The sequence below is a fragment of the Protomyctophum parallelum genome (genome assembly GCF_964188405.1).
Source record: "Protomyctophum parallelum genome assembly, chromosome: 8".
Taxonomy (NCBI): domain Eukaryota; kingdom Metazoa; phylum Chordata; class Actinopteri; order Myctophiformes; family Myctophidae; genus Protomyctophum; species Protomyctophum parallelum.
The window spans coordinates 41,558,457-41,630,545 of NC_139703.1; the positions used below are offsets into that span (position 1 = coordinate 41,558,457).

At 41.2% G+C, this 72,089-nt stretch overlaps 1 protein-coding gene across 1 annotated transcript; it reads right to left on the reverse strand.

Annotated features, from left to right (window-relative positions):
* Positions 1–25,753: 25,753 nt before the first annotated feature.
* slc2a1b (solute carrier family 2 member 1b) lies at positions 25,754–51,529 on the reverse strand. The gene is made up of 10 exons (XM_083771466.1): positions 51,142–51,529; positions 40,247–40,342; positions 35,013–35,173; positions 34,579–34,819; positions 33,960–34,122; positions 33,462–33,649; positions 32,461–32,565; positions 31,965–32,066; positions 31,487–31,690; positions 25,754–30,992 (listed from the first exon to the last, which is right to left on the reverse strand). The coding sequence occupies exons 1-10, from the start codon at positions 51,154–51,156 to the stop codon at positions 30,792–30,794; spliced, it is 1,476 nt and encodes a 491-aa protein (XP_083627592.1). The 5' UTR covers positions 51,157–51,529; the 3' UTR covers positions 25,754–30,791.
* Positions 51,530–72,089: the final 20,560 nt, after the last annotated feature.

Consider the following 72,089-nt stretch of genomic DNA (forward strand, 5'->3'; position numbering starts at 1 on the left):
CTCAGCTAAGACCCTTGGTATATTGGTGTAACCGACCCTACATTGCAAAATGGAAAAGCATAGAGTTATCCCTGATGGATGTACAAATACAGTCACTATTAGGTTGCACTGACAGAGAGAAAGGATTGTTTCAGACAAGGAGTCAGTGGGTAAATGTATCGTTCAAAATATGGCTTCCAGCTTCAGAGGGAGGCAAAACTTTTAAGTTGGCCAGCATATGACCCTGACTTCATACCAGCAGTATTAGACAAGTAAGACGCGCAAACGCGGAAAGCGAACGCAGCTCGTAAATGGCAATAACAACAATTAGAATAAATTACATACTTTTTTAAGGTTTTATTTTTAAAGTTCTCTTTTTTGTGTTTTTTTAAGATTTTATTTGTTTAGTTTTTTTGTGTTTTTTTAAGTTTTTAAGATTTTATTTTTAAGTTAAGTTTTTTGAAGTTAAGTGTTTTTAAAGTTGTTTTTTTTAAGTTAAGTTTTTTCTTTTTCATTTTAAGTTAAGTTTTTTTTAAGTTAAGTTTTTTTTAAGTTAAGTTGTGTGTGTGTGTGTGTGTGTGTGTGTGTGTGTGTTGAGTGCGTGCATGCGTGCGTGTGTTTTGTGTGATACAGCTGCGCCCTCTGGTGGCGGGCGGGTGGTGTAACAGCGGGACAGACACACACACACAGACAGACATGATCTGCAGGGTCTCATAGTTAGTGCTCAGTGCGTTCGCAACAATAGGTACAAGTAAGACGCGCAAACGCGGGAAGCGAACGCAGCTCGTGTGTGTGTGTGGTTGTTGTGTGTGTGTGTGTGTGTGTGTGTGTGTGTGTGTGTGTGTGTGTGTGTGTGTGTGTGTGTGTGTGCGTGTGTGTGTGTGCTACAGCTGCGCCCAGTGTGTGTGTGTGTGTGTGTGTGTGTGTGTGTGTGTGCTTCAGCTGCGCCCTCTGGTGGCGGGCGGGTGGTCACAGCGGGACAGACACACACACACACACACACACACACACAGACAGACAGACAAGACATGATCTGCAGGGTCTCATAGTTAGTGCTCACTGAGTTTGCAATAAACAATGGCACCACAATGGCATCACTTCTATATGTACTATGATTAAAAATGGAAATAGACAGTTTTGAAAACCTAAAGCAGAAATATGGGTTGGCTAACCAGGACTTTTTTAGATACTTGCAGGTAAGGGATTATTTTAGTAAAAAAGTAAAAGGGTCCACTCCAGGAATTACAACAAGCCTAATCACTGTATGTACAAATGCTTATGGCTCAAGAAGCAACAGGGGTCTTGTAAGTAAACTATATAATGGACTTATGTCGTTGAAAAAGGACTCTACAATATATGTGAAAGAGCGATGGGAAAAAGAGTTGGGCATTGATATAAGTGATGAAGTATGGATGAATACTTCATGATTGATCAACGACCACTAATTCCTTGACTTGGAGACTTTTGTTGGAAAAACCAGATTCGCTTCTTTATTACTCCAAAACAGAAGTCCAAACAGACTGGCAACCATATGGACTGTTGGAGAGAATGTGGAGATACAGTGGTTGATCATGCACAGGAAGGAAGTGACGACACTTATCTCAAACATTATGGGTTTTTAGAATAGATGATACATTCACATCTTCGTACCTAGGACAACTCCCAGACGGGTAAAATCGGGATGACTCCTACTTACTTAAGATTTTACTTGTAGCAAGCAAAAAAGCTATTACAAGAAATTGGTTACAAAAGAACTGTCCTACTGCCGACCTATTTATCAATATTGTGAAACAACTACATCACCTAGAACAGATGACCTATTCTTTAAGACTGCAAAAAGAGCTGGGTGAAAGAAGATGGGAGAAATGGACAGAGTACTTAGCTGGGGGGGTGGATGTGGAGTGAATATGGGCGGTGTCTTTCTGGTTGTCATTGAATGTAAGGAATCCAAAGGTCTGTAATATGTATTGTTGTTGTTGTTGTACATCCCATGACCTCTTCTGTTTTTTTCTGTCTTTTGTTTTTACTCAGTTTTTTACTGCTGATGTTTCTGTCCTATTGTATGTCTTGTTTGTCTTTTGTGTCCGTCTTGCATATTCAAAAATTCAAAAATAAAGAGTTAAAAAAAAAAATATATATATATATACATTTTTATTCACGTGAGGCTCGGCACGTCATCTCGCATAACGTTTTCATTCAAAGGAAGTATAATTCAAATTAGATTTGTATTGATATAAAAATACACAAAATAGGAAATGTTCCCATTGTTTTGGCATCCATTGTATGACCATATGATGACTCCGGATATGGTCTAAAAGTGTGAAAAACGTATTTTTCATTTAACTAGGTCTTTAATTTTCTATGCATTTCGGGGGTTTTGGTGGATTTGGCCACCTCCCAAAAATGTATGTCCCCCCCCCATATATTCTTACGTGGACCATGCTAGAGCTGCCCCTGCTGAACACAATAACTTAGACTTGCCCTCCTCCATCACTTGGGACTATAGCCTACTTGAACATCACACTTTAAACGTGGGACTTATTTTATTTATGAGTTATGACTTGCATAACTCTGGAAAATTGTGATGGCAATTTAAGCATAGGCCTATTTATTTATTTTGTGAGCTATGCTGACATGTCATTCAATCTTACTATAGCCTACCATCAACTCAACCTGACAGAAATAGCAGGCTTTCTTCACCAATCGCTACTAGGGAGCAAAATGCTTTCTATTTTAACGTAGGTCTGTACTGTACTGTGTCAGCAGCATCATTAAATAAAATGCTGACACACTGCCTGACTTGAAATCTTAATTGGAGAGGGGAAAAAACGAATTTAATTCTTTAATTAGCATGGTCTGTATTCCTAGGCTACTATATTGGTGGGTGAATGCAATGGTCAAATAAGGATTAAGATTAACGATGAATTTATTATTGCAGGCTGGCAGGCTGGCTACTAAACCGGCTAAAGTAGACTAATCACACGGGACATTCACCCCCTTATTATTAATGTTAAATAAATAAAAATGCAAAGGATCATTCCCTTACTAATACTAGTCGACTACCACAGTTATAGCATATAGGGCGCAGATACATTCTTCTGAGAGCCGTATAGGACCTATACTGCTCTTCTTCTTTTTTATACCTATACTATAGGTCCTAGGCTATAGGTGTCATCCAAAAAATAAGCTTAGAAAACAAACCTGCATGCATTCACTCATTTGGAACACGTGCGCAACAACGGCTGAACTAGCCATACCATCCAAGTCAGAACATACACGTACAGTATATATGCTACGTACAGTACGACGTACTTTAAAAAGTAATGGTCTTACCTTTCCAGATGACTGTCTGATGATGAAGAGTAGTGATGACACACGTCACACCGTGACCGTCTTCTTGATATTGCGAGAGGTGACTGAAACACGGGTACGTATAATAGTCTAAAAGTGAGGACGACAATAATATCTCTCTCTCATTTACAACCGCGCGTGTAGCCTATAATAATAACACGTTCGTAAATACGAATGTCAGCATAATTGTGATGTGTGCGTTGGTACGGATGAATTGTATCGGGGGATGCAGACTCACTCACAGCATGAGCAGCACACAAAGGATCCTGGACGGTGTGTTGTATTCTAGAGCACATCTGATGCTCTCAACTCTTTCTCTCCCTTTCTTACTGATCTATTCTATGCTGTCACTGTCTGTCACGTGACCCGTTCGTTCCCCGTGTAAGATCCAAATCGTCCAATGCGTTCAACCAGCAGTTGTTCGAGTCAAGTGCGCGCACACAATTGGAACTGCGGCGGCGTGTTGTTGCTTTTCAGCATCTGAGGAAGAAACAAATCGAACGCGACCTCCTCCTACTCCCCACTACAATATTATACAGCACAGCAGCACTGTAATTTACAGCCGTGCTGTAAACGCTTCGCCACCTAATTAAAACGCAATTGTGTGGAAAGTAAACACTTAAACCACCTGCTTTACTATGGACCAGAGCTACTGCTTTACAAAACCATTAAACGCAGTTGTAGTATTTCTCGCTGTAACGTTATACACAGACACACCCTCTCTCTGAGTCTCTCCCTCCCACACAATCATGCTGCTATCACACACGTGCACGATTACAAATTTACACAGTTTACACACTTGCACTTGGCTGGCTGCCTACTTGACACAACCACAGAGCGTCGCAGTCCCGCCCCCTTTCAGAACGAGGAAGGCACCAGGAAATAATTCCCCATTCATTTTTCCCATAGACGTTTCCCATATAGCCTTGTTGGAATGTGATCTATATTTATTGTGTATATATGCTTTTATTGTGAAGTACCTGGAGTACTACCCGGAAGTGTCTGTTAACCTGAGGGTATAATTTGGCTGAATAAACAACTCGTCAGTGATCAGTTGTGTACAGCTGACGAGTAGATGATGAGAACCGACGCTGCCTACTTGTGTATTATTTCCTCCGTCTATATTTCTTCACTTTATATTTCTGGTACAACACGCTAAGACAGCTGTGAAACTCAACAAGCCTATTTATTTAAAGACATTTAATCCCGGGCAAAGCCAGCAGCCGAGTTGACAAATCATGACAATAAACAATTTTTTGGGGGCCAAAACAAATAATTAGAAAGAAGACTCATCTGAGTGGTGCTGTACTGTACTGTACTGTACTGTACTGTACTGTACTGTACTGTACTGTACTGTACTGTACTGTACTGTACTGTACTGTACAAACCCTCCTCCCTGGCCTGTGTGTGTGTGTGTGTGTGTGTGTGTGTGTGTGTGTGTGTGTTTGTGTTAGGTTGCGCACCAGTGACACTTGGTGGTCAACAAACGCTTCCGTACTCGGACGTACACAGGGACAGACATACTGTACGGACACACATTGCTGTCTATAGGAGTGTCTAGCACCACTCAAAAAGGGCACACAGTTTTTCTTCTATGGGAAAAATGAATGGGGAATTATTTCCTGGTGCCTCATCGTTCTGAACACACACACACACACAGACACGCAGTGACACGCACGCACGCGCACACACACACACACACACAGTGACACGCGTGCACACCCGTGCACACACACACACACACACTGATTGAAATCATGCAGTAGTACTCGGGGGGGGGGTTCTCAAGAGTGCAACTGCAACCTAACGTTGTTATTCAGCAGGAGATTTCTTGGAAGCGGTGTTCATTGATTTAGAAAAGAGCCTCCGCTTCAACCTACAGTCTGAATAGCCCTACCACATTCATTCAGCCCGGCCCACTACTACACTGTGCCCAGGGGAATACTTACTGTGGCACCGCTCGTCCTGTCTTCACTTAGCTGCAGCAAAAATAAGTCTCGTCGTCATCACAGGCCCCCCAGAGTTGTATAGTCACTGTCTGAGTGTCTTCCACTCAATCTGCCAGGTATCATATTGATGTAATAATAATAATCTTCCATTATCTACTATCCATCTTCAGTTTTATGTTCCATCTCTAATCTGTTTTGGGAGTTTTAGTTTCCTTCATGCACTCGCTTGGGTCTGATTTTGCATAATTCTTTGTCTTCATTTAAAAAAAAGGGGGTATAGGGTAGGGGCATTTAGTTAAATCCTTCTTTTCTTTAATTACAGTAGGTCATCATTCATTCTAATGGGACAGGAACATCACCTGGTACTGTAGCTTCTAATTAATAACATCTCAATTTGATTGTTTATCACCTTGCTGATAAACACAAGCTTGTTTTAATCTTTTGTTTAGTATTAACTTACATTATTATGGGCATCTGTCAGTCTTGGACTTTGGAGACATGGAGTAGTGCTCTGGAGGGCGAGGCTATCTGGAGGGTGGTTCTGGTGCAGTGTGGCTGAGCAGACCACAGTTCACAGTCTCGCCTTGCCAGACTGTTGCCTCTCACAATTTTCAAATGCTTCCATCATACATTCTAGATGGCATTCGGATATTGTGAAATACGTACAGTAGTTGTTTGGCTACGCAAGACTAATGCGTCTGCAATCCCTCCTGCACTGAACCCAGGTGAAGACTGACACAGGCTGGTCTGTCTGGCTTTGGGCCTTGTTCTTTTTCCTCTGTCTCTTCGCTTTGGACTACTGGGCAAGTGTGTCTTCAATCTTCAAGAGGCCTTTCTGTATACTGTATCTGAATACAAAACAACTCGCCCCTTTACCAACTCGCCCCGGGAGTACAGCCGGAGGAACAGCGCGGCCTGGTATTCCTAAAGAAATCTTTATTTTCTCCACTAGTACAATTTTTGCCTCTTTCTAATATTATTTGACATTTTGGCCACTGCTTGACCAGTATAGTTTATTAATTACTTTTGATGCAGTAATGCATGAAAAACTTCACTGTCATGTCTGGGGACCACCCAAAATCACGTGGGAACCCCACAGGTTGTCGACCACAGGTTGAGAACCACTGGTCTAATGCACTGTGCAGAAAACATAATTTGATGTTTATGTCTATGTGTAAATCAATTGCAGCATCCGGGGTTTGCATTGGACAGCAGGAGAAGGACTTCCATGCCTCAGGGCGCACACGTTTATCGTTCTGCTATTGTGATTTACAGTAGTTGTTTGTGTATAGGCCCAGGGTATACAGTATGTTAATGTGTTATATGCCGTTTTATGTGGTATCAATATCGGTATCAGAGACTGAGTGTGCCCTGAGCTACAGGGACATGTGCGGTACATGTCCTGCATCCAGCTAGCCAAGAAGTTGTGTGTGTGTGAGTGTGTGTGTGTGCGCGTTTGCTTGCGTGCGTGCGTGCGTGCGTGTGCATGTATCTGTGAACTTATTAAAGGTCATGACCAGTCTATGTAATCCGTCACAACTCACAGCGCTGTCCTTGGCTTCGTCTTCCCCATGCTTCCTCCCTGTTTACTTCCTTCCTTGTCTTTATAGTCTATATAATCTATACCCTTTTCCCTCGCTCTCCATCCCACATTTCTCCCATCCCTGTTTCCCTCATCTCTCCTTGTTTTTGGCTCAGTACCCTTGTCTCTCTTTCTGTCATTGCCCATTCACCTGCCTATACTTCCACCGCTCTGACTGTCTGCCCGACCGTCTGTCCGTCTCTCTCTCCTCATTCTCCTCCTAGCTCTTGTCTCAATTTTATTGTCCTCTGGCAGCTAACCCAGCTCCCGCAGAGTCATGATTTTTTTTGTTTGAGGCACACTGATCATCACTTATGTGAAAATCAATGGACATCCATCTATGTTTAGAAATGAACGTTTCAGCAGTGCTGCCTCCGCTCAGAAACGTATACTTTCTGCTCACCCATAGTCTACCCTGGCAATGTAGCAAGAGGTAAACAGCTTTCAATAGGCCATGTAATTAATTAAGTTCCAGTTGAATAAAGTTTGATCTTCTTGTCCGAGGCCATTTGTAATGAGAAGGCAAATTACTCAGCATGAATGAATAGTTTATTTGATTATTTCGGTCTTAAATCGTGTACAGGGTTATTCACAACAAACTTTACAAACAATACTTGGACCAAAAAGGTGTAGGCTGAAGCTGTATAGCTTATAGTGCCCACTGCCTACCCTTTTTTATCTTCTAATAATATTAGAATATATTATTCTATGATATAATATGATAATAATAGCATGCTGTACTCGATGCCCGGGTGAATCACCTTCTGCTTCTGACCTCCTCCCGAGCCCCCTGTTTCATAAGTCTGAAAAGCAATGCAAAAATACCTCTCTGCTTCAATAATAACAGCATAAAGCTAAAGTAAGATATACAGTAATGTCAGAGTCTACCAAGAACAGAATCTTTCACATAACCAGTAAACAAAACCACACAGCATCTATACTGTACATTACTGCCTATATGAACTCACTTCCATTGGCCTCGTGCTGTGTACAGTAGGCTATTTATATATTTTAAACTACTTGTTTTCATCCTTCTCCCCTTTCAACTGAGAGAGGTCAACTTTCAAAAAGTATTTATCGGATTTGGCACCTTATTTAGAGTCCAGAATATTGTGCAAAACATTACCCGTGCTCGTAATAACTAATTATGCAGAAGGCAGCAGTCATCTTGTTATTAGATTTCACTTGCCTGAGAAATTTTAATTTCAGACATCATAGCTTTACATTCAATGTACAGGTCATAACTGAATGCCTGATGAATGTCATCCGTCCGGGAGTTGTTGCCTGAGGTGAAATGCAGTCTATCTTGTGTAATATTGGCCTGTAACACTTTACTTAAAGGTTGGGTCTAATGCATTATAATCACATTTATAATGTATTACAGTATAATGCACTTATAAGGCATTTTAACAATTGTTATGACTAACTTAATTAGTTATAAATTGTCTTTAATGCTAGGCACTCTTTTGGCTAAAAACGGCCATAGCCACATTTGTGATGACAACTATGGGTGTTTTTCATGCAAAACAAATGCTTGCAAATGCTTGCAATGGATTCTGAATGATGAAAACCCTGTAGTTTGACCCGTCACATCATGCTACTTAAAACAGAATGACATTGTACATTTTGTCTATAGGTTGATAATGGTACCCCAACTTTCAGCAACCATGCGTCACAAAGTTTCCCAAGGGAGTTGACTTGGAACAAATTGAGCTGTGATAGTCGACACCTTTATGAAAACATTTGTGAGGTAAGCATTTATTTTGCAGATTGGTCATGAATTTAGCTAACTAGACCATTATATGGATTAGGGCCCACTTAAAAATCTCAAAAGCTGGCGACCTATCTGACCACTCAACACCGTGTTGAGTGGCCAGATGGGTGGGCTGGCGACCCATCTGACCACTCAACACCGTGTTGACTGGCCAGATGGGTGGGCTGGCGACCCAATAAATCAATAAATCGATTGTGTTCCGCTCAGTGGGGACAGGTGGCCTGGTTCAGAGGAACTAATGTAGTATACTTTAAGTTCACACATACACACACACACACGCACGCACGCACACACACACATGACACACACACACACACACAAACACACACACACACACACACACACACACACACAGAGTGAGATTCCATGCATTTAGAGATAGAAGATAATTCCAAGAATGAAAATGATGTAATTATCTACCCACCATCATGCCAGTTGTCATGCCAACTGTGATTTTAGAAGCTCTATTCACTGTACTGTCTTTGTAGATCTCTTACCCTGTGTTGGTTTGTGGGCTGCCAAACTGAAGATTGATTCATTTTTCACTGTGCAGAAAGTTGTCAGCAAATTGTTGATAAAGCGGACATATCCATTTGATTTAAAATATACAATAGAGCTGTAATTACAGCTTACAGCAAGCATGCAGTATTGAGAATTGCAGGTGATGTTCCCTTGAATAGACAACGGGTGAGAGGCAGAGGAAAGCGTGTGGGAGGAATGTCAATCCCGTCTTTGAAATCATCACGTGGTAGTCGTGTATCAATCGTACCAAGACGAGACATACAGAAGTTGACTGGCAGACAGTCCATGATTGGCTGCTATTTATATATCGTTATATCATTACATAATATCATTGACCTAAATGGCGTTTTATCAACAAGGATAGGGTGATTCAAAAAGGTGGAAAACTTTAGTTAAACTTACAAAGTGACGCATTGCTTTACCTGCAGGGTTACATTTTCTGATAGTTTTACTTGAATGTTGACATGAAATAGTAATACCATTTAGTATTAGCACTAGCACAAACATGACAAAATAGGACAGCTTTTCTTGTGACTCATCTGGTCATGAACAAACATGAAACTAAGGCTTCGATAGTGATGTCACTGTCATACAACACAGAAGTAGCATGGGCTGTTTATAAACCACAGTGACATGACATCACTGATGAATCCTTGGTATTGGTATCTTCATGAGACTGAGTCAACTTCTCTCCGCAGGAAGGATTCACTGCCGGGAAGCTAAATCCTTTTCACGTATACCGGGGGTTGGGAACCCCTGATCTAGGAGACACTCAAATTGGAGCAGCTGCTCCTTTACGTGGAAACGAGCCAGTGGTTCAGGCATCTATGGATGCCTGCTGGGGCCTGGACGTCTCCGACTCTCCGTAAGGAGGAGGACCTCGGGGCACATCCCTCTGGAAGGAGGCCATGGTGCAGACCAAGGACAAGATTGGGATATTATATCTCCCACAGAGCTTGGAATTCTCTGGCAAAACCAGCTGGACATACTGGCTTGTTATTCAGACAAAATAAAACACACAGAGAAAGTGTACACATCCAGTTAATGTAGACTGACAACAAAGCCAAAAACAACCTTAAGCGATGCTTGAAGCAGTTAACCAAATGAGCTGACTCATGATTCATTGGGAGAGAGTAAAGACACTATAACTCTCAAAGTGCAATCACCCTAGATCATAGATTTATGCACAGCTTTATGAGTAGGCTAACTACCGGTAACTAAAATTTATTTTGAACTTCACAAACATCACTTTAGTGTAAGCAATGCAATTTACAGTCTCAACTGGTATGTTCACAGTACACACCATAAAAAGAGCCTGCCAAAACCATGTGGGTGCGGCCTGGCTAGCACCTAAGATAAACATTCAACAAAAGAGAGGGACTTGCCTGAGATGTGACTTGCCAGGCACTGAGTAATTGAGACTGGGGAAATGGCACCTAAAACATACAGTGTGCTTATTACGGGAGCTAACCGAGGTGCTTTGAAATGATTAAGCAAATGGTGGAAGCCAGGCCAATCCGAAAGTGATTTGCCTGTTGCATGGACCCAGAAGTGAGGTGAGAATTGTCTATTGCTAATGCTTGACAATACATCTGTGAGATATCATTGTATCCAATACAATCCAAAATAGTTTCTCCATGTGTGTGACAGGCTTTTCAATCCCTGGCAAAGAAGCACCCTAACGTCATCACTGTCATCCGTCTTGGTAATGTTACGTCCCAATAAAGCTGTCAATAGCCCTTCTGTCAGTTTTGTCAAACCCCTGTGGGACCAGCTAGTGGGTATAAGAAACCCAGTGTTCTGATGTGTGAATGTCTGGTATTGACTGCTCTGCTCTGTTCTCTCTCACTGTCTCTCAGATGTCATTGACCTCTCTAGGATAAAGCACTCTCCTCAGCAGGTATAGGCTCTCTGGTGGGGACAAATACTAAAATAAAATACAACAAAAGTTCATTGAATGCACATTACTGCCTGCTATATCCATCAATTTCACCAGGTGGCACTTGACTATAGGGGTCCCCAGGGGGGTCCCCAAGTGATTTATTTTGGGGGGTCGCAGCCTGAAATGGTTTAAACATAACAAAAAGTGCACCTTATACCTGAAGGAACTGAACTGAGCATCATCAGATGCGATTTCGTCATTTCGTTCTTGGTGGCGATGATGGCAGAGATGGCAGAGAACGTCAGGATGTCTTTGGTTATGACACAAATATCGCAATCACAATCAGAAAAAGATACTCACATTTATTACTTGAGTAAAAGTAGTCCATAATTAAAATTTTACTTGAGTAAAAGTACAAAAGTGTTTTGAAAATGATCTACAAGGTCACAGTGCATTGGCTATTCAACTATAGTAGATAGCACATAGCGGCGTGCAAGCCTTCCATTACAAGATGATTTCAGGAGATTACCTGTCGTTTTTTCTTTCACTGCTGGAGAGCCATTCTAATCCACCAAAGGGAGGGTGATCCGTGTGTGCCAGTCATAGCTGTGAACTCCACACTGGGCCCAGCATCGATCCAACCCAGTTTAATCTGGGTGGTGTAATCAGCCAGCATAATGACTGCAGAGTGGCCACTGCTCATTAAATAATAACTAGACCGGTGCCCGGCTGTAGAGCACTGCGTCGGTAACGATGGAAGTTGGAGATCCATGTTCCACCCGGCTATGCAATACCCGTTGTAGGCCTACCCGTGCTAACCGGCTATCAGACAGACTCGACACCAGGCACCGCAAACCACCGGCGTCATCTACGGGGGTGCAGAAGCGCAGCTGCACCCACTGGCATTCTGTTTTAATAGCAGAATATGCACCCACTGTCGTGACTGTCCTGAATGAAATGTCACGTAGTCACATACCTTGTGCAGCGTCGGGCGCGGGCCAGATAGGTGTTGGGTCGCCGCCCATGGGCATTCAAATGCTAATAAGGTGGCTTTTGTTCTGCTGCCAGGTAGAGAGTATGTCGCATACATACATTACAGTACAGGATGCATTTCCATTTGACTACGAATCTACGATGATGAACACCGACTCTACAAGTAGCTGCCGAGGCTGACAGCACTATCTTCAGCGCCAACACAACGGCTCTTTTAAGAGCAGCTAATAGCCAGCCGCCGAGCAAAAGCCGCAAAATATGCCCGAAAATATCAACCCTACTGGAAAGAGACATTTACCTGGATCACGTACATTAAATGGTACGTCAATAAGCGACCGCCAGAAAGCGACTGCTAGCTGTTTATCATTGATCATGCTGAAATGTTGAAACAAAATACTGAAACAATTTAATGTGTTCGTTGTGAACTGAAACACTGTGTTCATTAGCAAATTGTAAATAAAGTAGGGGAGAGCCGCCAACGATGTAACACTTTGCACGTTTCATTTTTTTACTCAGAGATCCGTTTATCTACACATGTAATATTTTCAGGCAACGGACCTACACATGTCAGCTACCATAAACCACTTCAAGTTATTTTTTTTATAAAACAGGTCGGGAGTTATTAAACCGAACGTGGACGCTGTTCCAGTGTTACAATTGCTGCGCATGTCGGATTAATTGGCATGCATGATAAATGTAACAACGCTAAAAAACATCATTAAACATATCGTTTTCAGCTTAAAGCAATTATATTTCATTGAAGCAACTCCTTAGCATTGTTTTCATACCATAGATGTGATAAGAAAATGTATCAAAAATAAGGGAAATATTAAATAGTAGCCTATCGGGTGTACCAGTTTGGGCTTTTTTTAATTATTATTTTTTTGGCACCCACCGCCGTTATAGGAACGTGACGCGGCTGCCGCAAACCGTGTGGTAGTGTGGATTGTGGAACGCCTTTGTCGAATTTGAAGTCGGTGGGGGTTCTCACGTTACGTCACGTGGATTACAGACATGACCCGGCCTACACACGTACATACTTACGCACAGACTTGGCACATTTATAGATAGATAATCAAATGGATAATTTGTAAAAAATATATATATTTGTTTTAGGAGAACACTTGCTACACTATGGCGTGTCTGAATGAATGAATATTTACCTATTCTTTATTCAATTCACTTTAATTTAGCTGTTGTCACAACGCATCACACTTGCTATATGTTTGCCGAATAGGGACGCTATAGGGTTCATGTCAGGTGGTTAAATGCAATGGACATGAACACAATCGATTGACTGATCATTAAAATGTACATACTTTGAAATGTGAGTCAATGTCAATGAAGTCCACACCCAAAACACCAGAGGGAGTTCAACAAACCATGTGCAACCTAGATTCGGCACAAACAAGGGACTGAATTAATTTCACTCCTATGCCACCAAAATGTGGAATGCCCTACCAACAGTCATTAAGACATGCAAATCCCTTGACTCCTTCAAAACCGCCCTCAAAGGGCACCTACGGACGGCTGCAATTCGACTCGAAACTGGCCCCCGTCAAATCTGAATCCCCCACCCACCCCCTTTTCCCCTCACTGTATATGTTTCTTTTCCCTTTTTACCTCCTCTATGATTATTTCCTGTTTTATGTTGTATATTCGTACGTCTCTAATTGTTTTTGATCAATTGAAAATGGTGGGCCCTATTGTAAACAAGCGTAATGCTTTATGGTGTCGTCCACGCACAGTTAACAGTTGTTGTATTGAGTTGTACTTGAAATGTACTGTAATTCTGCAAACTGTTAATAAATCAACCAATCAATCAATCAATCAATCAAACCCGAGTGGAGACCACCCATCTGACCAGTCAACACGGTGTTGAGTGGTCAGATGAGTGGCCAGAAAACACTTTAGAGATCCAGACAGAAATGGTTTGGAACCACTAGTCCGTGGCAGGATATGCAGCAAGGACGACTCTGCAGTAGAGCCGTGGCTTTGCACCAGACAATTAGTAGGGAGGAAGTATATTGCATTTGTAAAGGGGTATTTCACTTGAAAACACTTCTGGGGTTAACGCCTACTGAGAAAAGCATCTCATACTGATTAATGTAGTAGTTAATGTAGCGCTGAGCCCCCTAAAAATGTGCATAAGTGATACTGAAATTATAATACTGCATCAGCACATTTTCACAGGAAATTTGTTCAATGCAATTATACTGCTACCTAATACACCAGAGATGCAATGAAGAATGCTTTTTATTCATTCATATCTCATCTGGGACCATAGAGTGAAATGCCACTTTACATTTTGGCTATGTACATAATATGATGTTTAGCAGTTTGTTATAATATTCCCCTTTCCCTTTCTTACATTTCCCTGCATTTCCTTTGCTTAGCTTGAATTCAGATGTACAGCGGTTGATGCTGTTCACAGCAGATTCACAGGAAAATCAATAAGCGTGCCAATAAAAGCTCACATTCCGACATTGGCAATTTTAGAAGCAACCTCTAACCTCTGCATTGCACAGTCAATGCTGTTGCAAAGTGAGTCCAAGTTGTCATGGTGATGGAAACATGCAGGTCTCTGGGAGCTGTGGGCCCTGCATGGGGCTCAGTGAAACATGCAGGTCTCTGAGGAGCTGTGGGCCCTGCATGGGGCTCAGTGATAACACCACCATAGGTACGTGTGGTCACCTCCGGCCCTCACAGCTCCTGTGTGACTAGAGCTCAACTGTGATTGCGTGTTCTTTTGCTCATGTTTTTATTTTATTTTTTGCCCAAGCTTGAGGTGGAGCCGCAGGATCGCTTTACTTTGCGCCCAGACTCTGCATGGGCCCCAGAGTTATACTATAGCAAAACTGGAGGTTCACTTGCCCGCATAGATCATCCTCTATTGGTCCCTCTGTCTTGCTCTGTCTATGTATGTGCCTAAAACACCCATTCACAGTTTAAACACAGTGAGTGCACTGTGCAGAAAAGGCGTTGTATGTAGTCTCTGAATTGGTCATGGGTGTGTGTGTTTGGGCATAACAAGAATTAGAATAATTTATAAACGTGACAACATACCCTGCACACCTACAGGGTGATGCATGACGGAGTGCATGAGCAAAGTTGTGGTTCGTGGCTACGGTTATGTAACCAATGTTCACTATAATGAATGGTCAACTTTTTAACTTAAAGTCATAACTCCTATCTATGCTATGATTTACAAGAAACTTATCTCCATCTATCCTCATCCTCACTCTACAAATTTGCCTCAGGAACCAAGTATGTCTGCTAGATTTTCAAATGTTTTGACATATCCTAAACTGTAAGTCTGATTGCAACCAAATTATCTGTGGCTCATCATCAAGTTTCACAAAACCGATATACAGTTTATTTAGTTTTGAAGATATTTACAGAATCTCAAAAGGGGCTCAGCACACAAATAGACCAAAGTCAACAAGGTCCCTGACTGACTAACCAGCAGGCTCTTCTGCCTTGTTCCACCCTGGTTCCGCCTAGTTTATGTTGAATTTGCTAAAACATCATTTTTGGAAAAAACTAAAGGCAAACATGATATGCCCAGTCACCATGTTGCACCTGTGATTTTCCTTTTTACTGACATGAATTTTAAAATAAAAATTGAATGCACAGAATATCAATACGAAACAACTGAAAAACCTGTTATTTCAATGGTAGTGCATACAGAGAGAGGATTTTTGTCCAACCATGAAACAGCAACCAATGGATGCGAAGCACCCTGGGCAAGACCTACGCTGTAAGGACTATCATTTGTTTGGGCGGAAGTTGCGGGATTTTAGCTGAAGTATCGACCCAAGGAAATTACTTTGATGCTTTACAAATCAGTCTACATTCTCCGCGAATGAAACAAGTATTGTGATTGGTCGGGAAAATATCGTATCCGAGGGAAATACATCTGACGGGTGTTCCGCATAGAGTATTAAAAGGATAGAGACTAAACTGGCGCGAAGCTCCGCCCCCTCCGCTATTCATGTCAGTGGAAGTTGCTCAGTGGCGTTTTGAAGCACCCGGAAGGCTGCCGGAAGTACCGTCTATTTCCGCATTTTTCGCTGATTCAGCATTTGGACACCAAATGTTGGTGTCCAAATCATAGAGTATTAAAAGGATAGAGACTAAACTGGTGCGAAGCTCCGCCCCCTCCGCTATTCATGTCAGTGGAAGTTGCTCAGTGGCGTTTTGAAGCACCCGGAAGGCTGCCGGAAGTACCGTCTATTTCCGCATTTATTCGCTGATTCAGCATTTGGGCACCAAATTTTGGTGTCCGGAAGTCCGGAAATGCGGAAGTGCAGCTGGGCTTTAACATTGGGCGCTCGGTTGCACGGGGTTTCCTCATCAAGAATCCACGTGTGGAGTTTGCATGTTCTCCCCGTGTCCCCTAGGGTAGGTACCCTCACAAAAACATGCAGTAATCCTGGTCTCTAAACTGCCTCCCCCTGGCCAGCCGGGACGCCTGATGGAGGGGGAAAGGAACTGGTTGGAATAACGTGTTCCTTCCACGCGCTACGTCCAACCAGGGAAACTCCCCCCTGTCAGGTGTAAAGGAGCAACTTGGACACTCAAGCATGAAGGAAGCATGAGTTAAGTCCGTTGCTCTCCCCAGGTTGGCGGAGGGTGTGTAGAGCCCAGGATCACATTAGATGATTGACACAGGGGTGAAAAATGGGTTACAAAATTGTGGGATAAAAAATATAATTAAAAAAAAAGAATCCACGGGTCCGCCTGCAATCCTTCCTCTTACCACTAGGGCCCAGCGCTTCAACATTGGAGTGCATAGCTGGCCCCTTGGTGTTCCGGAGGATACATCCGCCGAGAGCTTCTCTGCCTTACGTTGTGACCAGGCTTTTCTTTTTGCAGATAAGTAAGCCTGTGGCCGAGGCTACGTGCGAAGAGGGGCAGAACCACGGGCAGGATTTAACAAAGGGTGAAAACGTGCTGGATATGTCTACTCTATACGTATTACGTATGACGTACATGAAACATACCCTATATTGTCATTCAAATAGAATAGTAGGGAGAACTACAAATGCAAAAAAAATGATTTACTTTTGAAAGTGTGTACAATTATTTAGAAATCACCTGTTTGGCCATACATCAATGACAGTTTGTCCAAACATCACCAACTTATATTATATTATTATATTATGTCCTCAAAAGGTCACATGAACCCTGTTGGTGTGAACGCTGAATCTCCCACAAACAAAGTCACGTCCTTCCTTGCAGTGGTGGGTGGTAAGCTATGGCTCACCATACTTGCAGGCCTGGTGAATTATGCATGTCTCCCTGCAGGACATAGACCCATACCTCTGCTGTGCTGTAGTACACTCAAACATCTCTCTCTCTCTCTCTCTCTCTCTCTCTCTCTCTCTCTCTCTCTCTCTGGTAGAATACCTGCTGAATTCAGAAATAACGAAAGCAAAAGCTCAGCCGAACATATTAAGAGGTTTATGGCATGGATTTACAGCCAAAGAATGTCAGCAAAGACGTCACTATGTACTTTATTTTAGTACTTGAGTACTTGATGTATATGGAAATCACAATTCACAATAATATAGCTTAAATAACCATGTTTAAACTAAAGTGGATCTTTGTTTCTCTCATGAGTGAGAGACAGGCATGTTTGAACAGGATCCATGGGCAGGAGGGATTTTTAAGGGCCCTAAAAGATGGCTTGCTGATAACAGCTGCAAGCAGCTACACTATACTGTGCTCCTACTGTCCTTCCTGGTGACCACTACCTTATTTGGACATGAGTGGACCACTTTAGACTTCAGGGGGTTGGGGAACCACCTTTTGCCATTTCCCTTTGATCTCTTTGTTTGACCTGTATAAGACTACACTGAAATGTCTGTAACTGTGTTTTAGTCCCAGGAGCCGCGAGGCTGCCTGTTGGAGCTCCATGGCTGTGATCTGCTGTCTTTGTACTCTCTGATAATAAAATGGACTTGGAAACTTTCATTGGCCTGTCCGTCGTCAGACTCTTCTCTCTTAAGTTGCTAGGAAATATACATCATACTATTACAATAATAGGACAGAACCAATGTGAAATATTTGGGGCAGAGGTTCAGCTCTGGCATCCAGGGAGTGTGTGTGCAGAGTGTGGCTGCGATCAAGGCAACGGTGGCAGAGATTAGCTGTCCACAGACGGACACACGGACGGACGGACGGACACACGGACGGACGGACACACACACGGACGGACGGAGTGCAAAACATACTCTCCCCTGGTGGAGACAATTAAATCATCAGGAGAAAGTAGACGTTTGAGATGGGAAAGACTTTGTGGACGGTATAGGAGGTGCAGGTGAAAAATAAATGCACCGTTAATTACCTCCACTTCCTTCCCATCAGTCTCAAAATGTCAATCATTTCCCATTGCTGCTGGTCTCACACAGCGTCTACTATAGTTCCACCACCTTTGTTAGCATGAATAATTGGGATGCTGATGGGGATTAGCCTCTCTGCCTGCTGATATTCACAGCAGTCCTTATAGTTATAGCCAAGTCTACCCAATTAAAGTGTTCTTTTCTCAAGTTGTGCTTCCAACAGTCACCTGTTTGAAACATATTAAAAGATAGGGACCCCATGTGCCCATCAGTCTGCCACTATCGCTCAGCAATCGCAGCACATCACTCTGATCCTTTTATATCATCTTCTGCCCACAACTCTGCTTTGCCCTCTATTTCGACCAATTGTGAAATTTCTGCCTCTCACTGCCTCTCATTTCCTGGCTGGATCTCATCATATTTGTACAACTATGTTCTCCTCCCCAACGATGGACCACCTCATCCTTATATTTGCTTCACCTCCCTGTGGGTCCCCCCCGCCCACACACACACACACACACACACACACACACACACACACACACACGACGCCCTAGTGTGCCCTGTGCCGTTTCATTCTCCATCTCCCCCCCTCTCTCTCCATTTATCCATATATCAAGGTTCATTTCATTGTCGTGCTGCTCAGACTGTGTCACTCGTGGACGTCTCTAGCTGTCACTTTGGGTCACAGTCGATGTACATAGATTATGAGGAAATGAGGAAAAATAGCTCAAGATAGAAGATCAACAGCACAACTACAATGTCCTTTTTTTCTGGATGAAATTCACCCATAAACCCTGCCCCACTGAAGATGTCTTCCATCTGAGCAGTACGGTACATAATTTATTTTATGTCATTTAGAATCATTAGAAATGTGCATTAATTATAGATAGACCTTTATTGACGCCACGAGGGCAATTCAGTTTCCCTACAGCAAGGAGTATGGAGAGCACAGTATTAAAAAAAGAGTGTGCAGTGTAATGCACAGCCTTAACCCCTGAAACCAGGGGATTTAGGTACAGAACTCTTGCTTGGCCCACTGCACTCAGACAGTATAGTAGTCAAAGTGAATTAACAGTATATTAACAGTATTAACAGATAAATATAATCAAAGTGTACATAGAACATCTACCTCTAGTAGTATGTATGGGTAAATAAGAACAGTCAATCCACAGGAGAGTGAAACATACAATCTTGGTATAATCTGGGAATTAACCCATCGGCAAAACATGGACACATGCATTCCCAAACACAGTGAGCCAGTGTTCCTCTTTCCTGATTACATTTAGCGCATACTAAATTACAGTTAAATGTGTAATTGGACTGGGGCAATATAGTTATGCATTAGCCAATTATATTGCATTAACCTGTGACCTTAACAGAGTGAGTTTGGGCCCCACTACAAGCACCTTGCCATTCATCAGATATTATGTTCACTTGTTGTAAGTCTTCTCTTCAAGCATTTCATTTAAGTTCAGAAGACTCAGTGGAACTATTATACTGTATGAGAGAAATTTGACCCTTGCCATAGCAATCTTGAATAATTTCCACCTGTTTCTTGACTGAAGTTACTGGAGCATGCAGGGTGGCCCTCATGGTCCTAGAATGTATTATTTGCATAGCACAAACTTGCATTCATCTACTGTGCTTTGCTATAGCAAAGCACAGTAGATGGATGCAAATCACTAGCAAAGATAAACCCAGGCCAGAGGTATCAGCCAAATGTATGCTGAGGGTAGGCCTATACTTTACTTTTAAGCTATAGGAGCCTTTTCCTGAGATGAGCTGAAACACTTGAATGAGGCTATATACAGTATGGACCCTGAATATGCATCTGGCTTCATACCCAGAAAAGGTGACTCAGAAAGGCAGTTTTCCACCTACAAACAGCTGGAGATTAAATTGAGTTGACATCTCCAAAACTAGAAATGTCTGTTTGGTGTAAAGTTAATGGAGTATGTTGGGGAATGTGTCTCATACAATTTTGTAACATACTGTAATGCAACTATTTTTAGCTTGTTTTTGGCGAACACAAAGTCATTGGTATTACTTCTCAGAGAAATAGGGCATGAGTATGACGGAGTATAACATACTACAGATGCTAGATATTGCTTATGGGAATCTCTCGGAGAGTAATAGGGCACTTTGAGCAAAGATGACAGACCAGTCTGCATGTTCACTATTAATTCAGCACAAATTACATTACATTAGTTCTAGGTTTAATCTAAACAAGCACGAGAGCAGCAAGGCGGCGCCTCTATTCAGTTTCGGCCAGGCTGCTTAATTCTTTCCCTGTCAAGGCAGACAGAATCTAATCTATTCTTACCAATCACAAGGTGTTTTAATCCTATTAGCAATCCAGCCTCCATGTTGCCGTCCTAATATGTCCAATCTTCTTCACATCTTAATTTAAATCAGAGACCTTTAGTGACGAGCACGCAAGTGTCCAGTAACTGGTACTGTAAGTGTAAGTGTCCTTGCTTAACCCATTCAGGCTTGACGTCGAAATTTAAAAATAAAGTTTTCTAAATCATGACAATTTTCTGAAAGATTTGAGGCACATTTTAACGATTTTTCAAAAATAGCAGACCTGCTAGTTTTGAGCTTGTAGATCTGCTATTTTTCAATAGCTAAATTATAACAATGTATGTAACCACCAAAAGGGGTTCCCCGCTCAAAATGGGTTAAGACTTACTTATTCTCCTTGGCTTTTAGTGTCAGCTGAGGTAGCCCTGTTTTTCCCTCATTGGTGCAAATGTCTGCTTTGTTTGTGCTCATTACAGTATGTTGCCTGCTAATGTCTGTTTATATAATTTAGTTAGTTTTGCTATTGTTTCTTATTTTCTAAATTCCTGTTCGTTTTCATGTTTTCTAATGTTTGCCTATATTGCATTGTTTGTTCTTTGTGTTCTTTTAACCCGTACACGACTTTGGTTGACCTGGTCATGTTAAATGTGATATATAAATAAAGTTGAGTTGATTTGAGAAGTGTGACCCTTCCAGATATCATGTGGGTTCCTGCATAAGCAGACAGTGATGTCTGATGTCTACTCGATCTGTAATCTGTCTGACCAATAAACATATGTCTGAGTATTTACTCAAATACTACTACTCAAATACAGCATTCACACTACCACAACATCTGCCAAGTGGTCCAGAGCAAGGTTATAATAGTTTTGGTTTTTTCATTATAGTTTAGTTTTAGTTAGTTTTGACTTGTTTTTTTCTAATTCAGTTAGTTTTAGTTAGTTTTTAGAGCGGATTTGCTAGTTTTAGTTTAGTTTTTATTTTGTGAAAATGCTTAGTTTTAGTTTAGTTTTAGTTTAGTTATAGTTTAGTTTTAGTTTTTTTTTCGTACTTTGGTTTATTTGTCAGGTATAGGATAAAAAAAGATCAATAAGTATTGTGTAATAAAACCTAAAAGATATACCATTTAAAAATAGAAACTCTAAAAGTTCAGAAACGTAACTTTGGTCCTTTATTTCTCCACTTTGATGATACCATTTGGTATTGTGTTTTATATCATTTTAATCGTTGATCGTTGTCACCTGTACAACGAGGTATAGTCTGTATAGATTGTAAGAATCGGGCATTCGTGGAATGAGCAACACAGCTAAGCGTGTGGGTAGCGCCCCCAAAAAATGTGCCAAAATTGCAAATGGTTGGTATACCAACCCTTGCTTTGAGTTGCTTAGTGGATTGGATGATTGCACTCTCCCACAGTAATAAGGAAAAAACAACACTTGGCTCTGTTGGTTGCATGTACAGCACATACACTCGTATACAGCACGCCCAAGCTGATCCCACAAGTGTTCAATTGGGTTGAGGTCTAGACTCAAATCATTTCCACTCCTACATTTTGGAGGTACTCTGTGATCCTGGCTCTACGGGGAGAGCGTTGGCATCCTGGAGGATGGCGTTAGGTCCAAGATTCTGAAGATATGGGATCGCCACTGGCTTCAGAATCTCACTGCATTGAGATTGCCTTTAATGATGACAAGTTCTGTCTTGCCCATGAGAGAGATACTGTTCCATACCAAACCAAGCTGTTGTGGCAAGGGTGAATAAATACCAACCACTTGCCATTTTGGCAAATGTTTTGCAAATGCCTGATCCTTATATAATAGGCCCCTTCCGAAGTGCTCCGCATATTTTACTATCATCCTTTTCCACAAGGCACTTCCTTGCGTCTCTCTCCCATATTGGGACTTCCAACTTTTCCTGGCAGTGTCCGAGCACGAAAATAGCGTTTGTTCACCACCAAGTGTCACTGTTGCACAGCCTAACACACAGACACACACAGGCCAGGGAGGAGGGCTTACAGTACAGTACAGTACAGTACAGTACAGTACAGTACAGTACAGTACAGTACAGTACAGTACAGTACAGTACAGTACAGTACAGTACAGTACAGTACAGTACCACTCACTTAAGACGGGTTTGATTTTCCAAGTAACATGCAGTCAGTTTCAGGCAGTGCAGAATGTAAACAAGCAATGTAAAGTGTGGCTACATGCTGCCGTACGGTGCTGAAAACAGCCGTAAAACTTGTTGGAGAAATGAGGAAATTAATCAAATGAATTTAAAAGGTTTATATTATGAATTTCCGAAATGCATATAAATATTGATAAAAACTATAACTAAGGGTATTTTTTCTATAATTTCAGTTAGTTTTGTGAACACACAATACAGTTTCAGTTTAGTTATCGTTTTTAATTTATTTTTAGTTTTTATTTAGTTTCAGTTAACTAAAATGTTTTTTTAATTCTAGTTTTCGTTTTTTAGTTAGTTTTAGTTAACTATTATAACCTTGGTCCAGAGTGCGCATCCGGGACCATAGTGTGACTCTGCCCTTACTTGTTTTCATAACTAGTTATCAGAATCAGAATCACTTTATTTGTCATTTTCCCATGTACAGTACTTGCAGCATACATAAAGAACATGAAATACCGTTTCCCCTCAGTTATTGGCAGTGCAACATAAAACGTAGAACATATAACCTAAAAACAAAACAAAAACATGGACAATTAAAAAAAAAAAGAGCCCCAGTATGTATGATGATGTGCAATTCATATAGAAAAGTTAAGTTACCAACACCACGCACAGTTCTGGGGGATGTTCTGCAGAGTTTGTGCAAACAATACGATATATAATAATTATATATAATAATAATTATATATATAATTATATATATATATATATATATATATATATATAGTAACAAAGAAAAATATATATAGATAAATATAGTAGAATTGGAATGTCAGCTAGGCATGATAACCCTCTTTAGATATCTTAGCAGCAGTGTCAAAATGTGTAAGAGAAGGCATGATATTATGCTGTCCCTTCTTGCTCCTGCGAATATGAGTGACTGCCCTGTCGTGACTCAGTATTATTTTAGGAATTGATTAATTCTGACAGATTGAGGTCATTGTAGGCTCTGACTTATATATGTTGTTTTGTTTCACTTTTAATTAAGATTTAGAGACACAGAAACAGGAGGGATGAGGAAGGTTTGGAGGAACAGAGAAGGGAGGCAGATGATAGCAGGGATATTAGCTTCTGCTGTTTGCATCAAACCCTTGTATGACAATTCCAAAGTATAAAATAACGTTGCACATCTTGATTATTTTCCAAAACAAAATCCATAGAATAAACGCTAAGAAAATAACCGACAGTTGCAGGCAGCCCCATTTGTCTTTGCTGCCTCTCCAGTATAGGCCCATAGCATGATTACAGTACAGTATTTTCACCTTCACTGTATTTTGCTTCTTTTTTTTAAGACGTAATGTAAACCCCTGACAGTTATGCTTGTAAAAGAATTGCCAGTTTAGAGTACAGTTTAGAGGCTCTCAACGGTATTGGAGGTTTGCTGAGAAAGCAGGACAGCAGTGGGTCACGTGGGTCAGGAGCGCAGAGCACAGTGCAGAAAGTCAACAACATATAGGTGCCCACCTGGTTCACAATTTGGGGTCTGGGGACCCCTAGGGGTCCTTGAGGGGTTCCAGGGGTCCCAAGCAATACTGGTTAATACAGTATCATAAATAATCAACCACTTCAACCCTATATTATACATCATCAGATCAGCTATTCGAAAATAGTTGATTTACCAGGTCCAGGGCATCAAGCAGGTGTGTGTGCAGAGCAGGGCTTATATAGACGCCACCAGATTGCTGAAGCGATGCAGCTGGTGAGGAGCCACACCCCTGTCTCCAGTCACCCAATCACACACACACAGACAGGGAGATTAGGAAGAGGTAGATGCCCCAGTGGCACTGGCATGTTAGCTAATTAATGTAACGATGGTCTAAATGAAAATTGTACAATATTTGGAAAGCTTTTGAACATTTTAAGCTATAGAAATTGTGAATGTCATCACATTTGACCACCGCGCTCTGACTTAAGGTGCGTTACCCTTGGACACTGGGTAGCGCAGCACAGAATCTGTTCTTGAGAGATTAATGTCGAAGTGTCCTTGAGCAAGCCCTGATTGCTCCTGATGTGCTGGTTGGTGCCTTGCATGGTTTCTTCCGGCATTGGTGTGTGGGAATGGGTGAATGTAATGCACAATCTCTGTAAAGAACCTTAGATAAAATGCACTATTTAGATACAGATGAGAAAGAACATAGAACCATACACACTAAAGAACAGGTAACAATGCATAGAAATACAAGACCTATAGTAGACTCTGTAGAAGTCTGTGACTGTGACAATATTGAAGTTGTGTTGGGTAAATGTATGTATTCACAGCCAAAACAAACTCCCATGCATCTGCAAGGAAAGAAGATCCATGTCTGGATTTTCCTGTGTGGATTTTTCCTACATGAATTATCTGTAGTTAACTGCAGGGTATCGGGTCACACATGTTAGAATTATTATGCAGCAAACTCATCTCATCACAGCAGTGTGCTGGAGGAATTTTAACATTGACTTACTGTGACTATGAATAAAGCATGAGAGAATTCCCCTATATGTCCTGTGCAGAGAATGTGCATTGCTTAAGTACAGTACATTTATGCATGTATGCAAACAGACCTTTCTTTCCTAGTCTCAGTTGTATAGGGCTCATCAACGTGAAACTGCGCTGGCATACTAGATCACTAGCTGAAAACTAGCTGCAATTACTCAACAAGAAAGATGTTTTATTTGTGTTTTTTCTCTCTTTTCCATCAGTGACGATTAGACATTTTTCACAGCATCATATTGACATTAAGTAGCAGGTTGTTACAAATGATACGAATTATGGTTTAATTCCCAATAGCAGCCCATTTAATGTTACCCTCCTCTCAATTTGCATCGTTCCAAGTAGTCCAGTGGCAGTGCCCAATGGGCACCGATCTAGTAATAATAACAATGATACTTTCCATAAGCATGTCTTGTTTTATTCAAAATCCAATCACACACGTCTTACAGAGCCATTGGGACACAGTTATCAGGCACAGTTTACATTTCTCTGATGGACATACACCATATACAAAGTTACAAACACACAGATACTGTTTAACATTCAAAGCGGGTGTATAGCGTTTAATACAAACCTTTTACACACATACATCCTGCCTGGTTTATGCAAAATATGAATTAGGATGGTGTTAGTTCTCTCTCAGACATACTGTGTGTAGAGAGATACACAACATTTGTATTAATGTTTTATCTATCAAACTTTATTATTATTTTAATAAAACTAATTTAAAACTATTTTGTGTGTGAGGACTATTATTTGGCCCTTTTAGACCATCAATCTGAACAGTAATGAACAGATTTCAAAGGTCTCATACTGCTTTGTCATGCAGCTATGCTGTGTTTAAAATCAAATGGCCAAACTTAACTATTTATACTGTATACATTGCAATGTATGTATATAGCAGTAGATTACAGTCTCCAGTGTAATTGCATCTTTCCTTGTATGATATGACAATCATTGGTGCCTTTACAGTGATTTTTCTAGAAGGTATAAGTACTCCACCATCCTGGTACTCAATGTTGCACAAGATGGATGTTATCCTGCTTTCCTAAACAAGTGAGGAGTATACATACTACTGTATACCCTCGCTGTTGGGCGGAAACCTTGTACAAAACCGTAATCTTCTGGATGTTGAAAAGATAAATAATAATAACCTGTGTACCAATGGATGTATTATTTAGTTACAAGCACTTGCTAATACTTTTCATTGGATAAATATTTATAAAACTCACAGACAGACCTAGCATTGGATTTTGGGCAAGTCATTATAGGAGAAAATTATCATCATAACATCTCTTTTCAAAAATTGCAAAAATAGCAGATGTACAAGCACACAGTTTGTGAGCTATTTCCAATACTTTTGGATGCCACTATCATACAATGAAGTATAAAATAGGGCATTCATTTATTTAAAAAAAAAACAAACATTAATGAAATATAAAAATACAAGGTTTCTGCACAATAGCAAGGATATGCAAAGGGTAACGACTCACCATGGAATGATTGACAACAAAATGTGTATTAGTGTGTTTGGCATGGATCAATGTCCTTGTTAACGATGGCACACCATTGTGGAAGCCCCTTCATGCTTGATGGATCTATCCATCTTCAGTTCTGCCTGCACATCTCTCCAGAAATACACTCAGTTAGTATACATTAGTAGTGTGTGTGTCATTTTGTGACTACACATTATTACGGCACACATTATACAACTATACAAAACGTTATGAATTATTTTAATTTAAAAAAGAGATACATTTTTCAAAAATGGCGATTAGCCGATCTATATACAAGCTCACATGTTGTGAGCTTATGCATTTGCAATTTCTACTATGAATTCAGATGTGGCTTGAGATTTTGACTTGACCATTGGTGTGCTTTGGGCGCAAAGTCTGAAAGCCACTTGGAAATTAAACCTGTCCGGTCACTCTACCAACTAGCCACCATCACATGTATCCACTGTCGCCTTGGAAAATAGATTTTCATCCCCTCAAACGTGGAACAGAACTATGGCATTATCTCAGCAAGCATGGAAGAAAAAGTGAGACTTCTACAATGGCATGTGTTACCAAATTCACTTAGGACTGGCCTACTGGTATGTATATACTTAAAGGCACAACAAATCACATTATCTACTTAAAAAAACTGTTAACATCAAGTAATCCTTTCGCAGTACTTCAGTCTCTACTGCGTAACTGTTCCCATACACTTTGTAAAAGGTTCTCAAACATGCTCAAGATTGTTGTTTTTGTCAGTGAGAAAATAATTGTTGATGATAAAGTGCTGCAAAAACTTTCCTCAAACTGTAATATTTTGAGAAAAGAAACATTCTTGGTGACACAGCAGTAAGACAGTAACTAAGTATCTAAAGACAGATCACTAGCAAATATACAAGTTTCATCAATTAGTGACATCATTTGCTACCCAAACAGTGAGCTACTCAAATTTGCATAACTGAGTGACAACAAAACAAACCTTGCTCCAAAAAGTGTCGACAAGTCTCGCCATAACCCTGATGGGTAAAACATAAATAATATTGATAATGAAGACCATTTAAAAATGCTGCCTGAAACCCACGTTGATTTTGGTCCCCGCTTGAGAAACAATGCTTTCTGTTTCAATTCAAGGCTGAAGGCACAGAAGTGTAAAGAGCTGTTTTCCATTTGTGGGAAAAGAACAGGAAGGGCTTCAGGCCAATTCACCAGGCTCTGGCCTCTACAAATGTAGTCTCAACTCAGAGAAGCGGAAAAACTAAATCCATTTCAGTGAAGATCCACTATTGAAAGTCAGCCTATATGCCATGGCAAAAACCGTACCTGAAACTGACTCCAGCACATCAAGGCCACAGGGAGATATGTCTACAGGAACATTTAGCTCCAACATACAAAAATGTGGGGGACAAAAGAAAGATAAATGAACACAAAAATCCTAACCCTAAAAACACTAATATCATAAATCAGACTTTTTGTATTTACATAAGCCTGCAGTCAGATTGGCTTGCTCCTTCTGACTGAGTGCATGGTTATATCTCGTACGACAGTAAGAGGATAAATGATTGACTTGACAGCCCGGTTCAGAGCTCTGAGAGCTTGTGCTGAAGGAGATACTAATCTCAGTCCCATGGTTCGATTGCCATCTAAAATGTATATAGCATGTTGCTGAAAAGGGAATGGAATAAACAGAGTGTAGAGTAGGAGAGTAGCGACACGCTTTGATCTCGCCGCAAAGCGGGTGCCTAGTATGGGCTATAGTTCCAAACATTGCTCTATATGGCTGGAACTATCCCATTGAGATAGAACGAGCACTTCCGCATTCCATTGTTACAATGGGAGTCAAAGCTAGTGTCACCACTCTCTTACTAGATTACTCTGGGAATAAAAAGGCATGCTGAAGACAACAATTACTGTACAGTATGTTCTATGGCCACCCTCAAAATGTTCTGTATTCTTGTTTAAGAATAGATTAACCCATTTAGGACTGAGGTGTTCTAAAAAACACCTTCTAAAAATCAAATTTCTTTTTTTACAAAATTACAAAATGTTATGTACAGTTAGTTATATACTGTACATAACAACAGCAACAAGAACCCAAAATTGGGTTCCCATCTTGAAGGGTAAAACCCCCCCATCCTAAATGGGTTAAAAAACCCAACACCTACTCTTTGCGATGTGATTTTGATTAAGAAAACATTCTCTATGATTAAAAAAAGGCTTAAAATCTTTTGTGAAAGGACTAAGGAAGTAAAAAAAATATATACTGTATATATATAAATATGTACATGACATGCAGTGCTTTGAGTATCTATAAATAACAGATCCTCCCTGCACCACATCACAATATACCATCATCTTACAGCTCATGTACATGTACAGTAACTGACTCTTTCAAGAGTAACAGCAATTTCTCTTCAGTGGGCCAACTACCCCCTCTGCTGGAGAGAAATGAGGAACATTTCATAGCCAAGCTTTACAGCAAGTCTACAGCTACAGCAGTACAATAAACACACAGGACAAGACTAGACAAACAAAACAATGAAATACAATTAATTGAATTTGCTTTGTGAAATTCATGCATGCCTTGAGGGCTTTAAACATGACACTAACAGGCAACAGAGAAAAGAAGAACAGTACAAAGTAACAGTGATTACTCCAATTTTAAATTGCTGGTTGAAGTAAACAGCCCCTTCTTCCTTCTTTTGAAAATTTGAAAGCATTCTGTCACAGGTCCTCGTGTCCAGTCCACCAAGTTTGTGTCATTGTAGATTGGCGACATTGTGACGTGAGTGGGGAAACGCTGTGTTAGGGAATCGGGTGAAATGACTTGTCATTTGTTCTTTGCTTGGTAACGTTGCCATACGTGTGTTGACAGTGTGGAACTGGAAACATAATTTACCATTGTATATGTCTTCTACAGCAATTCAGCAAGCCATTGGGGTGTTAAATAATAAAAAAGTATCCAATGATTTTTGCCATCACATTTATTTTTCACCCAGTGTCTAATATCTAGTGTAATCCTGGGCTCTACACTCCTGCCAACCTGGGGAGAGCAACGGACTGACCTCATGTTTCCTTCAATGCATGGAGTCCAAGCCGCTTCTTTTCACCTGACAGGGGGGAGTTTCCCCAGTTGGGCGTGGAAGGAACACAAGCAATGGAATGTACTGATTTCTACTCTACATGGACTATTGTGTGTACATTATTATGATATTATACTATGACATCATTATTATAATTGTACATTATTGTGGTATACATTTTATTGTACTATATATTACATTATAAAAGGGCGAGGTCGCTTCTCGCCCTCAGGGCGTCTTACTGGTATTATATAGTACCGGTATATATATATGTGGAATATATGTATGTATGCAAGTATGTACTGTATGTATGAACTATGAAGGTAAACAGAAGTTTACGGTTTGCAATAAGCCAACATTATGTTTGCATCGAAAGGAAATAAGACCACAGGGGTAGGGCCTGACAAGCCTAGTGCTTCTCCCTAGCCCTTTTCCAGGACATTTGGACAAGCCTGTCGAACAGTGACGCTTAAATGATTGCATGTACAGTATGTCCAAATTCTGGAAATAAAACTCAACTGAACTGAAAACGTTATTCCAACCAGTTCCTTCCCCCTCCATCAGGTGCCCCAGCTGGCCAGGGGGAGGCAGTATAGAGACCAGGATTACTGCATGTTTTTTGTGAGGGTACCTACCCTAGGGGACACGGGGAGAACATGCAAACTCAGAAAGAGCCTTTTTATGGGCACTGATGACGCGGAGGAGAGAACACGCCCCCAGCGTCCACAGCAGGAATCAAACCCAGGACCTTGTAGCTGTGAGGCGACAGCGTTACCGACTGCCCCACTGTGCCCCGTGGGCTGGGGGTGTTAAAAAGTTGGGAAGTGCAGATTGGAGGCAGAACAATAAAAAAAAAAATAAAGAATTCAAACTCAGAGTTGGGAATCTGCTCCCAGGCTGTTGAGCTCTTCCGGCGAGTGCTTCTCTGCGTCTGAGCCAGCCGACCGTCGGAATGCATTGGAGATCTCATCGAATGTTCGCCCCTTGGTCTCGGGAACTTTGAAGAAGGTGAAGACGAAGAACCCGAGCAGGAATATGGTGAAAATGACAAACACATATGGGCCAGTCACCTCCTGTAAAAATAGACAGAGACAAAGAGAGATGGCATTAAGCATAATCCCCATAAAACAGTTTCGGTATAAGGTATACCGATACCATTTTATCATTGTTATACTGTATATTGCGTATGACATTGATCTTAAATGTTAGCCTGTCATGGCCAGACTAATATCACTGCATAGATGTGGGCTTTTTTTTAAACTGGCATATTCATCTGGTTTCCAGGCTACTTAAATTTCACGTGCACACTGCACAGTGCATCCCAGACACAGAAAACCAGACAGGTGGGATTTACTGCATGAGGACAGTTTAGACAACCCTTCAGCAAAAAACTGAAAATAGGTTTTGCTGCTTGTTTAGAGATACATATCACCAACATCTACTGTATACATGAGAGCACATTCTACAGCAGATTATAATTATTATCCATGAGAGACAAGGCCTTGTCATCTCATCTGGTACCACGATTGGAAAACTCGTAAAAAACGTTCACCCAGTCAGCACTCACCTCTATATACTGGAAACCCATGCCCACGATGAAGTTGGCGGTCCAGTTGGAGAAACCTGCCACAGCAAAGGCTGAGGGCCTCGGCCCCTGGGAGAACAGCTCTGCTACGATGAACCAGGGAATGGGCCCCGGTCCGATCTCAAAGAACGCCACAAAGCCAAATATGGCCACGATGCTAACATATGACATCCATGGCAGCTTTTCCTGAAACACACAGTGTTTATACCCTCCATTATTTAATCTGGAAGAAACCATTACTAACCTGCTAACCGGTATGAATAAACTGTGGTTAGGCATCTTTACTGCATTTGCTAGAAGATATTGTGTGTGTGTGTGTGTGTGTGTGTGTGTGTGTGTGTGTGTGTGTGTGTGTGTGTGTGTGTGTGTGTGTGTGTGTGTGTGTGTGTGTGTGTGTGTGTGCGCGCGCGCGCGTGCGACGGATGTGACGGTGTTCATCTTTTTGTGATGAGAAACCTACCAGCAGAGCGAGAGCGATGGTCATCAGAACGGCAGAGAAAGCCATTCCCATTAACCCTAGCAAGTGTAAGGATCTACGACCTGCACGCTCCACCACGAACAACTGAGGACGAAACAATACGGGTCAGAAGTTACACATACTGTATGACTATATAACAATGCTCTTTAACAGGAATGTTCATCAGGGCTAGGGGTGCAACAGTTGATCAAATGAATCGAAGATTAAAAAATATATATTTAAAATATATATATATATAAAATTATTCACAAAAAACGTTATCCCTATTTTCAGCATGTCATGTAGGTAAAACGTTTCAAAATATGTCAAAACTATTCAAAAGTAGCGGAAATAGCAGCTCTACAAGCTCACAATGCGCCGAGAGCTAGCTATCTTTTCCTAATTTTACGAATTGTTGATAATAAGTATAAAATATACAGTATATTGTGAAGCATAAAAATGAATACGTTAAAAAAGATATAATTAAGTCTGTACTCACCGAAACCACAGTGAAAGCCGTGTTGACCACACCGGCTCCAATGGTGGCATAAACAGGCTGAGCAACTCCTGCTTTCGCAAAGATGCGGGTGGAGTAGTAGAACACCTAAAATATTAGTAAAGTAAATAAAGTACATAAGATTTAAATGTAGAATCATGCGTGTGAGCAATAGGTAACCTGTCTTTGAAGACGTTCCTTAGCCTTCATAACAGAACATGAAATAGGGTAGGGTGTCTTTTTTTGTTTATTTATAATATATAACAACTAAAATAAATACTACATGAAAACATACCACAACACATGGCTGAGGGCCAGTAGGGACCGAACCTCTACACAAGTGGTTTTCAACCTTTTTCATGTCAAGTCGCATTATTTATTCTGCATTTGAGCCACGGACCACAATTTTTTTCCTTCTTATTTTTTAAGATTTGTTTTTGTCTTTTGTGTCTTTTTGATAGCAATTTTTTCTTTTTTGCAGCACAATATCTACCACAACAATTATTCTGATCTACTGTATAAAGGTCCATTTGGTTGCCAACTCTCCCATAATTTAGCTGGAGATCACCTGGAAGAACCCCCTCAAGGGCCACTGGTGGTCCCTGGACCACTGGTTGAAGTCTGGAGTGTTCATATGAACCCTCTCTCTCTCTCTGCAGTGTTGACCCATTCTGGATGGGAACCCCTTTTGGTGCTTTAAGCATTATATTATACTTTAGCTATTAAAACATTTGCAGATCTACAAGCTCATATGATGTGAGCTTGTAGATCTGCTTCGTGAAAATGTGGCGCAAATCTTGGAATATATATTCTTTCAGAGAGTTTTTAACTCAAATCTTTGCTTCTGGGGGAGTCCCTGGAAAAACATATTTTCAGATGGGGGTCCGTGACCAAATACAGATAATTCTGAGGGTCCTTGACTTGAAAAAGGTTGAGCACCACCACATAGAAAACTGTTTTAGAAGATTTTTTTTTTAAATCGGCCTCAGCGGGTTTGAACTCACAGCGTTGATGCCGGACAGCTGCTGGGAGAGCTGCAGGACGATGGCGATGAAGATGGGCTGGCGGTAGAGGGGCGAGCGGAACAGCTCGAGAATGGTCACCGTCTTCTCCCTCATCATCTGCCTGCTCTCCTCCTTCATCTCCTGCATGTCGGCACTCACGTCCGTGGTCCCGCGCAACTTCTTCAGCACTGGAAGGAGCAGGCAGGGGTCAAAAATGATACACTGGGCCTGGGCCATAGCTCAGCAGCCGTAGCTCACCTTGGCTGGTAAGCCATTTTTACAGCGTGTCGCTATACGTTATACGTACAATGTAAACAAACTAAAACACGGGACTGCCATTTGTTGTGTATATGAATGATTTTGGCGTGTACAGTGTGTGTGATTTGATTAACCATTTGTAACTCAAAGAGTGTATAAATGTAACAAAATGGTTACATTTATACCGTTTTGAGGTAAAACAACCCTGAAGAAGTTGGCATTTATAACTGATGATTTCACCTGTCTTGGCCTTGCTCTCCTCGTTCTTGTTGATGAGCAGGTAGCGGGGGCTCTCAGGACAGAAGGGCAGCAGGATGCACTGTGCAACGGCAGGGAGGAGCGTGAAGCCCAGTAGGTAAGGCCACATGGTAGGGTTGCCCATGAGAGCCTCCATGCCAAACACCTGGAATCACCAACACCCACATAAACTGGTATTTATATAGCGCCTTTATCCAAGGCGCTTTACATAGATTGGGTGAGCATTACATTCACCCATTCACACACCGATGGCGGCGGAAACCATACAAGGCACCAACCAGCACATCAGGAGCAATTCGGGGTTCAGTGTCTTGCTCAAGGACACTTCGACACTAACTCTCTGGGAGCCTGGGTTCGAACTGGCAACCTTGCGGTTACCATCCAGCGACACCACCCCTGAGCCACCACCGCCCCCATATACACCACACACGAGAGACAATTAGCTTTTGACATACAGTACAGTAAGTCTGGATAATAAAAGTGACACTTTCATCTCATTTGCATGCTTATAGTGATGCTCTGGGAGCTGTAAGATTGTAATAAAGTCAAGCAACTGAACATAACTTTGATGATAATTCCCTTCATGTTTTCAGCTACACACCTGTGCCATCAGGATGCCTACGACGATGCCCAGCTGGTGGAGAGTTCCCAGGGCCCCTCTGAGGTTAGTGGGAGCAACCTCACCAACGTACATGGGCACAAAGCCAGTGGACAGACCCGAGTAGAGCCCAATTACAAATCGGCCAGCAATCAGCATCTCCCAGGAGCTCGCCACCTTGGAACAGCCCATGAGAGCTGCAGAGATGAAAGCTAGAACGTTGGCCATCAGCATTGAGTTCCTCCTGTAGGGAATACAGAACAATACACAAGGTTAGATGTTCTCAATGAGAAAATAATTGTTGTGGTAGATAAGTGCTGCAAAAAATAAAACATAAATAGCCATTGATACCCTGGCATTACACCAAGGTGTCACACAATGTACACAACGCAGTCAACAGTGTAAGGAGCATCCGTGTATATTATTCACCCCTTTACCTTCCAAAGCGGTTGACAAAGAGCCCCACAGAGAAGGAGCCAAAGATGCCACCGACAGAGAAAATGGCAACAGCGAGGGACCAGATGGATGTGAGGGAGGTCTTGGTGATAGGCTCCTGGTAGCGCTCGTACCAAGTCTCATTGATGAACATCTCAATGATCTGTAGACGGACAGAGAAGGGCAGCGGTGGCATATCAAAGATTAGAGGAGGCTGCTTGTGCCGCGAATGTGTTATAAATTACATTGTCATGTTACCAAGTTGTCAAGTTATAAAGATCTTTGTATCCTCTGACAATATCAAGGTAGTAGAGAAACATCTAAAAGAAAAACAATACTTCTGAATATCGAAATTTTCCAACTACATTTCTGTTGTACTTTTGCTACAGGAAGTGTGTGAACTGGTGATTTTCTACATTCTGTTCAGCACCTGGGCAGATGCTATCTTGAATCTCTGTGTGTCCACACTCATCTCAAATAAACTTTGACATTGTCCTGTCCTTCCAGTTCTGTAATTCTGTATGGTTTCATACATTAGTTAATTTCCTAGATTGACCAGTGGAGGGCAGTGGTGTATGTGATACCTAGTATAATGTAACTTCCTGATCCTGATACAACCAGAGAGATTAAACCCTGCAGCCTGGTGTCAAGTTCCAAAATCCAGACTCTGTTGACAAATTGAAATACACCCCGAGGAGCTTGTGAGTGACCAGTTTTACGTGTTTGAGTTTCCCTGTTGCTGTTTAGGATTTTGACCTCCCCACCACCCACGCATCAGTCTGTGTCTCGGTAACCCTTTGAGTGAAGCAGCTCAGACGTCCAACCCCTGGTCAACGCCCATCCACATCCTCTTACAGTAGTATGTGATACACCCACCCATCCCCCTTCCCCATTGCCAAATATCTCTGGTTGATCCTACTCATAGACACGATTTGATTTACTCTTTATTTAAATAATAATAATACATTATTATTATTATTATTATTATTATTATATTCAGTTTTTTCCCTTATGGCTACATTTTATCTTGCTATTATAAATCACTTTCTAACCCTGTTTTAAAAAGCTTATTGCAGCTACAAATAACATGCATATCATGTGGTAATACAGAACATAATAAATAACACAGTAAGTGTTACAGAGGCCATGCTGTCAGTGAAACTGATGCCCTTGCTGCTTGCCTAGGGAAAGGGCGATCGCATGTCAAGGGTTTTCCTGAAGCTATGGGCCTTAACTCAAGCCTCACGTTACCATATCGTTTTACACACATCACAAGCCCATATACCCCCTCTGAAGATCAGTAGTTTGTACCATGGCCCATGGTGCAATTTACAGTACTGTATGGCTAGCAAAGATAATGAACAATGCTGCCATATGTTTTTAGTATGTTATACAGTACATGAATAAAGGCTTGCAGTTCTTAACTTTGTAACAACAAACTCAACTAGAGTGTGGTTGCCTCAATCGCTAATATAGGCCACTCCCACTAATTTCACTAGCCAATTACAATGTCAAGTCACCCCTGTGATCATGTGTAAGTAATTCGGAGGAGATTTATCCCCTAAACATTTTTCTTTTCAACAAACGGTTAAGTTTTTCGCATTTGCGGCGCCCCTTATGGGTGCAAATGGAATTGCTTTTGGCTCTGTGTTGATGCCATCACCCTTGATTTAAATGTGGGATGAATTGGACAATTCGTTGTGGCATTATTTTTGTAAAATAGGCCCCTCCCACTAACTTTGGAAGCCAATTACAGTCGAACGATACGGACTATCAAACTTCTGACTGTGATGTTTTAATCGGATAGGTCCAAAGATCATGTGTACTGATTTGTGTGAGATTTGGACAAAATCTGTAGGTGGAGGAGCAAAAAGTGTGTTTTGAAGACAATTCAAAATGGCAGAAAATCTACGCAAATGGGCTCCCTAGTCCCTATATGGGGGCGGTGCGTCATGACCCATAAAAAACCAGGCAAAGATACATTTTTACAAGAGTTATAGGGCGAAACGTAAAGTGGTCTGTTATAGCGCCACCATGAGGTCGACTCATGTAATTATTCATTACATTAATTATTATGAACCCTCTAGGTGTTGAAACTTGAGCCGTTACGGTTTCTGAGAGAAAAATACTTGAATGTGAGTTCCAGTTCAAGTCATTGGGAGAATTGAATGCAAGAATAAATTAATATGAATTAAACTATATCTCTTAGCAAAAAGCAAGCACAAGATTCCCAATTAAGCCGGTCGATTTCACATTGGCCTCAAGTGCGTGCTGCCAAAATGGTGGGACAAGTAGCACTGCAAATGTTAGGGTTACTCTAGAAAAAATTAAAAATAAAGTCGGACACTAATAAGATCATTAAGAAGGCCAGCTCTGTTGTTGGCCTCAAATTGGAGGGGCTGCAGTCAGTCGCGGAGAAGAGGATAAGGGCCAAACTTAACTCCATTCTGGCCCTCCCACCCAATTTCTATGGCATGCTGCAGGATAGGGGGAGCACCTTCAACCGAAGGCTCACCTTCCCCCCCGAGGATGCATACGGAGCGGTACAGACTCTCTTTCATGCCAACTGCCATGAGATTCTGTAATGCAAATGCATAAGAACCGTCTCGCCCAATGCATGATGTCCTATGTTTGGCACTGGTCTTGTATGATTTTGTCCACCTGTGTCTGTTGTTTTTCTGTTTATCCAGTAGCTTTAGTTTAATTTACCGTATGTGTCACATTATGCTGCTGCAACGTCTTAATTTCCCTTCGGAGATTAAGTAAGTGCATCTCATCTCACAACACTGAGAAGCAAATTAAAGCATATAGCTGCTTTCGAGAAGTTACGTAATAATTTGTTGTTCTCTCCCTAGGCTTCAATAGACGGAGCAGCCGAGCAACCAACAGCTGGCTCTCCCCTCACAGAGAAACAAACTGCCCATTCATTACATTTGGCCTTGGTGAAAAAGTGTTACTAGTTGTGCACAGCTAGCTGGTGGCTAGACATGGTCAATCTGCCCAAAGTGTACACAGTTTGTACTGAGTCTGCAAGAAGGAACACCCATCCCATATAATCGTATTGTGAGTCTTAAGAGTCTTATGAAGTGTAAGACAGAAAATTCTGCCAGGAAAAAAAAATCGGCCACTTTAGTTGATAAGCTTTCAATTGTCTTCCATGCAGAATAACGTGTTAATTTAATAGTTTTCTCAAGAGCATTTGTAAAACAAGTATAACTTCACTGAATAGTGTAAATTGACGCATGATTAATTTTATTGTTAAGATATATACATACAGTATATACGTCTATATATTATATTAAGGTGTGAGGGCTACATAGCGGCCTGAAATGTGAGGAACCTCTAATACTGTATATTTTGCATTGCAGACTTAAGGCCTATTCATAGTCTGAATTTTCGGTGGTGAGGTGACCACCGCTCCAGTGGTGAGTTGACCACCGGAGCTGAAATAACGTATATATTTCAGCTCCGGTGGTCAGCTCACCACCGGAGCGGTGGTCACCTCACCACCGAAAATCCAGACTATGAATAGGCCTATAGGCAGTTTCTAGGGCAGGAGGATAGTACAGCAAACCAGAGCCAGACTCTTGAAGCACAGTATCTAATCAAAAACCTCTACACAGTGCATGGCCTGCGTCACAGGCAGCATAGCATCACTCCAGTTCTTATCACGTACTAGTGGTAATCTAAAGTGTTGTCATTTTTATGAAATTAAGGTTGTTGTGGTGGCTGTACCATCAAAGGGCAAGTAAGTCACAGGTTGCATCTCTCCAACAGCTGTTGTGTCTAATGAGTAATGACACAGATGTTATGTCCTGTAAAATGTTGTCCTCCAGCTGGAATGCCTACCTATTCATCCGTTATAAATTCCTCATGCAGGAGGGGTGAATCGGCTAAATGTGTAATTGGGTAAAATGTCTTAACAAAGGATAAAGACCTAGCGTAAGCGTAACGCAGACTTTAAATCTTTGCTCCCAAAGTTCTGCTGAAATGGATGTTGCATTGTAGGCATACAGACAAAGATGACATAGATGTTTAGGATGTTTTGTGAAGGAAAACAACTATCGCTGTTGGTATAAATTCACACATTAACCCAGTGTGTGAGTGTAAGTAAACTTCTGCATTTTCAAGATTAGCATTAACCCTGACTGTGAGTGTACCTGTAAGTCTGCATTTTCTCCCCACCTCTTTCACCCGTGCTCCCTAAGCTGTTATATCAATCTGTATCACATGGGGGGCATTGGGGGCTACAGTAAGCCCTATGAAGCAGAGGCTTTGTTACGGTGTGTCAGAGAGAAGGATTAGTGCACACACCTCCAGCTTAGATTAAATGTTAATATGACAACACATTATATTAATACCGCTGGACAAAACTGCTCACTCAATGGTAATAGTATTTGTAGTAGATAACAGCAGCACAATTTACACCCTATGGCCAGAAGAAGTTTGACTATAGGGTTTGAATGGATAGCTGGATTCCTACAATGACCATAATGCTTTGGTGCACTTCCCCTCCTCAGAGCAGCTGCACTACATCTCATTTTCCTAACAAAGCTGGCGAGGTCAACACTGCTTTTGCATGGGCTGATTTCCCTAAACATCATAGCCCTGACATCAAAGTCCCTGGAATGGTCCTTTACACTGACTTTACACTGACAGTCTTTTAGTGGAAATGTCCTTGGTCTCGATAACAGCAGTTATTATTAGTCCCCCACATCTCTCCTATCTCACAAACCTCTGGCACTGGGAGCAACGTGGTGGTATACAGTATACAGCACACAGTGAGTATATATATATATATATATATATATATATATATATATATAGGACATCTGATAAAAAGTTATGGTCATACGTGTTTTTTTAATGCATTAATGACAAGCAGGTGTGTAAATGCAGCACGCATGCATGCAACACTTACAGCACTACAGGTTATTATTAATAGGATATAGATGTGCTGTAACTTAAAAGCGTGTGCGTTTGTGGGGGAGAGACAGAGAGAGAGAGAATGAGAAAGATTTGCGTGATATTATAATGAACTGCTGTGTTATTGTCAACCGTTCAGGATGTCTGGAGAGATTCATATTTTCTGGTCTTTGTCATAAAAAATATTGGTCAAAACCGCCAATTACGGGACTAACGTGACCTCTATGCTACAGTACTATGAACCACCTACACTGCAGTCGTACAGTATATGACGTTTACTTTCTGCTCTGCACTTGCCATTGATTCTCACCTTTTGAGGGGCATTAATGACACCTGTGTTGTAGCCAAACTGGAGAGAACCAATCACAGCTGTCCCCACAGTCAGCATCAGCTGGGCCGTCACTTGCTGCAAGGAGAGACAAAGAAGGGAACAACAAGTTAGGGACTTCCTATTGCTCACAACTCAGTACCTACAGTAGATCTATGAATCCAAACCAGCATTTGGAGAACATGCTGGAGAATAGCTAGACAATAGCGAGCATTTTCTGGGCACCAACGATCTCTGCGCTTACCCAAGAAAAAAATAAAATGCAGTAAATATCCTGCTCAATCACTGACATGACACTTGTAGATGGTAAAGGTATTGAGCTTTAGCAACTGTCAGAGATAAAGAACATAACAAAATGTTTTAAACTATCCGTTTCTTCTTTTGTTTTTGGGTAAGCATAAATCATGTCGTGATCTAGCTCCATTGAATGTATGTAGCATTCAAGAGAGCAATCTTCTTCTGTTGTATGTCCTTAGACATTCAGATCCATTGTAGCAAGCCAGTCCAGTGTGTCATTGTCAGGGTCAATTAAGCCACGATCACCATTCGGTGGCCGGTGTATGGGGCAGCTGGTCAGCACGTGTTCGCAGTGGGCATTGCATGTGAGACCCAACTTCTGAATTGCTGCACCAGAAGTGGGGTCTCAAGACAAGTCACCAGGCTTGTTGCACGATGGTGTCGCAGTCCAATTTTTTTATTCCGTACGTGACACCAGGGCCAGTGGCCTGTGGTGCAATAACACACATCCACCAGTCAACTCAGCAGGCGGTGGAGGGCTTAATAACCACTTGAACCTCAGCATCCCTATTTTGGGGGTAACCAAAATAGCTGATGTACATAATGATATTAGGGAATGAAAATCTGTTACCGATATAGGACGCATAGCTTGTAGATCAGCTAATTTTGGTGAAGAGATTCGGTGTAGTGTGGGTAAAAAGTTGCAACTGAGGTCCATTTTAGGGTGGTTAAGCGGTTAAGCCCCTACAAAAAACATGTAATAGTTAATTTAAGCAGAACCTGGGGATGTTCCAACAGCAGCAGAGTTGACCATGACTAACTTTGACCGTCTTTGTCTCCACTTCCTTCTCCTGTGTGGATGACGTGCAATATCACTACAACTTCTCAGAACAGAACTACAGCTCTGATGTCAGTAGCTAGTAGGCGTTTCTAACACCACACCATGCAGGCTACTTCCTCAATCATATGTTAGACTAAAAAAAGTGATGTTGCAGCATTTCTCTGAATGCACCTGTCCTGTAGTAGCTGTACTGTAAAAGTTAAACTAACTACACTGGACATTCTGTCTTGTATTAATTAATGTAATTGCGAGGGCAATTCATAATGAGCTCTCTGATGGGGGTTTAATAGAGGGAGAGAGAGAGAGAGAGAGAGAGAGAGATGGAATAAGTCCCTAAATCTTACGAGACACCAGATAATGCAATCATCTGCAATCCCCAAGGAGGGCTGCAATGCTGTTGTTTGCAATACAATAGTCACCCTGACTCATAAATATTTAGCCTAATTCTAGTGTTTCCGTTACTGGAAGGTCTTGTTACGGGGACTTTCCTTAGAAGCTTATTGAAAGGTTTGTCAAAAAGTGCAAAACGTGTGTGTGTGTGTGTGTGTGTTTGTGTATGTGTGCGCACGCGCGCGCACATGTGGTGTGTACACATGCACGCACACACACAGATACACTCACACACAGCACACACAAAATGTTCACCGCCAGGACTGATTGGTGGTGTGAATTCTAGAATTATTTCGTGCACGGCTGTGTTGTAAGTGGGAGGGAAGCTGGAAAAACTGGCCTCCGTGTTTAGATGCAGTCACTCCAACGTGCTCAGACAGACAGTGTGACGTTTGCTGGAGACAGTAGAGCTAAAAATGGGCTTGTCTGAGTGACTCAAAGACCCGCCCTAGAATCTACACTGAACCTATGGCAAATCTCGTGATGTCGGGGGGGCTGTATGGGGGTGAACAGGTCCATGACTGTGCATTTTAACACACACACACACACACACACACACACACACACACACACACACACACACACACACACACACACACACACACACGTGTTGTCGACCAGACTCTTAAAGGAGCCATGCTCCCTAGTCACTTTAAGTGTACAACTAAGTGATGTCACGCAATCTTCATAGTTGTTCCCAACAATTAGAAACAGCACTGGAGCTGTAGTGAGTGCCCTCCTACTTCTTAAACACGTACCCTTAAAGTGACACAGCCTCATGTCTACCCTGGGACAAGCTGTATAAGTGACTACTGTTCCAAAAAATGTGCCTGGAGCTCTTTAAGGGCAGACGGATAGAATCTTTTGCGAGTACTCCCTAAATATGGAAATAGTCCAGCAGCTGCAGGAGGTTGTTGAACTGGGGAGGTAGTGTGTTTTACAGATACACTCTTCATGGATGGATTGGATACCTTTAGCCTATATACAGTACGAGGACGCATCCTCACCCCTCAATGTACACCGCTAGGCCTGGAAGATAGAGAGCTATAGCATCACCAGTAAGGCTAAACTATTAAAAATAAACAACTCTAAAAATATAAAAATACTGATTAATGACATTAACACATTCTTATCACTGTAATGTCTTTCCCACTATCATAAAGAAAAGTAATTTCTCAACCAGATATTCTGTCCTATTGCAATGTGTAGATTAAAATCAGGAACACTACACACACGCAAACACCCAAGCATAACTGAATGAATACTAATCCATTCCTAACCATCTTCCACTCATATCTTTAATTTACACCGAGTAGTGCAGTAGTCAATTAATCCCCGTCAGATTGCACTTCGAGAAGTTTCTCACGGCAGAGAAAAGATAGACCAGGCTATATACTGTAGCTCAACCTGTGGGCCACAATACAACAATGGCAAGGCTCCAGTTGATAAAATGACAACATTAATGATACTTCTCTTTTATTTATTTATTTCCACATAATGTATAAAAGGCAAGTCGAATGTGCATTATTTTATGGCTTGGCAATTTATATTCTGTCAATGACACAATTTCATATTTTTTATTTATTTATTTCATTTCATTTATGGTTTTACATGATTATATTCATTTTACTTTGTACATTATTTTTAAAATTTTCCATAGCAGAAAAGAAAAGGAGCAGGAAGAAGATAAATCTTATTCATACCTGCCCCTACAATTGGTTTGAGTATCACTGCAATAGACCATGGTGGCCATGTTGGCACTTTGCATTGAAAAAGCAGGGTGGCAATGTGGAAGCATTTCATTCACTTAATGGCAAGATGGCTGTCATGTGAATGTTGTTAACAAGGCACACCATGAACTAAGAAATTCAAACTTAAATATAGTTTTGGTGCCTTTCTTTCACACCTAGGTTAAACTAGTATTAGGTCCAAGATAAACTGAACCAGTTTTTTTCATGACAGCTTCCACTGTGTTTACATTTGAAGTCAAATGTCAGATCTGTTTTATCTGACTAACAAATGACTCCTTGTGAGCACGCTGGGCAAGACCTACGCTGTAGATTTTATAAACGGAAGTGCTGGAATATGGCGGAAGTAGCAGGATTTCGGTGGAAATACCGCACAAGGAAATGACGTTGACGTTTTACAAATCTGTTTACATTCTCTGTGAGTGAAACAAGTGTTGTGATCGCTCAAAATATATCGTATCCGGGGAAATACATCTGACGGATGTTTCGGACCGACACTTCTGGCTATAATTATGCTCTCTGCCTTAGGTTGTGACCAGGCTTTTCTCTTCACAGATGAGTAAGGCTGGGATCGAGGCTACCTTGTGAGGCATTTGGAAGTGCCTGGCATCATCATGCTGATTGTACAGTGCATCAATACATCTGATCAATCCCATATTTAAGGTAATGGGATATGTTAATGTGATTCGCTTACTGAATCTGATTAACAAGCAGCATTGAGAATTTTTGTAAATAGACTATGGACATTGGACAAGATTTCATCATCTTGACTTCACTTTGGATATTATTCCTGACAACCTGCATTACCTATAGTGATATGATATGATATAGTACTTTAGTACACAAAGAACTAGGGATGCACCGATCCGGCTTTTTGGCATTCGATACCGATTTCGATACATGGGGGTCCAGTATCTGCCGATACAGAGTACCGATCCGATCCCCCCACAAAGAAATGTAATAACCTATTAAGCTGTATGGCTCACTGTGTGGAGTCTGGAATCATTATTTTGTGTAAGGAAACATCAAGGCTTGACTTAAACATTACTTTCCCAACTTTGTAAAACAAAATGTAACAAACACAGATATAAATGCACTGAATTATTTATTAAATAACTGTGCAACAATTAGACCAGGTTAATGTGTGAGCAGGCTAGCCTGGCTGCATTCCACATGTTATACTGTCAATACTACACTGCTGTGTCACAGAGGAGGTAGAGTTGTTTTCATACTGTAATTACACATAATTATCGGATTGGATTGGATCGGATCGGATAATGGATCGGCCCATTTGCCACCGATACCCGATCTAGAATTTTAGCCTGGATCGGCGCCGATCTCCGATACGAGTATCGGATCGGTGCATCCCTACAAAGAACAAAACAACAGCTAAATGCTTATTTTCGACAGAATCTATCAGTTGATGATACAAGTGTGAAAATTGGGTCACTTGATAAGTCTGACGGCCATCCGACGGCCATTTTTCAAGATGGCCACCACCTTAGTGGTGCTTTCATGCACAATCCCACGACTGACTAGACCTGGATTGTGTTGAGCATTTTCTTTACGATTACGTTGTCGCGCCTCTCATGAGCAGACCTCTCATGAGCAGACCTCTCATGAGCAGACCTCTCATGAGCAGACCTCTCATGAGCAGACCTGGAGCAGAGATTAGACCGCCTCTCATGAGCAGACCTCTCATGAGCAGACCTCTCATGAGCAGACCTCTCATGAGCAGACCTCTCATGAGCAGACCTGGAGCAGAGATTAGACCGCCTCTCATGAGCAGACCTGGAGCAGAGATTAGACCTGTCGTTGATCCAAGTGACAACGTCTGCGTCACATGCTGCCCATCTGAAATAACTTTTACAATTACTGATTGGCTATAGTAGGCTCTAAAAATAGTGTCTAGAAAAATACGTACTTTTATTCTAGAATTTAGCCAATAGATAATTGAGTTATCGTTTATACCACCTGTAAACCTTGTTGTCGTCCCGTCCCCCCCAACCCCCCTCCCCTAAAAAACAAACAAACAAAATCTGTGCCCCCCCCAATAACACAGGAAATCTAGACTACTGTATGTGGGCCGGTTAGTACACTATTAAATAATACAGAGACTGTATTATTACAGTCTTATTATTAGGGCTGGCAACAATAACTGCCACTGTTTCAACGTTTCAGCAGTCCCGTCAGTTCTTTGGATGAATCAGTGAAGCATCAATGCCGGAGTATCGGGTGCTTTTGCTTAAAAATGCAAAACATTAAATCTCAAAAACCTGTCAATTGGCAGGAAAGTAGGATCAAAGTCTGATGCACACCTGATCGGCTCAGAGACGGGTGCGTAGGCACGGCTCAAAGTATTCAAAAAATGCACAAAAAGTACACAATGACCCGCACACAATCTGCGACTACACTTGCAATATGAACAACGTTTCGGTTAAAGACCTTCTTCTTCTGACAGGCAGCCTGTCAATAAATTAGCGCCTCAGAAATATGTCTTGCAGTGCTGAAAATCATTGTGGCCACATCAACTCTAATATAATCTTCGCTATTTGGTAATGCTTTATTAAACATTTTAAAAACATTTCTATTTCTTTAAATGTTTCTCTCATTTTGGAGCACTACTAATCCTCCATTGAAATGTCTCCCCTATGCTTGAGAATGTTGTGACGTGGCAGTCAACAGTTTACTTGGTCTCATGGTGAACATTGACAACAGGACCGATTGGAAGTCATTTTATTCAAATATAGATTTAAGCTGCCTATGTTTAATTGTTTACTTTTCAGATGTACCAGACTCAAACTAAGCAGTGGTAAACCCTCTTAACCAGACATTGCTATATGAGATCAGCCTGAGCTTGAGCAAACACATTCACACTCACACTCGCTCATCTAAAGTCACTTATTGCCTATAACTCCCAGTAAGATAAACGGTGCATGCTTCAAAAGCACATGTAAACAACACTCTGAGAGGCCCTACCAGGAAGCAACAATTCACTATGAGACGTTGGAACTCAGCTGGTGGCAGGCCACAGCGATCCTGATCTTCAAAAGAACGAGGAAAAAGGTTTGTCAGGACAAAGGACTTAAAAGAGGAATGCTGAAGAACTGAGAGAAGGCGAACAGTACACAAGTTACACAACTCCATCATAAAGGGATAGATTAATCACATGTTTTTGGATATCATATTTTCAAGTGCTTTCAATGACAATAGCCTGTTATGTCATCACAGTCCACTCTCTTAATGTGGTAGCCTGGTAGGTCAGTCGGATCCCACAGACCGCAAGTTGGTAAGACAAAGTGTGTGTAATGTTGAATGTTTCCTCTTGCACGATGCAAGAGGAAACATTCAACATTACAAAGAAATTAGAATCTATTCACTTTCATAGCATTCATTGATATTTCAAAGTTTTATACTAGCAACCGTAGTCGACACTTTTTCCTCATTGGCTGCATCTAAGCCAATTAGATGAGACTTACCCATAAAAACATAGTCTGAATGGCAAAAGTGAAGTCGTATACTGCATACTCTGAACACCACAATGTGAATCTGTGAGTCATTCTTGTTTGACATTGCAAATATTATACTTTTTACTACACTACAAATATTTGGCAAACTTTTGTTACTAATTACAAAACATACATTAACTTTGAGTGAGCGTCAATTGTGTAATATGATAATGTATAGCAGCAGCACATTAACACTTAGACTGTGTGGCCGTGTGGTTACAAGTGGTAAATTCCGTCCGCATTGGGGAGATTACTACTCAAGTTCTTCCATTTTCCCGCTCGCAGACGCCTCACGTCTCAAGAAAAGGCCTCAAAGGCCTCAAGAGAAGGCTAATGTTGGCATTAGCTCACGCTAGCTATCTTTCTCATTTCAATCGCGATGCGATGAAAAATCTGAAATCAGATCCGAACCTCGGATGTCTTATCAGCACAACAGACAGCGATGTAGTTTTCGAGAAAAGAGACAGAGAAGACCCTAATTATGGCAGTAGTCTACGCATGCACGAGGATGTTCCGTGCATGCAGGGGTGAGCAAGGTGTTGCCTAGCAACCGGCTCAGGGCTGAAAGTTGTTTTTAGTGGTGCCATTTCAGATCAATATAAAGCGATATAAAACGTATATATATATATGTCAATCGCAGACAACAGATGGCTATTAAAAGCAGACAATGTGTTAAGTAATTAAAATCAGCCCCACCTTTACCAGTTGTAACACCAAACACTGGTAACAACCACATTAGGACAGTTCCTCTCTTTTGAGGACCTGCATTTCCTGCGACGTTTAATCATAATGTTTAATGTGTGAAACCAGAAACCTCTGCAAACACAGCCAAACCTACAGTTCCACAGTAGTGATCACAGCCATGAACTATCAACGCACCTACCCTTAACATGTCCTTAGTCAATGATCATAGCTGCATGACCTGCCCACAATCATCAAATATAGAGAATTTATTCTGAACCCCAAGTAACAGCGGTTTAACAAGAGCCATGTGTAAAGCAGAAGCCAAACAAGTTGATTTACACTCAGGCTGCCAGGCTTGTAGCAATGGCCTACGTGGGAAGCTGCACATCCCTACAATCGTATCTTTTCTAGGCTGCAACCACAGGTTACAATAGAGCCGGGTAACCTAAGATTCCCTCTTTTCTCTCTCACGTTCTATGCAGTTGTCCTGTGCAGGTGAGAATGGAACTGACCTGGGTCCAGCAGAAACTATAAATAATGCGAGGCATTTGTTTAAACCAGCTTGAAGGAGCCAGGTAGGTGGGGGTTTTACCATGTCAGGATTAATAATGAATTATGAAGCTTCCCTAACCCTAACACAAGGAAAGGTACAGTATACCAAACTAACTTTCGAATGCTTTCTTGTGATGTTCTAATCGGTACTCACTGTATTGTGTGTATATAGGTCTACCCAGCTATGAGGCCATTGAAGCACACTTAATCATCTACAATAAAAAAGTGTTGACTCAAGTCTTGCTCACACCTTCACTCATGTAAAGAATGTATTGTACACACAATATAAGTTATATGTATACACACACACACACACACACACACACACACACACACACACAAAAACAGGAGAGCGGCGCACGTCCGCAAGACCCCCCACGTTGCACAGCTTCAAGGGGCTTACACGCCTTTACATCCACGTGAACAGCAATTAGCAAGGGTTGCTGCGTGCGTCCATGCAGTTGCTCACACAGAATCATCCATTTCATTTCAGGGAAACAGAATTATTACGGGCCCAAGCTTCTCGGCTTATGCCCATTTCGATTTAAGCCTCCGTGTGATCTTTCAGTCCAAACTTATATAGGTGGGTCTCATTAGGCCTCATTATAAAGAAATGGCTGAGATTACACACAAGGGGGTGGCAGGGGGTCGTGAGGACAGGCAGGAGGTATTAAAAGCAGGATGAAGGCAGGCGAGAGGTGGTGTGTTGGCTCTGGGCTCTATAGTTATAATGCTGAACTGTCAGGTCTGTCAAGTATCAAACTGTTAAATAAAAGAGGGGGTGATTCCGTTTATGGCAGATCAGGTCAACTGTATGGTTGACCCCCAATTATGGCTTATATAACTGATCCAGGAAAACAAGGACTGCCACAAAAGCTGACAACATCATCACTGTTTCTTGATGGAAAAAGCGATGTGAATAGCAACACTGCGACAGCCTGAGGTAACTACATTGTTATTAGAATATAACTGTGTGGAAGTATTAATGATTTAAAACTTGCATTGAAAACAATCAGTGATGCTGCCGAGAAGAAAAAACTTGCTTAATCTATATCTGGTCACATATACGACAACACAGACCACATTTGTACTTGAAAAGGTTTCAGACTGGCATTACAGGTTAAACAATAAGGGCATTCATTACAGCATGAAATGCACTAATCATCAATGCACCTGTTAATCCAACGTGCTGCGTTTGTAAGTGAGACGTTCTGGCTGGCACAATGTTACATAATTAATTTGAACAAACTTTGTTTGAAAGGCATCTTGGTTTTTGCCACATCAAAAAATACCTGATATTGTAGTATGACTAGAGAGAGAGAGCGAGAGAGAGCACACACCTGCATACTGTGGCAGGCAGGATAGAATCCGCCATGTCAACACACCATGTCACGTTTTCTTCCTGAACAATGACCATCGTGTTTTGCAAAAGGCCAAGCATCACCTCGCTATGTGGATATATGCAAATCCCAATCACAAGGTGCTGAGTGGACTTTGATTGTTTACTAATACTCGCATGTATGTACACCACACAAAAAATGAGGAAAAAACAAAAACAAAAACACACACACACACACACACACACACACACACACACACACACACAGAGCATGCTGGGAGCAGAAAGGAATGAACTCTGACCCCACTTGGCGTTTCTAACATACTGTGCAATTCCCTAGCCTATGTCTCCTCTATTTGCAGTGCAGGAGTGATGAGTGGGAACTGGGACAAAGATTCCAGACCATATAGCGCATCAGTCCAGGCATGGCACAAAAATAACATAACAAGTGGGATGAATAGAAAGACGAAAAACAAAGAAGAAAACGTGGTTTTGACAACCAGGTCAGACTAGGTCACTATGATGTGTTTCATGGCTTACATCAGAGAGACGGAGACAGAAACAGACAAGAGGAGTGAAAGGTCATTGAATTGTTTACTTTTTAGTCAAAGATGTAACAGAGTACAAATATAGAGGTTAAAGACAATGAGTTTGATACCCTGGCTTTTGATCACTTTGGTCATACGTAATTATTATTATTGTTATTAATATTAATAATAATACAAATAACAGTAGCAATACTTATTCATTATATTAATAACAATTACAATTATTATTATTAATAATAATATTGGAATATTTGTATTGCAGAATATTACTGTAATAAGCTAAATTATACTAATATTAAATATGAACTATAAAATGTATTTGAGGATCACATAGAGTTGATGCCATTCACATTTAGTGTTGAAATGTATTGTGGCAATCTTTTTGTTCAATTTGAACGGTGAATCTTTGCTAGCTGGGTAATGACTAAAACTCCCAGTAAGTGGCATTAAGACTTTGAATGACTTTGAATTATTATTTTTAAAAGCTTTATCATCCCTTAAACTCCCAAACATGCCAAAGTGTTTAATAGATTTATTACATTCGAATTACTAGAATCAGCTTTGACAGGAGTTTATAGTAATTAGAATGTAATGAATCCAATCTATTACAGGAGTCCTGTCATTTGTCAATGGGAAAATAGTCTCATAACTTCCGTCTAATATTTGGTGTGCCATCCTCCAGACCTCCACACATATCGGTATGTATTGCCATTTGCCCCAGGACCCCCTGCAGTGTGTGCGGCCCCTCACCCCCCTTAACAAGCGTTAACAAGACGCGGGCAACATGACAAAGCGAAGACCTCCAGTCCAGTTCTATGACAAAGCAAACTGACGATACACACATCATGTGCACATGTGCGACAGCTACATTTTCACATTTATTTACGCTTCATATTATGAACTCACTGAACTCGTTGTACTCGTTGACAGGTAGGTAATGCTGTGTAATCAAACTCGTTTGACAGCGTTTTAACAGCAGCTTTAGACGTGACTAAATTACCATCAAATCATTAAATGTCAGTGCATTACCTTCCCGGAATCCATGGCAGTGTGCTTTTCTTTTCTTTCTTTCTTTCTGTTGGTAAAATAAATTAGTTCTTGTGTTTTCTCTTGTGAGTTGTTCGGCAGAGGATGATTTCGTCGCTCAGAAGACAATCATTTTGTAGTTTCCAGTTGGAAGAAGAAGAAGGAGAAGAAGAAGTTTCAGTTGAACTTCAGTTGAGCGTCGCTTGTTCTGTAGTCGTTGTATTTCCTCCCGTGGTTCTGGTCTTGAACTCAGTTTGTTGTAAACATAGCTTCTCTTCAGGCTTCAGTCCTCTGTTGTGAGACATATAACTCTAGGTTGTAAGAGGGATGTTAAGTTACGTAAAAGTACGAGTATCTGCCTGTCAGAAAACTGCTCGCTGCTGATACAGCCTACCCGGAGTTATATTCCCTCAAATGACGCAATCTTGCATCGTAGGGGCTCGCCCCTAGCCCCGCCCACTGGTCCTGCTTGCTACAAACTACAGTAGAACATTTAAATACAACAGTGGCACTGGTTCTTAAACTTTTTATTTATTTATTTAAAGGACCACCAGTTTGGGATATAAGGACGCATTGAGAGTGTATAAATGGAACTAAATGGTTCATTTTGGCCCCATAAGTAGCCTAAATAAATTTGAAATAGAGCCAACAGTTCATCAACCGTCCCCAATGCCAAGAGGAAACTTAAGTCAAAATGACTGTCTGTACATATTTTACATCCACTGGACTTAATATAACTTCCATCACCATTATATGTAACAACATTCTGTAAAGTTAACAGTTAACAGTTTTTTGTATTGAGTTCAATCAATCAATTGAAGGTATAAATTACTGGATTGGATTGGTAGTATTTCAGATTTGTACAAAAGCTCACTACTTGTTTCTTGTTTGTTTAGTTTTTTGTTTGCATCACGTCATGATGGACAGAACTGTGACTTATGGTCTGGACATTCCATTGTTGCTGCATGCATTCTAATTCCTGAGCCGTATAGGCTGGTGTTTCAAAATGAGCAATACACTTTATTCATGTGGTGCACATGTATTTTTCTAATAGCTTGTCTGACATCTGAACATCTGTTCATTTAGTTTGGCAATTACTGTTTGTCTACCTTTGATTTGTTGTACAGAGTATTCTAACAATAAGTTATTCAAACCATTCTCATTGTGATCTAAAGCTGATAAATGGACGTGGTTGCCCGCCATTCAAGCCGCTACACTGTGATCTGGGATATTTGTTATTAAAGGCATACAAAAACAAATATTTCAAAGAAAACTGTGCACCACCTTTTGTTTGGAATACTGGGGAGGTGTCCGGTCTGGGTGTACCCGAAACGTCAGAAAAATAATCATGAACACTAAAAGGGAAATGCATGTGTTTGTATAGTGCATGAAAGGGGCAAAGGGTACAAATTGTAGAAATTTGTTTCCATTTAGTTCCCTTTGAAACATTGAGAAAACAATAACTAATGACAATGACTAAACAAAACTCTCTTGTTGCTTGAAGTCCAGAAGTCATTACCAACATCTGATCTTGTTGAGTTTCATTTTGGAACATTACATTATCAGTCACTAAAATATTTCTTGGGAGTAATTCCATTATGTTCATTCTGCATTGGCCGATTTTCGGGAGCTGAATTGTACAGTGAATGCAGCATATAATTTCAGTTGCTCACATTATATTGAGGTGTGTGTGTGTGTGTGTGTGTGTGTGTGTGTGTGTGTGTGTGTGTGTGTGTGTGTGTGTGTATGTGTGTGTGTGTGACGGTGCGTGTGTTTGTTTGTTTTGGGGGCGGGTGTGTTATAACCTATTACACATTATTATATAACCTATAAAGCATGATGCCTCACGTCGTGTGCAGTATACCTTTTGTAAAGGATATTTGTAATGAGACAAAAATAAAAACAAAGGGTGCAGGAACAATGAAGAATGTTTCTTCCGTCTTTCCGTCCTTCTCTCCAGGACCACAGCACTATAGGCCTCAACACAGGATGGGGGCAAGGGAGCAGGTATAGAGGAAAGCCTGGTGACGCAAGGTTAGTCAGGGAGCAGGTGACTTTGTTATACGCTAGTGGGGAAGCATCCGGTTGGAACCAGTGGTGGACAGTAACGAAGTATACATTTACTTGAGTTGCCTACTCAAGTAGGCTACATTTTGTGAGTATCTGTACTTACTTAAGCCTCTTTCAAATTTAGTGAAAAGAGCAGAGCTTCAAGCTCATAATGCGTAGCGAATCGCGATGATGATTTTCACTATTAGGCCAAAAGTATCTATATTGTTATGAACAACTTTCACACCATAGTATTAATACATTGACTCAAGTACTGGCGTTGAGTACTTTGTCCATCTCTGGGAGCAGGTGATTTTGTAGTGGGGGAAGCATCCGGGTTGGAACGGCAGTAAAATAATCAATATGTCAGACGGGAAGAATGTTCACAATGTTTACAATAAGGGTGTGTGGACACTAGGAAAAGACTGACACACTATTGAACTATGTGTTTTTATGTAGTTTTAGCATGGAAGTCTTTGAAACCTATAAACAATAACAAACACGTTTCTGGAACAAAAGGGTGAACTAAATCAAACACTCAGGATGCCAGTCAAGTTTTGTCTCATTATCTGATGTTTGGTCTAATAGGCCTCTAGTCTAGCCTACCAAACAGCTATACAAATATCTCCCTCTTTCCTGTCTATTTTCACTTGATGCTATCAATAAAGGCAGAAAAGCCATAAACAAATCTTAAAAAAGAAAAAAAAGACTGGTGGGGGTAACACCGATCTTGGGTAAAGAGTAAAAGATTCCATTATGGTGACTGAGAAATAATGCAAGTCTGCATTTAAATGTATCGACAAATGTAACCAAATGGAAGTGCCCATTTGTTTTTTTCATTTGTACACTCACAGTTAAATGAACACTCCGAATTTTGCAACGTTCTGTTGAGGTAATCTCACTTTGCTGTTGCTTTCCAGACACTTTACTAGAGTACTGTGGATAATTAGAATACTGATCTCCCCCGCACCCTCTCACAATGGGGACCTGTTGGCCAGTACGTGTGCTCGTACACGTACTGTATGGCCTCCTACAACTAAATCCTCCTGTAATGAGCTGACGTCTACCTCCACATTCAGTGTTCATCACGTACAGCAGGGCAAGGGTTTTCTGGCAACACGAGTTATTAATTCTACAGTATCTAGCAAATGCTCTTCTCGTGAAAAGAGAACGGGCATTCTCTTTATATTCACAATGGAAATTCAAACAGATGATGTTAAAACAGTAGCAAATCACACCTATGGGAGGCCGAAGAACACCTGGCGCAGGGACCTTGAGACTGACATCAAGCAGTGTGGACTGACATGGAAACAGTTGGAAAAGAAGGCCCAGGATAGAGGACTCTGGCGAACTGATGAGACCCCTTGGTTGTATGGACGTACAGCTTGTAAGATAAGAGGTACCCTACGGTTGTACCGTTTGTAAAACAAGAAAACAGTTTTTGGCCTAAGTCGTGTTGGTCTTGTGAAATTGCCTAAGTCTGGAGTACGTCTAAGACTTGTCTAATGTGCCTTAGTCAAAATAGAAATTGCCTGGCCTTATGTTTCATAACTGACAGTCTTCATTTTATTTCAATAGTTATATATTGTTATAAATGTTGTGTGAAATTATTTGTTCTGTATCATTCTTTTCTGTTTTCTGAAAAACGTAATGACTTTCATTATTTTAAGAAGGTGACAAAATGGTAGGAACAATGCAGCCATAGGATATTGTTAAATTCCTAGATCAAGACTGATATCATATCTCATACACTAAACTAGAAAATATTGTTCTTGAAGAAACAATGTGGGCTCGCTTCAAACTTGTAGTATAAATAGTACAAATGTCTGACAGTATGTGAGTGTGTAGACTTGGCTCTGGTTTGAACTGGGAACCTCAGTTGCCATCGGGCTGCTCTACCAGCCACTCTACCCCTGAACGGTAACAAGTCATCTCGCCCCTTTGCCAACTCGCCCCAGCTTTTTTCCGCCGACCTCACGCCGACAGCTCGGTGCGGCGGTTCTTGTATTCTTTATTTTGTTTTACTGATAATAAGGTTAGAAATAAGTTTAAGGTTAGGCATAGTTTTACTGGGGTTAAGTTTAGGAATAGGGTTAGGTTTAGGCATCGTTTTACTGAGGTTGAGGTTAGGAATAAGGTTAGGTTTAACCGTTTAAGCAACAGCCGAGGCGAAGTGGGAAAAGGAGGAATCTCTGTACCGAAAACTACAACAAGAGCCGACTTATAATGTGAAGCCAGAGTATATTGCCAAGTCCAGTGCCGACCTGGAAGAGGCAGTGATGAAGAATAAGGTGGAAGTTGAGCTGTTGTCTCCGGATGAAGATGAGCCACTTGCCTTCACCGGGATCATCCGAGTCCTTAACGTCTTTCTTTTTTTTTAAAGATATTCTTTTGCGACTTACGCAGTTTTTTTTTTTTTTTTTTTGAAGGGACATACAGTAGGCTGACAGGAAACGGGAGAAAGATGGGGGAAGTGCAGTAAAGGCCGCGTCGGGCTCGGGAGTCGAACCCGCGGCACACTGCGACTGGATTACCAGTCGGGTGCCCAGACGGTTACGCCACCGCCTGGGCCTCTCTTTCAACAAAGCGGTTTACATTAGATCAACCATGGATAATTGGGCTTCTTATTTTGATTACCCAGCTGATTATGTCCAGGGTTCTCACGAAGCTAACACTGGTTTTCTTTCAAGATGTCTTTTGCACCACCGTATAACACGCACGGCTCCCGCATTGAGTTTGTGGTTCGTTATGAAACCTCATTAATCAATGTAAATTAAGCAATGTAAATTGCTTAACAACTTTTTTTTTGCTTTTTAAATGACCGAAATAAAGATTCAAACTCAAACTCAAACTCTGAAGGTGATTACTGGGCTGTTCTGCCGGCTATGTACACCCGGGCGAGTCTCCTATTCCCCTGAATCACTGCCACCCAAAGCTCACAAGTTCACAACGCATCACATTGCTTTTTTTGAATAGTCAAAGTATGACAGAGGGGTGTATGTCATGTGATGTGGGAGGTGGGGTGGCAATAGGGGTATGGGGTGTGTGGTGGTGGGCGTTTTGGAGCACTGTTGGACACTGTTGTGGATTAAATACTCTTCCAAAGATGAAGGATTGACAAAGTTTTATTGAAAGATCATGATCATAAGAGAACAGACTGGTGTGTTAGACCACTAAGACCAGTCCTTTCTCCATGCCCTCGCAGGAGCCAAATGGCCGCCCTGGGCTCAAGCCTCCCCCAACCCGAGTTCTTAGCCCACTATAACAGAGACTCTATACTAAATGGGCATATATGGATCTGCTCTAAAGATAAGGGCGACACACAAATCAGTATACATTCACTGATAGCGTGGAGGAGTCAGGTCAGCTGTTAGATTGACAGCTGCAGTTGCGTTAGAATGATCACACTGGTGAGAATGCTTTGCTGACTAGACCTTCAATGAGATTGAATGGAAGGCAGAGAAATACAAAATAATGCATATATTTGGCAATCTATTTGGCCTTCTAAAATAACTATTACAACACGTATAAATGTTTTAGTATCAAATTATACTTTGAATACCAAGTACTAAGATTGTACCAGCTGTACTAATTGCTATATTGCAGAGGGACATGGGTTGATATTAATGGTCTTAACTCAAAATGCATACATCACACAGCTTAGGTTTTTGGATTAAATCAGAGAGCAGACCCATGCAAACTTGGTTATGTAAAAAAGGTATCTGTAGTGTAAACATTGGGGCTGCAGTGACTTTACGAAAACATGGGTCAGTCCTCTCTCCCCAGTAGCAAACCCCATTCGAAATGCATTGGGTGCTTACAGTTAAATATCTCAGAAACTACAAATTGTTTCAAAGTAAAAATCTCTCAATTGTATAGGAATAGGGAGGTTCCAAAATTTTATCACTTAAGTTTTAAAAGTTAAATATATGGATTTACTAAGTGACATTCTCCGTTTAGGAGAATATAGTATAGAAATAGTGTAGATTAGAACATCTTGTGCTGTCCCACAATAATCCTATATTTTGGTAGCGCACACGAGTGAACACAAGAGGGATTATGAGGACCAAAACAAGAGTAACACCTTAAAATCTGTGAAAAACAAAAGCCAAGTAGAACTCTTGAGCACTGAGCACTCGTAATTAAGACCAGGACAATTATTGCCTCCATTTAAGTTTTTTATGTTGTATAAAATAAACAATCAAGTATTCAATTATAATGCTTAACCGAAACAGTGAGGAATCTATCAGTATGCAATAGCTGTTTGACCACTGTAAGAATTTTGCAATAAGTCTAATAAGTCTAGCCTGTTACTGTGTTACATAATATGCAAACACGTTTTTGCATTGTAGCCTCTCCCTTCCATTGTTTTCTATTGAAAGCAACTTACGCTATACTTGTTCTTGAGTATTAATGTTTATTTTCATTTCATGAATGCCACACCTCCATGGTGTTGATATAAGCATAAAGTTCTAGCTGTATGAGCGGAAAAACGACAATAGGAAGAGGCTTACGCCATCCACATGTGAGGTATACTTTGCATCTTCGCTGGAGCTTTTCCGTGAGCCGCACATGCAGACGCAAGGAGCTCATTCTAAAATACAAATGCATCAAAGGCCTTCTTTCATCATGAAGACATTATACTGTACGTCATTGGTAGTTCCTCCTGCTGAGCCTTCACGTCAAGTCCGACCAGCGGAATGTCCTCTAGGAGGAAGACTGTTGGCGACATTTAACCACATGACCCATAGCGTGCGTCCCTATTCTGGGGCGAACATTGGGCGAAAATAGCCGATCTACTTGCGTTGTAAGCTTGTAGATGGGCTATTTTTGGCGAACAGATTTGGTGTTGAGGGGAAAAAAGGCTTGTATAAAACTGTGGGGGACCCTGTGCAACTGCAACTAAGTAGCCTATGCAACTCCTCCTCACACTTTTTCGTGATTTGTTTTAGTAATATAATATTCTATTGTCTTTTGTCACATTTTGCTTATCTTCATGTGAGATTTCTAGTCAAGGAGATATTATTTGAGTAGAGGAGCAGAGACCTTTCAATTTGACCTTGCACTCTATCGCCAGCCAAAGAGTTATCTATCTGTGTCCCCTTGGTGCATTACTACAGTGTCTGGCAGGCCATTAACTGACCTGCCATTCATCTCTCCACACACTTTGGTAAATGGTCAGTGATAGCAAAGTTGCAGTTATTAATATAGTGAAGAACAGTTCTGCTGTTAGAGGGCATCTACAGGGCAATAACAATAGCCCTAGCACAATAAAAGAATGAATCGTATACTGTACTGTAAGAGCCACTCTCATTTTGAAAAAGTGGCTGTGGATGTCTCTTACTTCTCTGACACAACGGCAGCCCAAAGGACCTGCTACATATTTCTGTCTGGTAGATATAGCTCGGTCAGACTTTTGTATCTGAGCCAATGTCAAATGAATCAAATGGCCTGGCCACATTGCAGGCAACTGCCTTTACAGCCAAATAAATCACCCCACTTTACGCAGTACGACCATTCAGCCAAGAGCGACAGGTGGTCACTGCATTTCGGATGAAGTTGTGTCCCATTATGTTGCTCTGCCAATGAGACTTGCAAAAGATTCACATCATCTCAGAAACTGGAGCTGGTTTAAAGTGTTGCCAAGGTGTCACAGTGGCACAGTGAAACAGCCTTTTGACCAATGACTATAGTCACATTTGGCCCGTGCCTCCAAGTGAAGTCCAATAACCTGTCCTGACCTGTATTGAATGTGGGCACCAAGTCGTCTGCTGATCCTGCAGAAACATCCAGTGTCTGTCATGACTGAAGAGATTACCCTATCAGGCATGCTTCACCATATCTGCACACAGTATACAGCAGTCAATGAACTGTTGTTTAAGACTGTCTGGTGGCATTGCTATTACACAATACATTCTATTATGCTCTCAATTGTGGGGCAACAGTTCTCCAAGCTATAGTCTTGTACTGAACAAATAATTAACAAATGGTAACAATAATGATAAGGATAATCTATAGACATTTCTAGTATGCAGGTTGCAGCAAAGGGCCTCTGACATTTATTTTCAAGGATTATCAGTCAGCGTTTCACTTGGCCAAATGATACTGTACGTCTGGTGACATCTATATTCAATGTATGGGATAAAACTAGGGAGAAACAATTTGGAGATTTAAAAAATAACTGCATTGCAGAAGCAATGCAAATACTTCAATGCAGTCCTTCATATTGGGGCGGTCACTGTGATATACTGTAATTTGATTTCAAAGCAGTGGTTGTAGGTGCTCTACGATGGATTTTAAGATGTCACCAGGTGTATTGGTTGGTGCATCTCTGATCGTGGCTATAATGCAAAGTGTTTCCCAGGTGTTTCACAATGTCAGATGGACCTCCTGCTTGGGGCTCTGCTTTTCAAATCCTTCCAGGACAGTCCAGTCTTAGCTGCCTCTCAAGTCTCAACCTACATTACTGCTATTTTACCCATTTAAAAAACACTACACTGGGGCATAGGTATAAGATTTAGTCTAAAAAAATGTTTGCTTCCAAAATAGGTACAGCGTATCGTTTAAGTTTAGTGTAACCATTGTTACAATAATTAGCCCTCACCTTTTGCCCAGTGACCCTGGACTTGTAATTCACAGATGTTTACATTCTTTCAGAGCTTTTGAAATGCACATTTTGAAAAGAAAAAATAATAAATCTTCAAAAAACCTCTTGTTTTAATGACCTACTCTTCCCAGTTGTTCCTTACAATCAGACCTCTGTTGTGACCTCTAAAGCCCTGGCATGCTAATCTGAATGAATCCCTCTCAAATGCTTAAAACCTGTTCCAAGAATCCTTTCCCAGCCCTGTTGATGCTAATGCAGAGCAAAGGGGAATACCATTTCTCTAGGTGATAACTTCTACTCACTACTCAAGGATCAACCCTGTATGCCATCATCCACACTAATTCCTTGTTTATCTGGCATGTTGGTAATATTCACTAAATGGCTAAGCAGTAGGGGAAAAAGGTGAAAAGGTGTTTTACATAACTGATATACAATTTAGCCTTAATTTCTACATTCTAAGCTGCCACTGACAAGTCATAACCAAACAAGGAAAACAACAGTAAAGTCTAAAAGCCCCACTAGCGGCCCCTAGAGGCCATGCTGCTTACTCCTTACTTCCATCCAGACTATTGGTTGACCATCATTTCATTGGCATCCTTATACCACAAGGTTGCTGGCTGGAAGCTACCGGTGTTTATGGCAGTGCTGAAATGATCGGATCCGCAGCCAAAAATCGTGATCGGGACATCCCTATTCCCTAGTATCAATATTATATCCATATCATGATATTAGACTGGAAATTGTCTGTGATTTGGGATATTGTACTATTGTGATATGGCATGTTATGGTGTTCTATAAAATATAAATATCGGATCGGGAAACATCAGTATCGGCAGATGCTCAAAATTAAATGATCGGAATCAGATCGGGAGCAAAAAACGTGATCAGGACAATAACAACGTGGAATTCATCCTAAAACTATACTTCTTTATTTCATTATAATCACAGCTGAAACAGATCCATTTTCTGCATGCACAAGTAAATACTTGAGAATACAGTATTGGACATCCATGATTGGGATACTTGTTTCTAACAATCTAATACAGCACATTAAGAAGGGATTGGGTTGAATCCCACACATCACATTTGAACTATTTCATTTTGTGCCATAATTTGTGCCAAAGCAATGGTTTATGACATAAGAGCTATAATACTGTTCTTTGGCAAGGTAGTTCTCTTTCTTTTCTTTTCTTTTTTTGTCACAAGCAAATACCAATTTGCCCCTTTAGTCAAGTGCTAGTGAACACAGCTGTGTGTGGATCATTTACATTATTGTCAAAATACTTTCGAGAGTTTTCTGAAAAGCAAATAATGTTCACAAAATAAATATTTCTCAGCAACTGTAGCAGATGGAAACATGCCATTTAAAATGAAAAGCAATAGTGTAGTGTTTCATTAATAATCCTTTTGCATTGAGACAAAAGTAGATTCCTACTTTCACCATGTGTTACGTAACTTGTCCCTGTCTTCCTGATGCAGTATGAACCATAACTACAGTACCATCAGACAGTGTATAGAGATTACAACTCTTCATAACTTCCGTGACCTTGTACAAACACAAGCTTTCTTTGTCCTTGTGAAATAAGAGCTCAGCAGTCTTTTGTGCACACAAATACACAAACAATGCACATATGCATTTCCTATAGTAAATATGAACACTGGGGAATGCTGTGTTTTTGTTTTACATTATCTGAACTGTGGCAACTGATATGCAGGAACCTTTAACAACATGACTCTTGTGACAGATTCTTTAACAAATCATGTCCTACAAGACTGACAAGACAAGATTGGCCATTGTTAATATTTCTACCATTACGTTTTCAAAGTGGTTCCAGGTGTATGATGGATGACTATGTGCTTCATCCAAGAGTGTCACCCTGGGCCTGTGTGCTGCTTAGACTTATTATTTTGTGCCCAAATTTGATAGAGAACATGGTCAAATCACATCAATCAGTCATTCACTGTGACTGCAAAGGAATATCTGAATTAAAGTGATCAATTATACATTATTGTAATTTGCTGTCATGAAATTTGTCATAAAGGTACTCTACGGCCATATTTGCAGCTACTGGTATAATAACCATTTTTACCAATTATCTATCTTTCTATTTGCATTCATTCTGTATCCAACATCATGTTTTTTGAGGGGCGTGTTCAGATTTGTGTGTGTGTAACCCAAATTTTGTCCTAACACAAACATTAAATTCCATTGACAATGAATGGACAATTTTGAGTGACCAACATTGAAGACGAAGGTGAGGGCGCCAATTTTGATTGGCCGGAATGAGATGATGTATGATGTACGATGATCAGAGCGCCCCTCACTTCACACGGGTGTGATTTCTTTTTTTTATATTTAAGAATTTGACTGGATTATTACATGCCAAATATATACACACATTTTATATTTATCATAATTTGGCTTTAACTATATAACATCAATGTCCATTACTGAAATAAGTGTTTTATTGAGGGGCCCTAGCCCCTCCTATGCCCAGCTTTCCGGGTTTGTGTAAACACAAACATTAGATAAAAGATAAAAGAGAAGGCGGAAAAGTGAGGACGCAAATTGTGATTGGCCAGAATGAGATGACGTACTGTATGATGATGCATGATGATAAGAGCCCCCCCCCTCACTTCCCACGGGTGTGATGTTCTTATTTTATGATATTGTGATGGGGTGTGAAGGGATAGTCTATATATACAGTATATTAATAAAGTGAGAAAAAAAGGCTTTTTAACACTTGAACTCCTGACATTCTGCAAATGTGGTGGCTCAGCCAGCTGGTGCATAGGTTATGGGGCAAGGGGGCACGGCGACCCGGGTTCGAGCCCTGGCTTGTCTCTGCTCGCTCTCTGCCATTGGTTTCCTGTCTCTCTACCCTGACCTATCTGAAACAAGGCATAAGAGTGTTTTACCTTTCAAACAGCATAGTAGCATTTCTTAAACACGTAAAAAACAAAAACAAAAAAACATGTACAACACAGTAAACAACAGAATAAAATATGTTGAAATTGTCATAGAGAAGTAGGCTATCTACATGAACCCTAGAATCCCTATTCTGGGCATGTCATAATTCTTCTTGTGAAACAGGTTTTATATAATGCAATGTGACTGACACATGAGGAGTGGCCAAATGAACATGCAAGCATCAGCACAGGATAAATAGAACCAAGGTCAACATTCACCAAGGAGATAGACAACCAAGTTTAAGCGTCCTTGGGTTTCTTGAAAGGCGCTATATAAAGCCAAGTTATTATTATTATTATTAAGTACAGTCGCATGACAATATCTGGTTGTCTGTAAAACACTTGCCGTGCAGTGTTTGACTGTAGCAAGAGTTGTCCATTGTAGACATACCGTTTCTCAATTTAATTCAACCGTGGCCTTAAAGAGATTGAGAAACAGTGATAAAGCACATACTGTACTGGCCTACGTAATATACACAATAAAGGTTAAACATTCTTGTTCAATTGTAACTTTCACATCCTGTTAAAAAAATGTCCCATATCCATCTTTAAGGACATTTGTTTAAACGTGTTGTGACAGACTTTTCATTCTTTTCCGCTTATCTTTTGATTCATGCCAACTAAAATAATAATAATGTGGATAATGTTTTACAAAAAACATTGTAAACAAATAATGTTTTACAAATTGTTCTACTTTGTGTGAAGATGAAGATGGGACATTTATAAGACAACACATGAAAGAACTGAATGAAAGGTTTGCGCCTCGTTAAGCCCAAAGTCTTGGCAGTATTCAAAGTAATGAATCAATTCTCATTATGCTTGTTCCCACATTACACAACATTATTCCTGCTAATGGTGAAGGACATTGAGGGAAATTCTCTGACAGAAACAGGTGTCTATCTATTTATTGTATATTTATGCTTACTTTTGTATGTAGCCTATTGTAAGCTGAATTGGAAGAAGCAACCTTCTTAGATGAATTTCTACAGCTTGACGTAACACATTTGCATTCGTATAGCAGCTAAGCAACCTCAGAACCCAGCCTGGAAATGTACGAGATGTCTTTATATGACTATTGTGTGGGTTTTAGAGACAAGGGGAAAAGTTCACAGAACACCAAAATTGATTGTTTAATTTAATAGACAAATAATTTAGTAATAGTTTTTTTGTTGACTTTGAGGGACCTATTAAAAACATATTCTATTCTAACAATTAATTAAAACAAAATAAATATAATAAGTGATTTGTCAGACAGTAATTTGGTCTTTGGTCATTATTGCCCTCATTGGTTTGGTTGATGTTAATTTGGTTGTGAATAACTACAGTATAACATGGCCCATGCCAATGTAATGCTCGTCATAATGCATGAAGGAGCTCATCATTATCTATGCTCAGCGCATAGACTAATGTGTTTCCAGCATTTCTTCCAGCATTTTATACCTCTTTCTTCGGCAGTGGTCAATGAGTCCAAACCAAAGTTGGCTACAGGGGTTTCGAATGCAGCTTGAAGCTTGACAGGAATACAACAGCCATGCATGGCCTCTCTACCCCATGCCCTTCTCCTCCTCATCCATTTGCTCACACACACTCAGAGCATAGGTCTGTGTTCCAATCCTCGTCCACCACGGTCTCGCTTCATTGAAGCTGGTCCTGTCCCTCTGGCCAGTGGCCCACCAGAGCACGTACCGTAGTGGACACAACCAGTTGGCCAGGCTGTCAAGCGAGAGGCCAGAGAGGGCTGTGGCTCCACTAAATTGCTGACACACTCCTTTCATTTCGCCACAGGGCCCCTGAAGGCTTTATCCCTGGTGCCAGGGGCCCTAAGTCCTCCCTGATTAAGATGCCCATGGGGCATGGAGATGGAGATTTGGAGGGAGAGCTAAATGTGTTTAATCCCACTGTAATTAAATGGTCAGTTTCAAGTTCAACATTGGATTTAAAATAAATGTTTACTGGTATACTTTCCCATGCCCCCACACCATTGTCTGCTACAGCCTACAATTTATCTTGCATTTAACCATGCTAGTTCACGGTAAATGGTATTATAGAGTTTCTCCATTCTGTGCATGGGGTATCTAAAGGTGTGAGTCAGATTAGAACTATTACAGTCGACAGACACAGTGATATATAAGTGATATAAGTATATGGAAAGGCTTTTCACACAATACCCACCAGAGTAAATTAAATGCATGTCACAAGTAACACACCACATACTTGGCATGGGGGTTTCCATGGAATCTGATGAGACCCCTAGATACACAGTAGCTACATACCCAAAGGGGATGAATAGATTACAGAAAAAATACCATCGGTATAGCCCTAAAGGTTGCACCCTACAAAATGCACAAGCTTGAATAAACTATAAAGTGACCAACTACAGCATACTTGACATATACCTGTCATATATGTACCTGTACCTGTACAGCACCCATGCACCGTGGTAGTGAGCTGAGGAATTTTTTCCCAGCATGTCTCTGGGAAGTGGGAACATCTGTATTCATTAATTGTGTTATTATTTACTGTGGAGGATGCATTGAAGTGAAATTATGTATTTATTTGTGACTGACTTAACTTTATATGACAGGTGTAATAACTATCTCTCATTACATTGGTGTCAGAAGTTGGATGTCGTCCATTGAGGAAATCACTGCTGTGCTCCAACATCACAGGGAAGAGCCTGAGAAATATGCCAGCGTACTGACACTCACTGCCAGGTGACAATAGAAGGTATGCACGTGACATCATCATCATACCCGGAAGTTATGCGGGAATGCCTATACTGAGACAATGACTTTCTGGCCTTGACAGCCCATACATCCCAACAGAAAATCTAAATGACGTTAAACTCACTTTGCCACTCGATTTGTACTCACTTTATGCATGGGCATACCCTCTATACCAGTCTGTCTGTCATCCTGTTGCACAAAAAGAACAACTGGCGTTTCTGTGTGGATTACTTCCTAAACACTGTAACAAATAAATACTCTTGCAGGCTGCCCCGCATCAACAATCCCCTTGACCACATACTGTATAAGGCTGGTTCACGTCACTGGACCTGCTATTAGAAGTGGATACTCTCGGACCAGAGCGCCCTGCATTCTCTATTGGACTTGAGCTATGGCAGTTTGGACTACTATGCAATGCACCAAACCATGTGTAAGTGACTAATGGTGCCCTGGTAGAAGTGGCAGAACACCTCAACAAACAGGTAGGTACGTGATTCTGCTTTCAGGAAGGGGCTGGGGCAGTTGGTCTTGTAACAAGACCAAACTGTCACTTCTTCCAGGGCACCACTAGCCAACTTACCAGAGATGATCTGAAGATCCAGTATGTCTGTGGTCACCAGTCCATTCACCAGTCCATTATCAAGTTCTCAGAGTACCGACTGAACCTGATGAGACATGTACATGTAAATGGGACTCTAGACTCGACCCCCAAAGACTCCAGTCTCGACTCGGACTCGACCCCCAAAGACTCCAGACTCGACTCGGACTCGAGCTCAATAACTCTCAATGACTTTATCGACAAGTATTGATTTCATTCCACAGCGGTGATGCGCACAAACTGATACACGATGGAGCCTTTCATTATAACATTTAAATATGAAAACGGTGAAACTAAACACATATGTTTGGGTCCACATCAGATATCCAACTTTATTTAACTTTGCCTTTGTTTAATATGTATGTTGATACGAGGATGGGATACTGTGAGGGAATATTTTTGAAACATCAGGTTTTCATGGATCATGTGCACTGTAGCTGCTGACTGCTGACCTCGTTATTAAACACTACGTAATTAATGTTCACTGCATTAACGTTCCATATATGTTGCCCAGTGCCCACCTTGTCCACGTAATGTTACAGACTATAGTAACCTATAGTATCTATAGGCTTATTTCGTTGCAAAAATGTTGTAGCATAGTTATGTCAGCTGTAGTTCACCTTTAGTGTTTAGTTCTCTATCACACAGGACTTCACTGGTGTATAGAGGGTCCCATTGGCCATCGCCCTCTATCTCTCCCTCTTTCTCTTAACTGAAAACGAGCTCTTTCTCTCGCTTTTAACTGAAAGCTTGTCTGTCTAGTGCAGTGCTGCAGCCTGTGTGCACAAGAAGTAAGGTCCAGCAGTTTGCGAGATTGCACAATCACTCATTCACGCACATACGTACACACGCGCATGCAGACAGGGGTGAAAAGGGTGATAATGATCACAGAAGCTAAATCTTGTTCAAGAAGTGGTAGGGTAGGGGAGAGAGTAGTGTGTAAAGAAAACTACAAGTCTAAAAGCGGCATGGAGTCCGTGTTACATCTTACACCCAACTGGAAATTGTCAGAAGGGTTAGAGGTTAGTAGAAAAGCCACAGGGTCACCAGAGTTAGTAGGGTTCATACTGGAAACATGATATCTCCTGTGAAAGGTTGATATTTTAACCCCAGGATGGGCTAAGACGATAGGTCATGGGGTCACTCAAAGAGTTAAGGTTCATACACCATGAAGCATGAATGCGCTCAGCAACTTTCATGGCAATGATGGCAATCTGTCTGCGGTATTTACATTTTGAGATAACCTAAGTGCAAGTGTAAAGTTTGGTCTAAGAAGGTGTGGTACTTACTATAGGAAAGGCCATGAGGTCACCAAAATGTATAGGGTTAATAATTGTGGAGTGAATAAAGTTTCATGGCAACGGACGTGACCATTAAGCTCAAATTCACCTACACGATGATAGGCAGACAACAGGGGGGGGTCCTGACTGTGTAACACACATTCGCCAGTTATTATCCCTTTAAAAAAGAACGCACACAGGATGGGTCAGCTCCTCATTCGATTCAATTGCTGGGGACAATGAACGGCTGTGGAAATTGAAAATAAATAGTATAGTGTTTTAGTGCCGACCGACGCCACTTCACCTACTTAAAATTCAACATTACACTGATTGGCTTGAACTATAGGCTGAGGGCAGTCAACGGTCTGGGTCCAATTCAACATGAGTCCATACGACTTCTTCGATGGACGAAAATGCTGACGTTCGGCTGAATGAGTTTACTTTGGAGTTGAGCTTTTCAGATACAATATGTGCAATTTTTGGCCTTATATTCTTTTATACATTTTATTCAAAGAGTATGACATCATATGCAAGTTTCACAGAAAGAGAATACGACTCTTTGTTTTTTACATTTTCTCCCACAACTCCTTTCCCAATCCTCCCCACCCACCCACCATCTTTCCCCACGGGGCCAGACATACAAACAACATACATACACACACAGGTATAAAACCAATAGGTTGAGTACATAACTAAGATACACACAACATATATACAGGTATAAAACCAATAGGTTGAGTAAGATAAGATCAGCCAGAAGCTTTTGAGCCATATCCCACATCAGGAGGCAGGTGAAAGGCGTACAAAAATGGTGCTCCTCCAAAACTAGCACGTGACACAGCTCCAGTAATCTTGTGTTGTTGAGGCATTTAACACGTGGACTATGTCCTTTGGCAAGGAGGAAGGGTCAGTAGGTTATAGGCTAAAACACAGAACCCAACTGTTTGGGATGTGGGCCTTCCAAATCCCTCACCCATATTCATTATGTCCAATTAGAAAAACGCCACTCTCATTGCTCCCACATACTGAAAGCGTGCAAAATAGAGAAAACACGCTGTCAAATGCCATTAGAGCCATGCAGGAGTGTTTGCAAAAATCCACTGGAGCATCTCTGGAAGCCAGGCCAAATGAGGGAAGCAGAGAGGCATGCTCATGTGCACGGGTGTGTTGGAGCCAAGAGGTGAGGCTTGACAGGATACATAAACGTGCTCTCTTGTTTTGAAGTGCTTTTTGCACAGTTCAGTGTTGCTAGTCCATTGGCATTCCTTTTAAGTACTAAGCGTTTGTCACCAGTGCCACCATGGTATGGGGAATGGGGTTGCTAATTAACTAAAGTTGTTTAAACTATGAGAACATCTTTTCTCAGATGTCTGAATCAGTAGAATTATGAGCCCTGGTACAGTCTCTTGTGGTCATTGTGAGCTGCAAGGCAAACATCCAGTTGTTTTTAAGACTGCCTCGATTGTTTCAGTCCCTGTCCATTCATGTGCCACGGGTATTTTAAAGTAAGTCGCCTTCTTCAAGGGGCAAAATTACCCCGGGCCTTAACCGGACGTTAGCTCACGGATAAACAATCCTATAGCAATCCTATCACAGACCACCCGTGGCATGATTTTTTACAACCGCGACCAGCGAAGCGTCCGGAATCGGTAAATAAATCTAGTTTTGATTAGAATCGGAATGTGAGATTAATTGACGCATATAAGCGCCAATGGCAGATTACGATTGGCTTTGAATTGACACATATATGCGTCAATGGTAGTGATGAAACACAGCGATTTGAGAATGGTTAATATGATAGATCTTATCATGTCAATGACAAATAGTCAAATAGTTAGAATTGTGTAAATGCCTCTTTCCTTCTTCCTTCCTTCCTTCCTTTCTTTCTTTCTTTCTTTCTTTCTTTCTTTCTTTCTTTCTGGGGTTAAAATGGGGTTACAGTAGTTGCTCTGTTTTTATGTACAGTTCTTTCATTTTGTGTCTAAATGTACAGTGTAAAATAGTAATCTATGATCATAGGTAAACTAAGAACCTATTATCAGATAGATAGATAGTACAATACCCTAGTCACTCGATGCAGACAGGACAGGAATACACATGATGATAAGTCTTTAAGGTTCCATTATGATATCCTTCTTCTATCACAGCATCTCACAAATCTTGCTGCTGGGTATGCACATTGTACTTTGCACAGCAGATATGGGAGATTTTTTGTCATTAGTCAAATGCTTTCAAACTCTCCTTGTAATCTTTGGGAAGTATGTGTCTCTCATGTCTTGGTACAGTGGACAGGCGGTTAGGAAGTGTAGCTCAGTTTCCACTCAATTTTGTGTGCAGTGAGTGCAGAGCCAGGTCTGCCTATGACAGCCTTTCTCGATCACAAGACTGTGCTCGTCATGTACCTAGTCAAGATCTCTCTCTCTCTCTCTCTCTCTCCATGGTAGACGTGCACAGTGTCTCATCCGTGTTCACACACTTATTTTTCCACTCTGACTCACAGACAGCCCACCTTTACCACTCTCTCACCACTTCTCTCGTTTCAGCTCACAAGCCACTTGTGGTCCAATTCCCCAGTGATCATGTGCCCACACATACTGGTGTCAGAAATGTGAGCGTGCCTGTAGACAGGCTGCATACAGCACGTGCCTACATGGCAAACTTCCAATAGCAGCCTTTGAAAAGGAAGGGATGTGAGTCCAATATGACAACTATTCTCAAAAAGTGAAAGTAATGAAGGTTTGTAAGAATGGATGCATGCCAAGCAGAGGTTGTACCGTTGTAGTCATTGTTTTCTAGATCTTTTTTTTTTAATATTACAGTAAGTAACTGTATGTACGTATTTTGGAGATAGTGATCAATCTCAGATGGTACAATATACAACAATATATTTGTTTAATAGTTTTTAATAGCATATATTTCACTCACACACACATATATCCACGGATAACCCAAGCATATCCACATGCATATCCACGGATATGGCAAGCCGTGCATATCCACGGATATCCCAAGCCGTGCATATCCACGGATATGCCAAGCCGTGCATATCCACGGATATGCCAAGCCGTGCATATCCACGGATACCCCAAGCCGTGCATATCCACGGCTTCCCAAGCCGTGCATGCCTATTCCCTATAGACTGAGGAAGAAATGCCACTTGACAGTTTTCAAATCAGCCTCATGGTGGCGCTACAACAGGCCAAGTTGCGTGTCTCTCTCACACACACACACACACACACACACACACACACACACACACACACACACACACACACACACACACACACACACACACACACACACACACACACACACAAAGATCCACTATTCAGAAAGGTGTCTATGCAATTAAACCAGGTTTGGGCTGTTCCAAAGTCTGACCTCAAAGCTGAGGGTGACAGGGCTCTTCCGCTGCTTTGATGTTTTTTTATATTTTATTAAGACTAACAAACTAAGTGGAAAAGGATGGCAATGTCTGTCCTAGCCTGGTTAATAAACCAGACCGAATCAGCCGTTGGCAAAAATAAGTTGCCTGCCGGCGGATTACGGTCTGGAGAGGCTCAATTGTACGCCCATTTCCTACACCAGAGAAATGGGGCGGCCAATCGGGACACGGTATGCAATATGGGCGGGCTTTGGTACAGTGACTTTCAATGCTTGAGACCTTTGACTGACAGTAGCTCTGACCAATTGCGTCAAAGAGAAAATGTTTCAACCCGCTCCCCTGAAAATGAAATCCAAGCTGAGCCTCCCCAGACTAATATCCCGCGGTCCGTGCGATATTAGTCTGGTTTATTAACCAGGCTATGTCTGTCCAACACTTTATCCCCAAACAAGATAGGCTATCTAGAAAATTACTCACAGGATTTCTATGGAATTCTGCCAGAAGATGTGCCCTATACTGATTTTCGTGACCCCTGAACATTTGCTCTTGCACACAAGATATCTTGAAATGTAATGAGAGAAATGCCATGGAACTTGCTGAGTGCATTCGTGCCTCTGGACGATGAACCATACTTTTTAATGCTTTTCCTTTTGTGCCACCCTCATGCCGCTATTTTATGCATCATTTCTCAAAATGTGAATAACACAATTAGGGGCCTAATGCAAATTCACTTAAAGGGGAATACCACTCATTTTCAACATTTTACTATGTCATTAATATACCTTAGATCTGCTGAAATAATAAAAAAAAGTTCCCCCATTCTGTGTTTCCTAGAACTGGGGGGCTGTTACTATGTTTTACATCGTAAAACATAGTAAAATGTTGAAGAGTGGAATGCCCCTTTAAAGGTATATTCAGTGATTTCACTTAATTCAAATATCACTTCTTTTTTTGTTTTGTTGTGATAATCCTCCCTACTATAGAGTGTGCTGACCATATAATGAGTTCCTCCCTGTCCCCAGTTAACCCCTGAGGGTCAAAAAGGTTTCGTTTTTGGCTAGGTGGCAAAGCCTTCAATCAGGATAGAGTGGGGCCTTCCGCCAATCATGATCGAGCGGGGGCGGGCCTTGGTGTGTGTGCTGTTGGCCTGTTGCGTGTCACCCCACTGTAGTGTGTGCATGTGCACATCTTGTTAGCGGGGCGGACCGGGGGGTTTACCAAATCACCCAAATCACTGAATGCTCCTTTAAATCCATAGAGGTGCCACAAATGCTCCAAATTGCAGAGACATGGTCCTCTCACCAACTTAGGTACAAATGATGAATCACATGACATG

Excerpts from the sequence above, each read along its gene's own strand:
- slc2a1b (XM_083771466.1), bottom strand. Across the intron at positions 35,174-40,246 it reads TCATTAATGCCCCTCAAAAG|ATCATTGAGATGTTCATCAA; the intron begins GTGAGAATCAAT and ends GTCCGTCTACAG. Across the intron at positions 30,993-31,486 it reads TGGGTTTCCAGTATATAGAG|GAGGTGACTGGCCCATATGT; the intron begins GTGAGTGCTGAC and ends CTATTTTTACAG.